The sequence below is a fragment of the Phaseolus vulgaris genome, chromosome 8 (genome assembly GCF_000499845.2).
Source record: "Phaseolus vulgaris cultivar G19833 chromosome 8, P. vulgaris v2.0, whole genome shotgun sequence".
NCBI lineage: Eukaryota > Viridiplantae > Streptophyta > Magnoliopsida > Fabales > Fabaceae > Phaseolus > Phaseolus vulgaris.
The window spans coordinates 48,459,268-48,531,356 of NC_023752.2; the positions used below are offsets into that span (position 1 = coordinate 48,459,268).

General features: G+C 30.5%; 2 protein-coding genes across 3 annotated transcripts; both read right to left on the reverse strand.

Annotated features, from left to right (window-relative positions):
• Positions 1-12,604: 12,604 nt before the first annotated feature.
• On the reverse strand, positions 12,605-15,286 carry LOC137826217 (probable trehalose-phosphate phosphatase C). 2 transcript variants are annotated; one of them, XM_068632104.1, is made up of 10 exons: positions 14,831-15,286; positions 14,574-14,714; positions 14,393-14,464; positions 14,206-14,298; positions 14,050-14,106; positions 13,825-13,926; positions 13,546-13,693; positions 13,364-13,434; positions 13,186-13,278; positions 12,605-13,076 (listed from the first exon to the last, which is right to left on the reverse strand). In XM_068632104.1, the coding sequence occupies exons 1-10, from the start codon at positions 15,095-15,097 to the stop codon at positions 13,011-13,013; spliced, it is 1,110 nt and encodes a 369-aa protein (XP_068488205.1). In that variant the 5' UTR covers positions 15,098-15,286; the 3' UTR covers positions 12,605-13,010. The 2 variants fall into 2 exon arrangements, with proteins under 2 accessions (XP_068488205.1, XP_068488204.1); XM_068632103.1 differs by having other exon boundaries at positions 14,050-14,298.
• A 33,157-nt stretch (positions 15,287-48,443) lies between these two features.
• Positions 48,444-52,158, reverse strand: LOC137826406 (TPR repeat-containing thioredoxin TTL1-like). The gene is made up of 7 exons (XM_068632364.1): positions 50,730-52,158; positions 50,429-50,621; positions 50,020-50,192; positions 49,428-49,761; positions 49,130-49,334; positions 48,941-49,041; positions 48,444-48,753 (listed from the first exon to the last, which is right to left on the reverse strand). Exons 1-7 carry the CDS (start codon positions 51,662-51,664, stop codon positions 48,601-48,603), a joined length of 2,094 nt encoding a protein of 697 aa, XP_068488465.1. The 5' UTR covers positions 51,665-52,158; the 3' UTR covers positions 48,444-48,600.
• Positions 52,159-72,089: the final 19,931 nt, after the last annotated feature.

Genomic DNA, 72,089 nt, shown 5'->3' on the forward strand with positions numbered 1-72,089 from the left:
ATTAAATGTTAAAATATTATATGTATTATATTTTAATATATAAATTGAATTGTTAAAATAAAAAATCAATGAAGTATTAATATTTAATATAAGTTGTGAGTTCAAACCTCTTAAAGAAAAAAAAAATATTTATAAAAAAACTAATTTTAGTCATACAAATACTTATTAGTAAATAAACATGCCACTATTAATAACATCTTACAATAATTAAATTATTATTAATACTTTTATTATTATTCTTATTGTATTTGGGATAATATATTTAAATGTCATAATTAAGCTTTTATTATAACAAAAACAATTGTTTTATTAAAACCTTTTTTTAATAGTAAAAAAACAATTTGTTATATATATACAAGGTAACAATGACAATTAGTTATCACGTATCAGTATTATAGTCATTATTGTATTTTTGACGATATTTTAAAATTTGACTAAAAAAATTTGGGTGACAAAAAAAATTGTCACTTATAATTATGTATAAAAGTGATAATTCTCAAATATTTTATAATAGTTATTAATTATTAAATATTTTATTATTATAAAAATTATCTTGATGTATAATAGTCACACGTGTGATAATAAATAGACAAATTATTTTAAAATGATAAAATATATATCAATTAAAATACACTTTATTTAGTGGAATAGATTAACACTTTCTAACTCTAAATCATTTCATTTGCTCTTTTGCATTCTTCAATTGATTTTAAACAAATCATTTCTTCATTTTTCTTTCGTTGATATATTACTTATATGCTATGAATGATTTGGTTTTCTTTCTAACACAATTTAAAAGTGTTTAAATATTAGGACAAGTGCCTTTTCAATTTCTTTCCATACACTTCACATTCTTAAAATTATCATGTTGAGAAAGAATAATTAACATTATAAATATTTCGTGTTATGAATATGATTAAACCAAATAAATAAATATTCCAAACATAAAACAAAAATGGACACTACAAAAAATATGTTTATTAGGATGGAAAAAACAAACGCTAACCATAAAAAACGGACGCATCAGTATAACTATCGTGGGTTTAACGTTAATGAAAATTTTGAAGTTAATGTGCTCGACCTAAAAATATTGGCAGGTGAGGACAACGCATTGGTGTCTTTTCTGCATAGGTTAAGCCTACAAGAAGGTGACACAATTTTTAAACTAGCGTGAATTTGACCTACGTGTTTTCCACACAAAATATTATTTAAAAGAGTGTGGACTCAACTTTCGAAGTGTTCATACATTTTTAAAGAAGCGTGAACTTGGCGTGCGACACAATTTTTATTTTACTCTCATGTTTACGTAATTAGCTGTTTGAATTTCAATATAAAATGGAAATAAGGTTTGAAATGTGTATTGGTAATTGTGATAATTGGTGTTCATTGAGAACTGAACCCACTTATAATGCCATTAGGTGGAATTTAATTGGATGTTTTACTTGTAGTTAATATTTATTCTTTACTTTTAAAAATGAAATAATATTTCTTATAATGAGATTTTAAAGTATATAATTTGATTATGTTAATATTTTAACAGATAATAAATAAGAGATTTAAGCAAGTTTGATGCCATAGAGATGTACTTGTTTGTTTTAGATTTTTTAGCACATGAAATCCTGTTTTCGGTATGTAAGTTTTCGTACATTATCAATAAGCCCAACATTTGTCCATATTTTGATTATTGAATCTGAAACATTTAAGGGCGTGTAGAATCACAATGGAGAGATAACTTAAAAGTGCAAAAGGGTTTTTCCTAACTATATACAAATTAGATATCACCCAACACCGCTCCACTTTCTACCTCCTCACCCTTGTAACTACAAGGATCATATACATATTTCATCCTTTATCCATAGGTTTTGTTGGAACTAATTGAAGGAAATAAGAGAAGACAAAAGTTTGTAACCGTAATTGCACAAAATTGTAAAACTGATCTTATTTATTTTGATTTACTTCAATAATATATATAATAAAATTACAATTACTGTAAGCTATAAAATAGGAATATTAACAGGCCTGTAAACTGACAATTAATGCAATATAAGGGTAAAATAGTTTAAGGATAATAAAATCAGAATTAATAACCAACATCCTCCTTTAATCCTGATTTGGAACAACCTTCATGCCCAACATATCTCTTAACTTGATGAAAGCATCGATATTCAATGGCTTAGTGAAAATATCTGCAATTTGATCTTCTGATCTGCAGTATTCCAATTTGATCATGTTCTTCCCAACTTGGTCTTGCAAGAAGTGATATCGAATATCAATGTGTTTACTTCTTTGATGAAAAACCGGATTCTTTGCAAGATTAATTGCAGAGAATCTTAATTGGAACATCTAGATTAAAACCAATTTGAGTCATGATATTGCTAAGCCAAACTGATTGACAAGCACTTCTTGTTGGTGCTACATACTCAGTTTCACAAGTAGATAATGCAACAATTGACTATTTATTTGATGACCACAAGCAAACAGTCTTTCCGATCATAAAACAATTACCATTAGTGTTCTTTCTCTCATCTGAATCTCCACCCCAATCACTGTCTGAGTATCCGACGATCTCAATCTTCTTAGATGAAGAGTAAAATAGACCAAAAGTTGTAGTACCTTTGATGTTGCGCATACTTCTCTTTACAGCTTGTAAATGAACTTGTCGAGGTAACTCCATGTATCGACTGACCAATCCCACAGCATAACATATGTGGGGGTCTAGTACACATGAGATATCTAAGGCTCCCAACAATCTGCTTAAAGTATGTTGCATCTACAGTTTTCCCATCACCTTCCTTCATGAGCTTAATTCCAGTTTCAATTGGAGTCTTAACTGGGTTTGAATCCTTCATCTTAAACTTCTTTAAAAACTTATCAACAAAATTCCTTTGATGAATGAAGATTCCATCATCTCCTTGGATGACTTCAATGCCCAAAAAGTAGGACATAAGACTGATATCAGTCATCTCAAATTCCTTCATCATGATATGCTTGAAATCACCAATCATTTTGAGATTACTTCTTGTAAAAATCACATCATCAACATAAAGACATAAAATTAGCAAATCTCCATAATAGTTAGTCTTTACATAAAGACCATGATCTGATGCACATTTTTTGAATCCAGTGACATGAAGAAATGAATCAATCCTTTTGTTCCAAGCTCTTGGTGCCTGTTTAAGACCATATAAAGCCTTAGTTAGTCTGTACACCTTCTCCTCTTTGCCAGATTGTATGAAACCTGACGACTGTTTTACATAAACCTCTTCATCAAGTGGGCCATTTAGAAACGCAGACTTAACGTCCATTTGGTGAATTTTCCATTGCCTTTGTGCAGCTAAAGCAATGATTAATCTCACTGTTTCCATTCGAGCTACATGAGAAAATATTTCTCCGTAATCATAGCCTTCTCTTTGCTCGAATCCCTTTGCCACCAACCTTGCCTTGTATATATCAATCTAACCATTTATTTTCACTTTAATCTTGTACACCACTTCACATCAATTGCTTTGTGTCCTTTTGGAATATCAATGAGCTGCCATGTATTTTTTTTTTTAATCGCCATCAATTCTTCATTCATAGCCTCTTTCCATTTGGGGTGTTGAATGGCATCTGCAAGTCTCACGGGTTCTGAATCTGCAAGAAAAGCAAAGTGAACTAAATCTCCATTGTCATCAACTTCATCATCAAGATTTACTTCGCAATCTTGAAGGTGTACAGGTTGTCGTTGTTGCCTTCTTGGTCGCTCCATCATAGTTGCAATTGGAGTTGCAACTTCAGGTGCTTCAGGTTGAACTGCAGGTGCTTCAAGAGTGACTTCGTCTTCCTCTTGTTCGTGATTACTATCTTCTTGAACACAATTGACAGCATGATTATCACGTTTTGATTTGTACTCATTTGCATAATAGTCGCGTTTATGGCAATTATAACACTCAACATTTGATTTATTATAAATGTCTCCTCGTCCTCCGCGTCCACGTTCACCACACCAAGAGTTATTTGAACTTGGATTGTGATTGGAACCAATGTTGTTTTGCTCAGCGCCTGCATGATTCTGGGCACCACGACCTTTACTACAATAAGTACCATGTTTATGATAGGATCTACCAATTGAGACTTGTGCTTGTAAAGACTATTCAATTGGTTTTTCAATCTTATTGTCATTCATTCGCTGCTCATGCGCTCGTAGGGAACCAAACAATAACCTTACTGTCATTTTTGAAATGTCATTGGCCTCTTCAATTGCGGCAACAACATGTTCAAATCTGGAAGTTAAAGACCTCAAAATCTTTTCCACCTTTAACTGCTCCGAATGTGTTTCACCATTGCTCTTCATCTGATTTGTCAAGGCAAGAACTTTGTTTATATAGACATCAATAGTCTTTGTGGTTTCCATCTGCAACAATTCATATTGACGTCTTAGGGTTTGAAGACGCACCCTTTTGATCTTATCATCACCTTTATAATTGGTTGATAAAATTGTCCAAGTCTCACTGACAGTTGTTGCTCTTTCTATATGCTCAAACGTCTCGTCATTCATCCCTTAATGGATGAGATACAAAGCTTTATTGTCCTTCTTCTTCTGATCACGCTGCGCTACTTGTTGCGCCTCAGTTCCATTAGCAGCTAATGCAGACACTCCACTCTCAACGACATCCCATAACTCATGATAATCAAACAAAACTCTCATCTGCACACACCACCGATTGTAATTTTTTCCATCAAGGATAGGGACTGATAATTGGGTAGAGTTTATTATAACATACTAGCTCTTGATACCACTTGTTGGAACTAGTTGAAGGAAATAAGAGAAGACAAAAGGTTGTAACAACTGATTGAACGTAATTGCACAAAATTGCAAAACTGGTCATATTTATTTTGATTTAGTTCAATAATATATATATATATATATATATATATATATATAATAAAATTACAATTACGGTAAGCTATAAAATAGGAATACTAACATGTCTGTAAACTGACCAATATAACAGTAAAATAGTTTAAAAATAATAAAATCAGAATTAATAATCAACAAGTTTAACTATTCTTATTATAAATATATGCTATATGCCTTATTTTATGTATAATTTATGTGTTACTTTTTCATGGTTACTTATAAAATATCTGTTTCAAAGTGGGACCTTCTTAAACACTAGATTAAGAAACTTTTGATCAGCAATTTGAGCTTCCATAGTAAGTTTCAGTGATAGTCTTCACAATGGTCCAAAGTCACTATAATGGTTTACAAAGTTTTGGTACCACAAAGGACCAAAATGTTGCCTAATTAATTGGTACCACATATAGACTCAACTCAACACCTTTCTAATTTATATATACCAAGCCAAGTCAATTAAGCTAAAAAAAATCTTAACGTGTGTTAACCACAATTCTATCCAGAGACTTAATTAAAGTTATTAATGGAATTCGCATCTAGTTATAAATAATATATTAATTGATTTGCTTTCATTTTTCACCAACAAAAATGGAAGTGATCAAGTTAGCCAACTGACAGGTACATCATGACAGCAAAGATTGAAAGCGAAAGAAAATATGAAACTCACGTTTCTGTTCTTAGGATGGCATGACTACTTTGTCCGCACGGTTGCTTAAGCTCAAGTATTCCCACTCGAAAATGTTCGAGCTCATTGGAAAATACTATGCTCGTACTCTGAAATTTACTTACAGTAACGTTAAGAAGTTTTCAAATAAATAAAAATTAATTATTTACGTGACATTAACCTCCACAAATTTATTATTTATTTAAATTTAATTTTAAAATATATAAGGTGACTTTTAAAAAAAAATTAAAATTTTAAAATTTTAACGTGGCTTTTTATTATAATTTTAAAAAAATTATAATAAAAATCTACGGAGTTTTTTTTATATATCCAATATATAATGATTTGAAACATTAAACCATAATAAAATTTAGGATTAAAAATAAAATAGATCTTTTAGTTTTTTTTGTTATTTTCTTAATTTTAAATATTATTTTTATTATATTTTAATATAAAGATGAATTGTAACAAAAAAAGAAGAAAAAAAGTAATGAATTATTCATATTTAATGTAAATGAATTAATTCAAAGATGTTAGAAAAAATATTTATAAAACGTTGAGAAGGTTTAAAGATTAATTAGGATAATATTAAAATTTTCATTTATAAAATTAGTAAAATTTAAAGATTAATTGCAATAAAATTAAAGTTTAAGGTGTTTATTTGTAAATGAGATAAAATTTAAGAATTAATTAAGAAAAAAAAATTGAAATATCTATTTAGGAGAGAATGAAGTTTAAGGGGCTAAATATTTTTTTCCTATTCTAAATATGTTATAAAAGAGATTCAAAAATACCTTATGCAAGAGTTGTTCCAAAACTACATAAATGAAATGTTGTGTTCTTAAAGCCTTTTGGATGATACCTATCACACAACCAAAATGTTATACTACTTTAATAATATTTAACTTAATATACTTAAAAATAGTCATGGAAGAACTATTTCGCAATACTTTATGATTTTTTTTCTGTACTAGACACAAATAATGCAAAGGTATTTTGGGAGTTTACGTGAATTTTAAGTAAACGAGTAGTGTAGGTTGGTTTTTTATGGTGCGGAAAGAAAAAAGATGAATGGTTTGTATGTGCCATGGTTTTGGGCTTTAGATTTTATTAGGCAATTAAAATAGGTTTTGATACAATTAGTAAAGAGATTTAAAAAGTGGCCATAAGAGATAGAGAAACTTTCCCTTCCCTTTTTATGGTGGGTAGGTAGTGAAGGAGATAGGTGTATGATGTAGTCATAAAGGGATAACTACATTTCGAAAAACCCTATTTCAACCATCTTTGCATAGCCCCCCAGAATTAACATAACTTAATCAACAATTTAAGAAGTCAATCACAAGGACTTTGGGATGAACCTAAAACACAAGTTTTGGGGCTAAAAATAGTCAGCCCAATAAAGAACTAATGCTTTGTTGTTTCTTCCTTCACCCCATCTTCTTAAAATACAAAAAATATACAAAAAAAATATCATTTTGAACATATGGAAAAATTTTATATTATAGAATCTGGAAGGTATTTATGGATTGGGAATGCCTTATAGATTCTATAATCCAAAATGAGTTTCTTTTAAAAATACATTTTGCATTATGGAATCTGGAAGATATTTTCATATTATAAAATTCGTAAGGTATTTTTAGATTTGGGAATACCTTCCAGATTCTGTAATCCGTACGGTATTTTTTGAAGAATAAAAATATTATTGATCATAAAATTCAGAAGGTTTTCTGGATCCAGAAATATCTTTCAGATCCTACAATCCCAGAGGTGTAAATAGAAAAAAATACATTTTTAGATTATGGATTTGATAATGTATTTTTTAAAGACAAAATGGTATTTTAGCTTGACTGGGGGTGCCAGGAGAATTTATGGAAGTGCAGGAAGAAATAGTCATGCTTTCAATACACTCTCAAGTTATGCAGTTTGGCTCAGTTGAGCAAAGAGAAGGATAGAATAGAAATCTTGGGCTAAGATGAAGTCGAGCAGCCCAGCACAAAATAACAAGCTGCAACATACAAAATTATGGGTCAAAAGGAAGCAACCCAATATGAATATAAAACATTAGGGCAATTTCTTCCTGCACCTCTACATTTTTTCTCCCTGCACCCCTACATTCTTCAAAAATACCAAAATTACGTTTTCCAGTAAGTGTTTCTAGAATAGTGATTTCGTAAGCAAAGGGTATTTCCAAAATAGAAGATCCAGAAGACAAAAAAATCATTTCAAAACACTTTCTGAACACATTTTTTTTCTGGATTGATAAATCCAGAATTCATAAAACATGTTTCGGAAAAGATGTTCCAGAAATATTTCGAAAAGAACAATCCAGAAGTCATTTTCTAAAGGGGCAAAACAGTCTTCTCCAAAAATGAGGGGTGTAGGAAGAAATTTGTAGAGGTGCAGAAAGAAGTTGCCAAACATTAGATGAGTGTTATAATGGACTAAAAGAGTATAAGCCTAATAAAGGAAGAAAAGGGGATGCAGTACACAAGCTCAAGTTAATTAAACTATTTTTTTTCAACGAATTAGGCGTGCAGAAACCACACCTATAATATTGGAAAAAAGGAAAAAAAGTACAAATCAAAATAGACTACATCAAAATTTACTTAAATAACAAACTATAAAAAGAGAAATCATAATTATTACTAATGATCAATTAATAAATATAATTAATTATTAGTAAGTCTGAATGCAAGTCATTAAAATTTAATCGAATAAGTTGCCAAATAACCAATCAAAATAATTGATTAAATTGTAAAATAATCATATTTGTGTTATAATTATCTAATCAGATAAAAGTAATATACTGTTTACTTCACATAACTATTATTATTGTTATTATTATTATTATTATTTTATAAATGAATTTTCAAACTTAAACCTAACACGAAATAATCAATTAAGCTAATTACTTATTAGATTAATGAAGTTAGTTAACAATCTACCAGCTTGTTTTTATTTAATTTCACAAAACAAATTAAGGCTTTTAATCAAGAATAAAGATTAATTTACCTAATAAAATACTAAGTTCATCAGGCAAATTGGAGAATCAATTTAAATTAACCTCAATTTAAAAAATCGCAGGCAATTCTGTTTACTGATAATTAAAGACTGATTCTTTTAAGACATAAAAAACACCAAAATTGTTGTTTTCTCTCTCGAGAAATAACTTTTTCATATAATTAACTGTGGATTGAATCAAACTTTTATGTAAAATAAAATAGCACTATAAAAAATTATTAAGTAAAAATTAATTTTAAAAATTCAAAAATTATTAATTAAGTGTACTGTGCAGCAAAGGTTTTTCCTAGTTTTTGAGAAGTAAAATATTTGTAAATTGATATATTTTAGACATTAAGTTGATGTAGAATCGTTTTAGGACATGTGTTTGAAAAGCAAAATATTGATTTTGTAAATATTTTTGTGATTTGTCATTAAAAGTTAGAATTTGTAGGTATGGAAAGGCATTGAAGCATTTTGTTTGGCATTGTGTAGTCACCAAAGCTAACTGCTTCCTCGTTATGGCAACATCTGTCCCATTAGAAGAACTGACTCACTGCACTCTGGCCGAAAGCCTCATAATAATGCTCACTCTTTCACTCATATATCTATCTTTATACCTTTTAATTTACCTAGTTTTCACTTTCTATCCTTCATAACTACCACCTTTCTTTTAACAACCTAGCATGACACTGAAGGGCTAGCTAGATACCAGCAATAACCCTTTTATCAAACTCAAAACAATCACTGTTTGCTCCCTCTAACACCAGCAACTATTCATAATCCTATAACATTCTACAAAATTAACTCATAAATGTATTGGTATATTCTTTCCATAATGTTTAACAAACTATTTGTTGATTCGTTAATTATTGTTGTGTGGACAGTGATTAAAAAAACTATACTGGCATACTATGAAAGGCTAAATATGCTCATTCTTGAAGTGGGGACCATTGGATCGATGTCCTTCATCAGAGAGCAGACAGGTCTATGGAGATCCATTATTGAGTATCTCTATGGCAATGGCAAATAATGCATTACAGAGAGAACCATATGCCTTGTAGCTTGCTAGCTAACTTAATTATTAAAGCACACAACAGTACTTGACTAATAATTAAACTATAGGAACAAAGGTTGTTGAGGTCGCATGATGGGAAATGTGAAGGGTTTGGAAACATGGCACAAGATGGGTTTTGTTGTTTTAGCTTATGAATATATAAATATAGTTTTTGGGGTTATGATAAAGAATGTATTTTAATTAGCAATAATACTACTATGAAGGGTCCCTTTCTTTTCTTTTTCCTCCTTTTTTTATTTCTCAGGTGTGGTCTATTGGGAGCAAAAAGGTCACAACTGAAAGGCACTCAGATATTCTGAATGGCCTCGATAATCACCCGTATGAGGAAAAGGGTGTGCAAAGAAGAAGTAATAATATTATTTGCATATGTTTTCTCTCTCACACAAATCATGTATGTGTGTGTGTATGATTGACACATTGATGAGTGCAAGCTGTTGGATTTTGGCATAATATGAGAGCTAGGAGGGGTTGGGTGAAATGTGTTAAGAAATGCCCATTTTTCTTCCAATAATTGGAGCTTCTAAGGCTTGGCATATTTTATTTAAGTAACCAATGATGAAACTGAATCTAGTGGCAACCTTTCTTTACACGTATGAAAATGAAGGCCAGGGTTCCAAGGCTTGGAAACATGTTTGGTGTCCCCATTATGAATCCCCTCTCGTGTCTTCTTCAAATCAAGCACTTTGAGTGGATTCCAACTCCTCCTCAACCATTTATAAGATTCACCAATTAGTGGATTTCCCTTTCACGCACCTAACCCTTTGAAAACAAGCCATTAAACTAGAAATCAGATCTCTCACATTGTTTAAAATATTACTGTTTTCAGATACCACTCTGCTGATATTTCATCGAGGTTGGTTCTGTCAAATCAAATCAGGGTGCCCAATGGCTAACATCTCTTTACTAGTCTGGGTTCAATATCCTAATTCAACATGGATGGGGCTAGCAATAGTTAATTGTAGGGTATGTTAGGAATTCGGATCGTCAAGATCAACCAAAGTGTTTCTTTTAACTAGTTTTATTATCCCAGATCTTACTCCCTTTATCTTTATCTTTATCTGAAGCAGTCTTAAAATATAAAGTGAGGTGAGGATCATAAAAATATATATATGTACGAGTCAGATTTAGACCTCCTGCCATCTTAATAAGGCTTATTAAAACTAACCATTGTGCTTGTGTCTTTTTCTAACTTTGTCTGACAAAAGGGTGAATATAGATGCCCTGTATACAAGTTGGGAGGTACAGGACCAAGCAGGTTTATGTACTGTGAAACTGAGACTATAATTGTCAAATATCTTCTTCAAAATGACCACCCTTTGTTTGGTAATGGCGTGACCAACTCATTTCACGCATAGCACCTTGACCATAAGAATAGGGTGGTTGGCAATAATGGAAGTAATTTTCAGGGCTTAGTGATCCAATGGTGGGACTTGGGTTTTAGCATAAGGTTTGCTTCTTTGAGAAAGTTAGGTGTGTAGCTTGTATAGTAATGCAAAATGTGCACAATTGGAGTAAGGAAAATATGGCGAAACAGAAACATGTATAATTGCAAACCAAAGGTGGCCATCACGGTTGCTTGCCAGCTTGTCATAGTATCTACCAATGCTCCCACCTAAATTTTGAAATTTATATCTTTGAACAATTATTACATGGTGAAGCATGATCTACATCGCTTTCTGTGTTTGTTTACACAACGTGGTTTTTTAGTCAGAGTTGAATTTTTGATTTGTAGCTTCCCTCACATGACTCGTGATGATAAGGATATATGTTTGCATGCGAAACTGAGGGACTAGTTCTTTTCACAAGAGAGATCCATATCTCCACACCACCTTACTATTGTTATAACTATTTTATACTGTACTACATTGTTCACATCAATTTATACATTAACAAATTTCAAACTCAAAACATTTAACAAATTTCCAACTCAATTAGCCACTCACATTTGTGTCAGTGTTGGCATGTCCTCCTAAAACGACAAAGCTCCCAATTATTAAAGCTCCTACCATTTCTTTTCGGGATAAATCCAAATGTCAATACAATTTCTACACGCGTGTACTTCTTAACCAGTGAGCTCTATTTTTCCTGCATCACAAGGGGTATCTTGACAACTGTATTCTTATGTACAGCTGTCACCACTCTTGTGAAAGATTTATCTGGCTCAGATTCTGGAAATGAGGGTAGAGAGACACCAACTTCAAGATTTCACATGGTTTTCGTTTCTTTAACTACCTTTCTCTAGTTTTCACCTTCACTTAATTGGCTCACAGACTAAATAACCTACTCTTCTTTAGTATAATATGCATAAAGGAACCCCAAAACACCACTATCCATAAGCTTCTCCAGTTATGATATTTTATGCCACATCTCTGTATTATTCCTGCACACTCACAACCCTTATTAACAACCTTAAATTTATTCCAAGATCGAGACCAGAATATAAAATTTGGCACAACAAATCACTGTGATGACAAGTATAGTGTGTCTACAAATTTTACTGGTTTGGTTTCTTAGAACAAGATGTCGAATATTAAATTTAAATCCAAAATTTACCATTCCTTGGTTGAGGGATATGCTATATGCGGCAATATCAATGCATTGCTTAAACTAACAATCAACATAGTTGCAACATGGTTGCTTTAATTTAATTGAAGTTGTTCGCTTATCTTGATTGTTTTTTATTTCGAAGAAGTAACTTTACCGTACAACATTTCATGCGCGTTTGTCATCTATATTTCCGAAGTTGGGATTATATATATAACTTCTCTGCTCAATTTCATGTAGTATTATACTACTTTTATATATTAACTTCCTTTATTCATCCTCTCAACATTATTCACGTAACATCTTGTGGCATCAAGTTAGGTTAGAGTTTTATTTGTACGTTTGCGTTCCTATTCAAAGGAAATCACATTTTTTCTTTCTTTCAAGAAACACCGTTTACGGTGAAACAGATACAAACAGGTTATTATAAATATGAATTTATTTTTTAAAAATTTGGGTACAAAGTCATTTTGCACTTGTGATTGTCTAAATCACCTTTTCTAGTTGAAGTTGGTGATTTTCATACGATAAGTACAGTTGAGAACAAGAAGGTTGACGCGCCATTCGCAATTGCGGCATAATACATCAGTTTCTTTCACTATCCGCATGCGCATGCAAACGTGTGAAGGAATAGACTACATTTCAAAAAAAAAGAGAGAGAAAGAGAGAGAGAACCTAGCTATTTGAACTTGGTCCCTCCCTCACTCCCTAAAACTTTAAATTATGGAACACACTATTTCCTATTTCCAACAAGAAAGGGATATAATCGGAACCACCCCTTGACCAAATTCTGGGTTGGTGTCAATTTCCCTGAACTCATCAAGAATCTACAACTTGTGGTATTGGGTACTCGTTCTTTTCCACTCCACCAAATGCCGCAAAAACTGCCCAACCTGTGAACAAAAACATCATTTTGTTACCTCCAATTCATTGTTAGCAGCAAGAAAAAGATGTACACGATAATGCTCGGATATGACAATTAACGTTAGACATTGATCGTACCTCAGTTGGATCTTGCAAAGTGTAGGAAGCATCGGTTTCTTTTGGAATTTTAGAAACAAGAATTCCAATCCCTTGACCCCTCTTCCGTAAAACCTGATTACATGTGATAAGTTAGAAAAATATTTAACACAAATTTTAGCAAGTTATATATAACAAGGTGGTGGCCTTTGTTAATTACCTTAAAAGCATCTTCGTCAGTTCGATCATCACCAATATAGATTGGAAATACATTATCAGAGTTACCATATCCTGGAAATGCAAAAGAAAAAAAAGGGAGAGTGAGGACATGTAGCTGATGAAACACGTACCAGCAGCATTTTGAAACAAAAGAAGGCTATTTATTTATGCATGAAGAGTTACCAAGTGATTCTAGCAAGAATTCAAGAGCCTTGCCCTTGTCCCATTTTATGGTTGGTCGAATCTCAAGCACTTTTCTGCCTTGAGTTAGCTTAAGTTTGGGGTAGTGTTCGAGGACCAAGCTCACTTGTTCAGCCAATGATGCCCAACTCTGAGTAAAACAGGAATAGAATAATGATGATTAGATATAAAACAAAAATATTAGCCGTCAATTATAACGTGTCTCGTGCGTGTGCAAGTGGTGTGGGAGGAATTAAATATTTTGGTGAATGTTGGTGGTACCTTTTCGTCAACACAGCGAAAGTGCACGGACAAACAAAACTTGTTATTTTCTACCTTAGCCCCCGGGACAGGCTTTGTTTTATCCACCAAGATGTTGTACACCTGACCCCATAATAGAACAATGATAACGGCACAGTTAAAATCGAGTGTAAGTGCTGAGAAAATGACGAGCCAGGAGATTCATCAATTATGTGGGACTTAAAAACAAAACAATAATCAACAAACCTCATTGATCATGGGTAAGAATTCACTCGCGGGTTGGAAGAGTACTGCTTCGTTTCCCTGGAAGAAAACAAAAAAATACGAATCTATGATGAGAGGGAAGGACACCATGATAAAAATCTTGGTTTCATTAATTTGGTTATGGAAACTTTTTCTCACTTTCTTAGTACTTCGCCTATTTGTTGGTCCCTTGATGTCCATTCCATGGCTCCCAGCATAGTACAGTTCTGCCAATCTCACAAAGCTATACACCTAATAAAATTCGAAAAATTCCAAATTAGTTCTCACCCAAATGATAATATATATTTTTTTTTTTTCGTTTTGATTTGAAGAGAAAAAAATGTACCTTGTCTATGCACCTTCCACTCACGATGGCAGTGGGGAAATGCCTTGCTATGTCCTTCAATGTGGCCCTCATCTGATTTATTTACAGAAATGAACAAGAAAGGGAAAATCAATTTCACTATTTTCCCTTATTTTAACAATTTGAAGTTGGTGAATAAAACAAGAGAGAACAAAAGGTGTACCTTTTGACTCATGTATGCTTTATCTGGGTCTGCAACAATTGGGGAGAGAGTTCCATCATAGTCAAGAAAAGTGACAATCTGCTTCCCTTTGGACTCACATATAATCTGATCAAACAGGTTCAGTGCCGAAGGGTGGTAAAGCTGCACAAAGTTTGCGAAACCGAACAGAATCAAGTCAGACACAATAAATAACACCAAAAGGTTCAATTTCAATCACACCATGTTGTGAAAAACAAGGCTTTGTGTTTTATGCTTACAGTCCAAGGACTCGGGTCTTGGTTCTGCGTGGATTTGACTCGTGTGGGAGAAGAAGCTCTCATTGAATCAATCCATGTGTTAACTTTGGTTCCTCCTTTTCCACTTCCATCCTCCAAAGTTTTCAATAAGAGCTTTTTCTGGGGTAGGCCTAAAACCCCACCAAGCAAAGCCATTATTCCAGGCACTGCAGCTCTAGGTAGAGCACCTGAGTTTGAAATCGACATTGCAAACTCCAGAAGAGTGTTATTCACATTACGGTTCGTCATTCTATACCAACACCAAGTTTTAAACAGCAACAAGAATAATAACAGTAACAGTATGAATCTTGAGAGAGAAAAAAAAATTGAGGGGTGGAGTGAATTGAGAATGAGAAATGGGAAGAAGGGTCACGGGGTTTTATAGAGAGAAGGGCAGAGAGAGAAGAACAGAGGAGAAAGGTATGGTATGTTATGTAGATGCTTCCTCTGATTAACGTGGAATTTATAGTGGAAAAAGTTTGAATAAGAGTAAATTATAAAAAGAAAAATGCACTCGCTTTCTACTCGTTGGTTTAAGTCTCGTATAAGCGAGGAGTGTGTGGTCAATTCATAACTTCGGTTACACGGGCATAAACCGACGAAACTATCACCTTTTATGATGGCCCTTGTACTTTTCAGTAACTATACTAAATAAGAAAGTTGGAGGGACCACATAATAATCGCTCAGGCACCTCCTTTTCTATGTTTTTTCTGAAACAGTTTTTACAATAATCACCAACTATTACTGATAAGTTCTTTCATAACCATTTTGCCACTAACTTGCTTTATCAGATTCTATTAAGGTAAATAGCACCTTGCTTTTATGATTTCTTTTTCTAAAAGTAAGACAAATACTAACAAGTGTTTTCAGGACAATGGTTACAAAAAATTAACAATAACTTTTTATTCAAATACATATATAAATACACCTTCTTCTCTATTTTTTATTTATTTATATATTTCTATACTCAATCTTAACTCACTGCTCTATGATATCTTAAAGTAAACTAACTATAGTAATGGTAGAATGTAATTAAACATGATTATTTAATTATCTTTTGACCAACCCAATTGAGTTTGAAGGGTTGGTTTATCAAATATAGTGAATTAAGATTCAATTTTTTTTTTAATATAGTATTTCATTTTTGTGTTTTAAACATGTTTTTAAAAACAGTCATGTTTAAAATGCTACCGAACACTAAATATGTCCATACATTCCTTAACTATGATTCGATCTTTTGATTTTTCTAACATTTGAATTTTGGACCTTTTTTCGAATACAATTTGCTTTTGAAAAAATATATATAGCTGTGAATTGAAGAAACAGTCTTTAAGCATAATTCATGGTTTTTTTTTTTCCTTAAGAGAATAACCACTGACTGAGAGTATCAACCGAAGGAGGAAAATAATCCCATGTAAATGGATAATTCAGGATTTTATTCAGATTCTTTTAGATATTGGAGCAAAGCACTATTTACCATTTTTATGCTTATTTTACAACTTGTTATTCTTAAATGCTATTTGAAGAGTCTCCTTTTCATAAAAAAGACACTAAAGAGAGTCTTTTTAAAAAAATTAATTTTCCTTTACTTAAAGGAACAATGGCATAATCACCATGCTTAACACGCATTTTAGGCATGTATTTGTAGCCTCAGTTTTTTTCTTTCCCTCCATTGCCTTCTCTCCCACAACCACCTTTTAAGCCCTTTCACGAAAAGTAAAACTTCAAACATGTTGAAACCACATTTTTTTCCCGTTTTCATTTTCTCTGTGACAACTTGAAAAAGTTTCAAACAAATTTCGGCACCTTTTTATGTTGTAACATATTTTAGAACGTAGGTACTAAGAAAGAGAATCGTAGCAGGAGTTAGCACACTCGCCCCTTGTATATGGCTTCACAGATATGAAAAAACAAGCAGCTACAACCTAACTTGTATACAAAACCAACGGCACAAAATAATTGCTTTTTCCTCTTTCTTTGTTTATTTTTCACCCATCATCACCAAGTTATATTATTAATGATAACAACTCCTTCATGCACGTGTATAATTTTTCACACGTTACTTCAAAATTTAGTATGGTCGGTTAATGCTCTTTATGCAATTACATTTCATTTGTCAATCCAAAATTTAGTAGAGTTATTGGCCTCACATTAACTTTAAGACGCCTACCTAAAACATCTATAATTAGGTGCTCAGAAGTACTTATTTAACGGCAAAAAAAAGCTATTCTCTGGAGCTTTATGGGCGATTAAAAGGGTAAGAAACAAAATATTTATCTCGTGCGTGACTAACAATGACATGTAGGAGGAGAATTGTGATGTGAGTTTTAATTTTTCACCATGTATTTCACCCTTTTTCACATTTTTCAATTCTTCATAAATATCTTCTATTAGACAAATAAAAAAACCTAACTTATATTCTACTATTTTTTTAAAATATTATCCCCATAATGAAACATAGGTTTATGTTAAGCAAATTAAACCTTCATTAACATTATAAACTCAAGTTTCTTTTTTCTATTTTAACTTAAACTTTATTGAGATTAATTAACATTAACTGTCTAAAAATAATAGCAACGAGACTAATAAATGATATGGAGGTAAAATGCATATGATCGATATATGGAGATAGTTATTTGATAAGTTTATTTTAGTTATTTAGAGGTTGAAAACTTCATAGGTAGTAGTACATTTCTTCTGATCCAAAGATGTTTCGCATTACTTTTTGAGGAATTATTTTACTTGTACGACAAATTTGGACATTTCTTTATGCAAACGATAAAGAAATAATAAGAGAAATAAGTTACATAAGATGGTTGAGACTAGAAAAAAAAACATAAGACATTTAAGTGATGACAAATAAATTTCCCAAAATTAATATATATATATATATATATATAAAAGTTATGTAATTTAGTTTTAGTTTTCTTTTTATATTGATCATTAATGTATAATATTTGCATGGTCTCGATCTACTTTCATTACTTTAATATAAGACTTACCCTCTTAATAAATATAACCCACACACACGTGTGTGTTTATTTAAAGACATATTTAATAAGACTTTGAAAAGTGAAATGTAAATGTTAGAACAGATAATTAAAAGTATTTTAATCTTATTGTAAATTATTAAAATCTAAAAAATATATATTTATAATCTATAAGGAATTGAATATTTTAAATAACTTTTAATTTTAAGCATTTAATTTTGTGGGTGCATATGTAAACTTTTTTTTCTTTTGTAAGGACAGTGCACGAGTAAACTTCAAGAAACTTCCTTGTGTTGAAAATAAGATAATTATGTTAGATTCCTGTTATTCCATTCAAGAATTCTTATTGAAATACATTTACCTCTTTCTAACTCATTTCCATCTGGCTTCCTTTTACACACTGTATCATTTATTATATTTGCTACTTTTTTCTCTTTCTCTTTTCCTTAGTTTTTTCTTTAGGACTTTCATTTTAACCTATAAAAAAACTTTGTTTTCTGTTTATAAGAGCATATTAAATTATGATCATTCATTTTTATAAGACTCTATCATAACACTTTTTATATTCATTAATTTTAGACCATAATATCTTTTAATTAAAAAATTGTACTATCAAACAATTAGAAGAGAGAAAACAATACTAGTAACAACGATAGTTTTAGACAAAAAAATAAGTTTGGAAAAAAATTATTGTTATGAAATAAATTAACTGTTTTTATTCATAATAAATTAGATTATTATGTATATAAATGAGAAAATATAGAAAGATTTAGTGTACTATTAATTTCTCTCTCTCTTTTTTTTTCTATTTATTTTTTCTTTCAATTCTAATATACCTAAAATGGAGTATACATTTACATTTTTCTTTTATTATATTGCATCCAAAGTAGTCTATACGTTTACAAATTTCCTTTATTAATTGTATCTAGACCACTCTTTTGTGTTGTAAAGTAAAAGAAAAATACTTGTCAGCACACCTTTTTTCTATGCCCAAACAAAATAGTATAAAGTGCGATTTTTTTTCATGAAATAATACATCAGTATATAGTCGTTAATTTCATTGTTCATACATTGATGAGATAATTTATTTATTTTATCTACAAAGAAAAAATAAATTAAATAAGGATATTGAAGGAATATCCCAATCCTCATCCATGAGATAGTATATAAGTAGGCACAAAGAAATTCATTTATCCTTTTAATCTGAAATATCTTCTATATGTTGGAATCTTTCTGGTTTAATTTAAGTTAACTCTCTTAAAAAACACGATATTTTTCTTTCTAATCTCTATAATAATCCAATACTTTAATCAAAAGGGCTGTTAAAAATAAAGTTTCTTATTACTTGACTAGTCTCTTTCATCCAATTTACATGTCACAACCTTCTATTTTGTCTTAACTTGATCATGTTAAACACATTCATTCATAGGTAATTGATATCTTATATATTAAGTATACTAAATATATGTACAATTTTTTGTGTAAATAATAACCCATTAAAATAAAATAAAAAAAATCATATTATTAGATAGGAAGAATGCATTCATATGTAATTATCAAATTTGAAACTCGCCCTCCACTTATTTCTAAACCTATATAATTAAATATGCATCCTTCTAGAAAGAAAGAAAAACAGCATAAGCTAGTCCTTTTGTTGCTTTTCTTGATCTGAATTAATAATTAATGTTTGAACATATATTTCTTTTTTTTTTTGGTACATTGAATAGTGATTAAACTAATTTGCACGTTCAAAGTCATATAATATACGAAAACTAGACCTAACCTTCCTAACCGTGACTAATTGTCAAAAGCATTGCATCTCTCATAAATAAAGTGTATCGAATAAGCCAACCGACCCAAAGTCCTTTTACATTTGCTAGGAGATTTGAACATCCAACCATGCATGTCTCCATTGCTTAATCAAGTCCTTGAGAATGATAGAACTTTTCTTTTTCCTTTCTTTCTCTAATTAACTCTGGTCAAGTTTTAATCATCACACCCCAATTCTTGCCTTTAAAATTTCATCTAATCTTCCTTGTTTTCTCCTAAAATTTGAAGAGTTAAATTTTTTTTTTCTCTTACTATAATGCTAAATTGATTTTTATCTCTAATCCAAATTTTATATATAAAAATATTATTGAAATGAGATTTTATCAATGTATTTTTATGTAAAAAAAAATATCAAAGTATAAACTATATTATAATATTATAAAGTCCACATTAACGATGAATCAACGATGAATCAGTATGTTATAACATTGTACTCCACATTAGAAATATGCTTTTTACGTAAAAAAAAAACTGATAATAAGTCATTTCAATATTTTTTCTTATTTCAAATGCTTAATAAGTTTAAAGTTTGTATTAAGAATGAAAAATAATTTTGTAAAAATATAGAGATAAAAAATATATTTTACTCAAATTTAAATAGTTTTTATATCGCAAATTAAAAAAAAAATGTATAGGGCCTATTCCTTCTTGCTTTGTCTTGTTCTCTCACATTTACAACTCATGATGCATGTTCAACCAAAACTCATAACGGGTGGCTTAGAGATTCTCTCAACAACCACATGTGAAAGGAAACTATACATATTTAAAATCTTGGGTGTTACTCTTATTTGTTTCATGATGATAATAATTTTCTTTCATGAAAACTGAACAAAGTACTGTCAATAGGAGTAAATACCCATGTTTAAAAAGCACTCAAGATCTTTAGATTCTTTAACTAATAAAAACTATTTTGGTTAAATTCAAAGTTTCTTGTTAGAACAGAGTTTATATATATATATATATATATATATATATCATTTATTTGAACAAGAGATTTTCCAATGACATAAAATATTAAACATGAACATTTTTTTTTTCATGTATATTTAATATTTAATACAACACAACTATTCATGAAACTCGAAACTAGTAATCAAACGAAACATGTTGATAATATATGGTATTTTCACTTTTAAGAAAAAAATCAATTTGATCTATTTATATATCAATTACCTAATATCTTAAAGGAAAACTAATTTTAGCAACTTTCCATTTTAAGACTAACCACTAATATGATTAATTTTAAATGTTTTTAAACAATTATGCTTTTTAATAGAAAATTCTAAATTTGAAAGAAACTAGCTTCATTTGAAATTAAAAAAAAAAGATTAGAAGTGTTTTTCGTATATAAAATGTTCTCTAATTGAGTTTGATTTGTTTGTGTTTTGTTGGTATGTTTTTTGATATTAATTGTTGAAGGGAAGATGAAGCATGTTGACGAGGAAAGATGGTTTGAAATTCCATGGAAGCTGCGAGGGAAGATGAAGATGGAGAGGAGAGGATTTAGGTGAAGGAAACTGCCATAACTGCTTATGATATTGCAAAGACGGTGGACTTTTGGGGTGGTTTTGGAATAAAAAATTTGTCCGTGTTAGAAAGGAATAAAGAAAAGTCAAATAATGTGAAATGGAAAATAGGTGCGGAAAACGACAAAGGAATTTTAGGAAGTAGGGTGCTTTTTCCCTAGTACGTGACTGGGTTCTTATGTGTAAATTTCCCCGTTGCCCCCCTTCTTTTCTTGTCACCATATAAGAAGCGTTTGGGAGAAAATAAAATAAAAAGGATTGGTGGGAAAATGATGGGATTGATTTGACTGCCTCCTATATTGGGACCCCTAAAAGCCTATAGAGGAGTAATTTGGGCACGTGTATTCACCGTGGCCTTATTGCAGTTGGGCCACTTTCAGCTTTCATTGCTTTCTTTTTACCCTTCTCCTTTCTCATTTTCTTTTCTTTTTCTTACTATTTTTCACTTTTATCACTCACAATAACAAACTCTTCCATCTTCTCCACTCTCTTCCTCATTCTACACTACCACTGTGTCTCCTGTTCGTCAATTTAAAAATGAAAGGTAAATGGAAAAAATTATCATCTCTTACACTCAGAAGAAAAAAGTGGAAAATTTTAGTTCAGAGATACATTCTTATTTTTCTCCTTACATGGTGTAGATCATCTATGTGCGTAGATAAAGTTTTTTATATGTTCATGAATAAAAACTGCAACTGTATATTTTGGTGTCAAACAAACACAATCGATTAGGAATGTTCATTTTTAATAGTGTATTCAATTTTAAACAAAAGCTCTCATTTTATTTTATGTTCCACAATTATATGTTTGAATATGATCATTTTTTAAAACTTATTATAAGATTAATTATTTTATTTATATATTTACTAAATTTTAATTAATTTTTATATATATACATATACATTCATTCTGTAGAGATAAAAATAAAGATAAAAAATTAAGAAATACTTTATTTATACTTATATAAAAGAGATTCTCCTCTTTAACTATTCTTAATATTTTTCTATTATATCTTTATATCAATATTTGATTTTATTACAGTATTATTGGTATTGTGTCCTTTCCTATTTTTTCTAAAACATTTGGTATACGTAGGGACAGTTTTGAATTGAAAAAGAGGTGGATGGGTGGTTTTGAATTAAAAGAGAAGTGGATGGACAATTTTGAATTGAAAAAGATAGTTTATCATTTTATGAAGGTTATTCTGACATTTTTATTTATTACGGTGCAGTCATGAGCCATTTTGAAATTTCTTGAGTTTTAGTAAAGTAGATTGTCATTTTGTCATTTTTGAGGGAGCGGTTCCATTCTTTCATTTTGAATGACATCTTGAATACTAATATCAATCTTTATTTGGTATCTTAGAATTTATTACTCAAAATCATCACATTGTAAATTATTATTTTCTTCTATGTTAAATTTACTATATTGTGTATGTTTCCTTCACAATATAAGAGTAAGTAGGTGTATTTAGATAATTTAGGTGTCTTTTCATATATGTATTTGTATTTATTAAAATGTTTATAGTCTTAATATAAGTGTGCAAATTATGACATTGTTTATTCGAATTTTAATATTAAATATATATATATAAAATAAATAAATAAATAAATACGGATACAAAGGGATTCTCTTTTTAAATGCGCTCATTTTTTTTCTATTTTATCCTTATATCAATATTTAATGTTATTACTGTATTATAGGCATTGTGTAATTTTTTATTTTTCTAAAACATATTAAAACAGAAGCAATTTTGTACGTAGATATTTTTTTAATTTAATTTTCTCATTTCTTTAATTTTTCGAGATTGCTCTCTAATTTGATTTTTTGAATTTTTGGGATTTTATCACTGTTTTTTTTCTCTTCGGTCTTTCTCATTTTATCTCTCTTCTTTCTCAAATCTCTTGAAATTTAATAAAATGGCTCTCATGTTCTCTGTGTCTCTCATACATACGAATACACATAAATCTATATTTTATTTAAATAAATATAAATATACATATAATAATAATAAAAATAAAAAATACGGATGAAAGAGGCTGTGTTCGTACTAGTTAAAATTAAGAAAATATGTAATAAATTTTTTGAAAAAAAAATCTAATGGACATTTGTCATAAAATAAAAAAATTTAAAAACTGAGAATAAAAACAAAAACTTATTAAAATGTATTTGCATGGGAGTTACAAGAAAAAAATTAAAATTAACATAAAAAATTTATATAAATTAAAATAAGACGTCGTAATAACATTTTCTTTAATTATTATCTAACCAACTTTTAGTCTATTTCTTCTTTTTTTATGACGTTTTCATTTTTATGTTAATATAAGCATTAATATAGATAAGTTAATTAAATAATAAATTTACATTAATGAAAATATTGATAAAATGATAATATTAACAATTTTAGTTATAAATATCAATAATAATAAATTTAATATTAAAATAATAGTCTTTAAAATTTAGTAATCATGAAAAAATGTTTTTACATTATTTCTCTCCCATAAATAAATTATATTTTCTTTTTCTCAACTAACCAACTTCTATTTCTACTATTTATTTTTATATATTTCTCTTAAATTCTCATAAGTAAAAAAAATAGTGTAAAAATATTTGCATGATGAAGGGATGTTTTGCTCTTAACTGATTATGAAAAACTGATTAATTGATTAGACTAGTGGTCATGGTTTGAAATTCTTTTTTAAAAATACAAAATGAATGGGTTAAACAGTGAGACTGTTGTTGAATTTTTATTCTATTAAGGTTTTGTGTAATCAAATTACTTAATCAATTAGGATACGAGTCTTAATCGATAGTGTCATGCATAATCGATCAAATAAGAGATTCTTCTTTATATTAACTTATAAACATTTATATATATATATATATATAATTTAGTTTATAAATATTCTTCCTAATTCAAATATTTCAAAATTTTGAGTCATATAATTTTTGTAAATTAATTAGTAATATAATTTTATCTTTCACATTATAATATTAGTTCTAAATAAAAATTATGATTTTTTTTCTTTAATTACAATTTTCAAACACAAATATATAAATATATGTATCAACCTTAATATATAAATATTTATATTTATTTTAATTCAAAATTTTAAGATAAAGATATTTTGGTAAATTAATAAATTACATATTTTTTTTCTACATTTCACTCCCATCAATTATATCTTCTACAATATTTTCACTAGATCCACTTACTTTCAACTCACTTTTCCTATATCCAATAATCTAACTTTTTACTCTCTTTCCCCTCCTTTCTTTCCCTTTTCACTTTCTCTCTCATCAAACAAAGTCTAAAAAATTGATATTACTTCAAATTCAAAAAAATTCATATAATAAATTTGTAAAATATTTTTTATATATTATTTAACTTTTTCATTTCTATTCACACCTAAATTCCTATTCATTCTGCCGTATATGTTATCTATATAAATACTCGAAAAATGTTTGATTATATCCAATAAGATGTTGCAACCATTTCTTGTATTTGATGTGTTATATTTTATTAGTTTTTATTTGGGAAATTTTTGACACTTTTTTTCTTCTTTAATAACCACTTTAACCTTTCTAATAAAAAAATATTTTATATTTAGATATTAAAATAAATATAAATAAAATTTTGAAATAATATGTATATAGTTATTAAATGATGGTATAAAATATGAGAGTTATGGCGTCATCATGGTGCCTTTCAATTCTAGGAACCTTATCATATTTAAACAAATGAAGATATGAAATGCAATCATATTATTTATATTAAAGAAAAGGAAGATATAGAAAATGTAAAAAGAGTTAGTTTATTATGAGATTACATTTTTACAAAATCCAAGGTTTCATAGATTCATAATTCGTATTGGAATGTAACTTTTGGCCATCCTTTTTGCCGTCCACTCTAACATGATGGTTGGCAAGAAACTCGTTTGATATTTTATGCCTGATATGCCATAATGCATGAACCTCTTTGGGTCAAGGATAGAATCTAATGCTTCAAAATTGTTTTGCCACAGAATATTTAGTATCTTTCAAAATAATGAGAGGTTCCTTGCTTATTAGATGGAAGTTATGGTATATAGAATAAAGTCTCAATTTGATCGTGATACTCTTCTAGCATAAGGCATCATTTATGTTTTCCTTAGTTTTCTTGGTTTAAGTTAAAGCTCAAGTCCCATTCAAATTACATTTTATACTTATTTCCATATTCCATTCTTTTTTCAAGCCTTTTGGAAATCTTTCCACACGACAAGTAAGGTTGCATCTACAATGCTGACGGCCTAACTTCCAAAGAATCCAAGTAATTGATTATCAATTTCCATAAAAAAAAATAAAAAATGGTTTTCTTCTCTTTTTTTAAAACTATTTCCTCTTGCAAGAAAATAACAACACTTATTTGATGAGATGTTTTATATTATTTTCAAAGCTTAAATCTATTAGAGTTTTAAAATCATCATTGTTGCAAAAATTGATTTCAAATATAACTTTTGAGATGCATTAAGAAATTTTCATAACAAAATATGGTGATAATTTTATAAAATAAAAACTATAATATATTTTTTTTTATGATCGTTAGAGATCCCACATCAACAAAGATAAAAAAAAAAAAAACATTTTTATAGTATATAAATCTCATCTTATAAGTTGGTTTTATAAGGATGAGTTAGACTTAAAATCCACTTCTTAATATGGTATCAGAGTCATTTAGAGCAGATACTAGCGAGAGTTTGTCCCACGGACGAATAGTATATAAGTGAGTGCAAACCTCAACTTATAAGCTAGTTTTATGAGGTTGAGTTAGGCTTAAAGTACATTTTTATTGCTGAAAGATTTATATAATCTACTACTCACATATTTTTCTTTAACTTTGAATTGTAATTACAATTCTCCTCTTTCACCACATATTTTTTACTTCAGACAACAATTAAAAAATGTTGTCTAAAGTAAAAAAAATTCTAGCCTTAACTTTAGGCAACAATTTTTCAGTCGTAGAGCATATAGTTATGAACTTAGGTTATATGCAACGAAGTTTTTCCTATGCTCACGCATGTTTTCAAAACTGTTGCCTTAGACTAGAAGAATAGACAACATTTTTTTGTCCACGTATCTTAATTTTAGGCAAATATTTTTTAAGTGTTACATTTACGTTTAGGCAACATTTATTTAACAGATATATAAGTGGCCTAGTTCTCTGTGCCCACGTCTTCGTGTCTATGTATATGATATATTAAAGTCAACAGGTAATAAATGTTGTCTAAGTTACCTACAATTTAAAAAATGTGGCCTGTTTAAAACACTCACATTTGCCTGAAGTACCTTCATTTTAATAAGTGTTCCCTATAATTGTCCATATTTTATAACTTGAGAAAAATATGGTACAACCTTGAGAAAAATAGTGTTCTCCCACAACAACAACCCCCCTCCCTCTCTCTCTAGGTGTTACCACCACCATGAGAAAAAGAAGAAAAAAAATGGTGGAAGTACACGTACCTAAGGTAAATGAAGTAGAAAACATTTATATTTAGAAGAAAAATATGCTAACAATCTTGAAATTAACTTTAACATATCAAAGTGTAAAATTGAGAGGCAAAACAACTTTAAATGGTAGGCATTTAATGTGATTCATGCAAAATCACACATTTTCCCCAAGTATCACATCCTTAGATGGCATGTTAAGGACAATGAAGTATTTTTCGTCAGATTATCGAAATTTCTCCTTAAATAACAATAATGACACATTCCTCTATATAATTACTCAAAAGACGTGTTTTCAAGATGAAGATTAAATGCATTTGTAATGATTTTTCATAAATGTTTACTTTTAATTAATTAAATACTTCATAAAATAGGGTTTTTGCATTCAAACACATTGGAACATTGAATTGTTTACAAATATATATATATATATATATATATATATATTTATTTGATCGTCAAAGAATAAGTAAATAATAAAAATAGAGCATTTTGATGAATGTTCCAACCCTTATCCAAAGAATTGTGATACGTGATATGATCAAACATAGTGCCACAAAAAACTCACCAACAATACCTATTAATCCCCTTATGATCTATCCTTATGCAAAGCACATTTTTAATCTTCCAAGAAACTTGGTTATGCTTTACTCATGACCCTACTTATTGGTCCAAAAGATACTATAATGATGATAAGAATTACAATTCCAATTTTAAGAACAACACAGATAGGAACACTTACTAAGACAACACGAAAATCCATAACAAATTCCTTATGACATTGATCCATTGCACTTGCATATCACAACCTTTTCCAAACACTTGAATCACATACCAGACAAGGATATTTGATGACAAAGGTAATGTGGCTGGCTAGCTTAAATTTCCTTTTTGCTTATGATTTCCTTAACCTTGAAGCATTCCTTCCCCTGCACTCTACAAACATAATACCAGACCTTCCAAGATATGTAACACACAATGTTGCACATTTAAAGAGCTCCCTCCTCAAATATAGCATACACACCAGAAAAGAGACTCTCATACTTGTATAGTTTCATTTTCTTTTTGTCAACAAACTCAGACAAACCAATAGGTCTATACACCATTGAGAATATGTAAATAGAGTTGACATTTCTTTCCCTGTAATCCAAACCAAACTTCTAGTTGAGCCAATGTAAAGATAACTCTCCAATCCATAAGTTACTCAAGTTCCAAACTACCTAAGATTTACTACATGTAAAGAATACATGGCTAGTTGTTTCCTCTACCTCTCCACACAGTACACAGTTTATATTATTCATGATTTCTCCCATCTATAAAAGTTATCTTTTGTTTGTACTCTGTTAAGTAAAACCCTCAAGGCTAATGTTTGTACTGAAGGTAATGCCTTAATTTTTCAAAAGGTTTCAAACGCAGACATGTGCTTAGCGTTAACTACATTCATTAGAGTAGTGTAAGCATATTTTACTGTATACATATGTGACTCATCCCTTCCACATCCACATATCATCTTTGTCCTCACACAACCCTTTGCTCTCCATCAAATGCAACATATTTATTTCCTGATTAGTTCCCCATTCAAAAAGATTTCTCTTCCACTCCAATTGCCAGGACCAGACATTATTGGTCCTCCTTCTAACTTGGTATAGGCTAGCTTATTTGCAAGTAGATAAAGAGTATAATCTTGAAAATTTTACCTTAAACTCTACTTTATCCAACCACCTAACTTCTCATAATCTTATATTTTCCATTACCAATTTCCTAATACAAATTATCTTCAAAAGAGTTTTCCCACTCCTGTAAACCACGAATCGGCTTTAGGTCCTGTTCCCGCCGGTTGACCAGGGTCGTCTTTGTGCGTGGCTTGTCCTCGCGAGCTAGGGCACCTTCGTTTTGCTCCGTCCGTGAGTACTTGAAAAGAAGTGGACAAAAGGGGCGCCCTCGCGGCCGTTTGCACTCCGACGATCAAGTCAGCTAGTGAGAAACATCAAAGGGACACACCTCCGTATCGGAACACCGTGAATGGATGCTCTGAAGGTGGTCCAATAACTGAGTAACTAGTGCTTTCTTCCCTAATTTCCTGTGCGTACAGTGGGTACGCGAGCAAAACAACTAAGGTTTGTGTGTGTAAAACTGCGATAATTAGGTCAAAACTCGGGATCCTTGTCTCAAACGTCTAAAGCCCCTTTTAAACGCCTCCAGCATTTAAAGCGTCTTAAAGCGCATTTAAAGCGTATAAAAACGTTCAACGCGTTTAAAACGTTTAAAGCATTTAAAGCATTTAAAGTGCTTTAAAGCGTTCGAAACGTAAACTAAATCAATGCGTACCTTAGCGAACTTTCAGGAAAACATTGATGTTCCAGTGATTACTGCCACGTGTTCTTCTGACTTGATCGCTATTCTCTGTGGAGAGCCTTACAGCGTCGTAACCCAACTTAGGGATAATCCATCGTGTAAGTCTTCCTTTCTCGAAGTGCATCTGGCGCAAATGGGTGACTTTCTGGGTGCCAACTCATGCGCCCCAACCTCTAGTCACTCGCCTTGGGAGTGTATCTACCTTTCTCTCGTACCATGCACGTGGTTCTCCCCTGGGCGTGGCCCTCTCACGGGTCGTATCTGTCCCAGGGGTCTCCCAGCGGTGGCGTGAGTACTTCATGAGTCGGGTTACCCCCTACTGGTACTAGAACTATGGCCTTGAAGCCACCTTTCTCTTCTCTTTATTACTGTTCCGAGGTACTGAGGCCTCTTGCGGTGTTGCCCCCTCCACGGTCTTTCCTACCCATGGGTATCGGGGGGTGGCACCATCGATGCCTTAACTTGGCGACACCTACACCTGGCGACGCCTTAAGTGGTCAACCTGTTGACTTTCTTCCCTTGGCCCCCTTGAGGGGTCCTAACATACATTGACTTTGACTTTGGTCAACGCCCGGGGACGGGACGGGTAAAGATACTCATTATTATTTATCCTAAGATCCCTCCAACCACCCTAACAGTTTGTAAATGCCACACCCATTTCCCCATCAATGCAATGTTAAATGATCTAATATCCAAAACCCTTAATCATCCTTCCTCCTTAAGTTTGCATACTCTTTTCCATGTTACAAGACTATTTTCCTCTCCTCCTTCTCCAAACCCCACAAAATTTCTTTTGAATTTTCTTGATATATAATCCCCATCATCGAGACATACATCCTAAAGAAAGAAATGTAGAAATAAGAGAATTGATGTGATCACTGATCTAACGAAGCATATCCTACCAGCCATTGAGAAGAATTTTCCTTTCCACCCTTCCGATCTTCTTTTAATTTTCTCTATTACCTCATCCTATAACCTGATATATGTCTATGATTTCCTACCACCTTCGTACTCATGTACACAAATGAGACTTTCATCGTATTGTAGTTTAAAATAGAGACGTACATCTGAAACAAATTAACTTGGTTGTAAAATATTCACTACAAGAAAATCATTAAATAGAAACCAATTTTAGAAACAAAAAATAATTAGTTGTTATAGTGACTAAATTAGAGACCATCTTAGAGACTAAAAAATTATTGGTTTCTAAATTAGTTTCTATTATTGATAAATAGTTTCTAAATTAGTATCTAATTAGCTACCAAAATTTTTGCTACCAAATTTAGAATCTAAATAATTGGTAGTTAAAACATTAGTAACTAATTAGATACCAATTTAAAAATTATTTATCAATAATAGAAACTAATTTAGAAACCAATAATTTTTTTAAGTCTTTGAAATAATCTCTAATTTAGTCACTCTAACAACTAATTATATTTGTCAATAATAATTAAATTTTATTTAATAATTTTTTTTAATGATTAACTGTTATAACAAATCCAACCACATCAAACTCGTTCATCCATATAAAGGAGATAATCACCTACCTACTCTAATAAAGTCAGTTGCTCGATTTGATTTTCGGAAAACTTTTTTACCTACACACCTTTGAAATACTTGAATAAATGGGAAAGTCGTATTATCACGAATTATTATAATTAAATCAGTATTTTAGTAATTAACAATCTAATTACTAAAGGGCGCCCAAAGAATGTATCTAGAAAATGGAATACATTATCCACTGAGGTCGATTAACATATAAATACACTGATAAGAGAGAATATAAAAGTAATTCTATTTATTTTTAGTATTATTTAATTTTAAACTCTTACTTCATCAAATGGTTTCCACATATAGACTTATATCGCTACTCAGTCCTTGCAACCATAATTCATTCTCATAAAGTTCACTAGTCCAATGAAAAAAAAACTTTATTACCTCCATAACTCATTTAATAAAGCTTTCTCTTTCTAAGAAAAATATATGTGTTTTTTTTTCTCGGCAAGAAAAATATATGTGTAGAGAAAGAGGAGAGGGAGAGAGTGTGTTATTAATTGTTTTTTTATATATAACAAATTAATGAATATTGGAAGTATACTAAAGCAATATCCATGCATTTAATTGGAGGAAATTAAAACTCATTTTCGTTTATATCAGAAATATTTGCTTACGAATATAGTTTTCCTTAACTTGAAATCAAATTATGCAGTTTGTACAATGTGAAGATTCAGTAGGTAATTTAGTTGTTCGGGGTATAAACGAAAAGTTTGAGAATTATATTAAATCCTACAATACTTTTAACTAATTGGCATTTAAAAGACTGTAACTAGAGGTTTAGCCGTTATTAGATAACACAACATTTGATGCAAATCTCATGTAATGGGTCACTTTTCCTCAAAATTGTAATCAATTAATCAAGTTATATCGTGGTTTGTTAGATTAGTAATCTCTGTAAAAAATATAATTAATTAGGATTACAGCTTAAATTTGTTCTAAGTGTTTTTTACTTAAATATTTTCTTGAATCTAAGAGTTTCTAGTTTATGATTACTTTTCAATAGTTTTCTTTTATTTTCAACTTCACACACATTTTTCCTTATATAAAAAATGTTTTTACACTCGAATGGAATTAATTGTTTTATAATAAACCCTTTCAAAATAAAATTTAAAGTCATTTTTGGCTATGATAAATTATATAACAATACTAAATTATAATGTAATTGATTATTGAAATAGTCTATTTTTCATAATTGCGTCAAAATAATCCTAATAAATTATTTTAAATATATTTAGGGGGAAGTTACCCAAAGAACTATATCTAGTTTTGTTTATAGGCTTATTTAAAAATTCTCAAAATAGCCTATAAACCTATTGATGGATCAAACATTTTTAAAATTCATAATAAACATATATTGGAGAATGATTTTTTTCACGGACAAAAAGTAATAATAACATTAAAGTAAAATATTTAAGTGAGGTTATTGAGTATAAGATAAAATATAATTAAAATCCTAAACCTTAAATCATAAATCATGTATAAGATAAAATATATTAATTTTTTATACTAGTTATTGAGTTACACCCAATTTTGACTAACCAAAAATCTCTATTTCATAGTATAATTTTTTTTTAATTTTAAAAAAAAATTCTCTTCCAATTTAAATCTGCACACAGTAGTTTTAAAAGATAAATCATTAAATATTATAGTATTATAATCTCTCATATAATTTAGAGGTTTTAGATGTTGAAACAACCACTCTAAAGAGAATCCGCATAAAAAAAAACACTCTTAAAATGAAAGTACAGGGATTAAAATATAAGTTTCCTCGTACTCCAATTTCCAAAAGCTGAAGCAACTATAATTTTCTTATTCTTATCAGAAATATACAATGTGCAAATCAGAAAAGAATAATAGTAAAATTTGTATTACAATGTTTACTCTCTAATGTCCTCATGTAGTACCCAATATAACCTTACAAAGTATACTAAAAAAAATATTAATTTTAAAGACAAAAAAAATCAATTATTATATAATTAAATTAAATATTATTTTATAGATTTAAAAAATATTAATATTTAAAGAAACTTTTATTATTAATAAAAAAATTTAAAATAGTATTTAATTTTCTACTAATTATTTAAATAAAGATCAATTTAAAAACTAATTTATAAAATTTTATTCATAATAAAAATTATTTTATATACTAATAATTTTATAATTTATTTTTGAACTCTAAAATTAATTTTTATTTAATAATTTTTGTTAATGATATAAAAGACGTTAAGTAGATTTGTTTGATTAATAAACTTTTAAATTGGTCTGATTTTAAAAATAATAATTATAATTTTGTTTATAAGATATATATATATATATATATATATATATAGATAAAAAATAGTATTAGAATTGATTGAAATGGAATTAAAATGATGGTTTAAGTGGTTGATGGAAGGTAGAGTTGTGGAAAGGACATAGAATAAACAGGAAGTGAGTAACTGAAAAAACCGCCAGGCAGCACTGAGAGGGGTTTTCTGTTAATCACACAGTGCATGGTCCCATTAAGGAAGGAAAAACCAGTCGCTGCAGCAGTTGGCCCCAACACTCACACCCTTTTGTTTTTTTCATTTTTTCCATTGATGTGACTTGCCAGCCAGCCACGATGCCTTGGCAATGATTCATCATGCAGATATGCAGTCACAAATCATGCTAGTGCTATGCCCACTTATCCATCCCCACCACCCCACTCTCTCTTCTCTTCTCTATTTCCCTCACACCCACCATCTCAACAAAACCTTTTCTTTTCTACCTTTACCTCCCTCCCAATCCTGATTTATTACACATGGATACGAAAATATGTTTAATTTTTAAAATGTAAGACATGAGACACGAATCTATATATTATATAATTATAAATTATATAAATTGACAATAAATATTTATATGTATATGTATGTTTCAAATTTTTTTGGAGGCAGAAAGATGTTTTTCATGACTGATTCAAAAGAATTTGTTCCTTATTTTTATAATCATAATAAAAAATTATACAATAAATTTAAATTTTAAAAAAAATTATTATATTTTTTTTTTTTAAATTGTGTCAATCGTAAAATTTTTATAAATTCAATAAATATTTTTTTGAATTAAACACTTCATCGATAAGTGTCATACGAGTGTCAACATCGATACGTGTATTTGATACAGACACGTCATTTAAAAAAGTGTTCGAGCTTCATATCTCTCGTTCCAATTCACATCAAATATATTTCATGCCTCATTTCCCACACTTTTTAAAACCATCGCATCGTATTAAGCACGCAGAATCACATTTCAGTACTCTCATGGAAATTCAACAGTTTTTAGAGTGCGCTTTATGCTTCTAATTTATGCCCTAATCATGCCTCTAGTTACTACTCACATTATCAAATCCACTACATGCACAAACTCTTTTCCAGTTTTTTTATTACCAAGAATCCGATTAAGTGTACTTAATGGAAAATGGTGAACATTCTACAAACAAAATTATTGTCATAATCTAATGTATCCAATGAATTGATGCCGGGTTAATTATTAAATGGATTGTACTTTGGATCTTTGTCAATATCGAAGAGTTCATTTTCATCTCCCTGGTTTTATTACTAACAGTGCCCAAGGCACCAACTAGAATGGTCCCATATACATATAATTAATTTATCGTCCTATGCCACTAATATACTAAAAAAAAACATTAAGTGTATCTTATAATGCTACATTGCTTCCATGCCTGGAGCTGGGTCCATGACCATTATTGAATGACTTTGTACCTCAATCACAAAGGTACTATGTTTAACCATTGCTTGCCAATGGTCCAAATCCGCCATGAACTGCATAGTATTATTTATATATATATATATATATATATATATATATATATATATATATATATATATTCTGAAAAGGGGAGGTTTAAGAGAAAGATGAAAGGGGAGTTGATTTAAGATTAAAAGACATTGATTTATTTTTTGTTGGATAAAGAGTGAGATTGAACTTTAATTCGGGACAGCTAAGTTCCACATGTGCACAAACTTTGACATGGAACAAAGATAATAAAAACGAAATCTCAAATGAAACAAAATAAAATAATGGTGGCCCATGATGTTGAAAAATAAAAGAAAGAGAAAAAGCAAAGAGAAGGATAAGATATTATTATGGTTATGGGATTAAAGTTACAGGTTTAGTTGTGTAGTTTGATGTGGCTTTATTATTGAGGAAGAGGAAAAACAAAATTGATAGAATTACCGACCCACGCCAAGCTGCGAAAAAGAAGAAAAAAAAGACATGCATGGGTGACAAACCAAATCAAAGTTATGCGCATCTCTATCATCCACGCATAAGAGCCCCAAGGAAACAGATATTAAAAAAAATGTGAGATGCATTTTGCATGATCATAGATTATATTGGACCCAGTTGGGAACAATCTTCTATATGCTCTGCTTCCTCCATGTACTCACTTCTATTTACTCTTCTTTTTCAAAGGACAAAATATTTTATCCAACCACAAGTAAACTCATTTTATTTTGTTTCAGATTCACTTTGTTTTTCAATAAAATCCACATTAATAAAAATAAGTTTATTATGTTAGAGTCTAAGTTAAGTATTTCATTAAAAACTATCATTTATATAACCTTACATTTATTTTTTTAATTATTAAAAATTAAAATAGGAATAAACTAAATTTATAATGATAAGACAGGTGTTTAGTTTGTTCTCCATTCATATTTTTATTTTTATCCATACTTTAATTATTGTTGTCTCATATTAGAAGTTATTTAATCACTTTTAATTTTAATTTAATGTAGTAGGTGTTCTAGATATATATATATATATATATATATATATATATATATATATATATATATATAGTGTTGAGTATTGAAGTAAGGACACATCCGAACTAAAACTATCGATGACTTAAAATATGCATATTCCCTTTAACAATTATTTATATGTTCACATCACAGACTCAATTACAACACATTTTTTTCTTTTACGTAATTTCAGTATTGTATTTCAAGAAGAAGAAAAAATCAATTTTATTAAATCAAATCATTTTTATAATACACATTTGATTATTTATGTATTTTTTAAATATTTTTATCGGTTGTTTATTTATTTTGAGGTGAGAATATATGATTATTAATTTCAAGAATTTAACCATGTAATTGTTATTTGGTACTTCATTTTGAGATTAATGCAGTTATACTTATATTTTTCTTAAAATTTGACATTTAAAAAAAAAATGTACACGTCATTATTCTAATATTGAATATCCTTAGTTATATAATGTTTTTCTGTTATTGTGAATTTTATGTTTTTTGTTAGAAAATTATTCAAAACAGTGCGAGAATAAATAAGTGTAGATACAATTATGCCTATTATTAACAACTATTATTATAAATGGATAGTTTCGAAAAATTATAAATGGATAGTTTCGAAAAATTATGCCTATTATTAACAACTAATATACAAATCTAAGGATAAAAATATAAATAAATATAAATTTGATGAAAATCCCAAAATATATTATGAGGCAAACAAACTCACTCAGATAAAATCTATACAAAGAAATAATAATAAAATATTTTTTTTAGCATGTTCGTTAACACAAGTTCTACCTGTGTATAGGGGGACTCAAATAATACTTGTGACTGGACATACGTCCGTAGACGTGTCGGTGATATTTTGATTTTTTTAAGTTTTCTTTTGCAAATATGGATGCTTGGGTGTTGGAGGGTTATTTGCAAAAGGTACTCCGACGCTAAGTAAGTGTTATGGTTTAAGAGTGTATTATAGTAAAATGGTAAAATCGTATTTTACTTCTTCACAAAGGGTTCTATTTATAACATTGGCTTATGGGTCTTGACCCTGATGGGCCGAAGATCAGTTATTAACTGATACGTATAGTGCTTCCTTGATACCAGGAACACATATCTTTCGGTTATCCAGTTATTTCTGCATATTTCGGGATGCACATTGATTCATTCAATGCTACTTGTAATTGTTGTTACTTAATGTATTTCCTATGTTCTTTGACTCGGGTGGTCGGTCAATGAGACCGAGACTGGCTTGTTCGGTATCGACCGATACACTTGCCCCCAGACTCAAAGAAGGTAATTTCTGAAGAGGCAAAGATGACCGTTGGAGCTCCTGATGTGAGATGTGATGGTTTGATGCATTCAATGCGTAACAGGGATTTTACGTTTGCTTTTTGGAATAAAACCGTCATTTTGGTGAACACTTTTTAATCTGAAAGATCCAACGGTTGGAAAGAAGTGTTGTTTAATATGCTGAATGACCTGAACCATTGGATGAAGATGAATATAATGGTATCGAGTGATGCACATGACAACCTCTCTCCTCTGCGATTTTCTATAAATAGGGTTGCGTTTGAACTAAGTAGGGTTCACTTCTTCCATATTGTTGTAGGGTTTACCTAGTGTGCTCTGAGTGCCGAGTTTGTCAAGCATTCTTTCATTTTTTTTCGTAAGTTCAAGTTAGTAATGTATTCTTCCTCCAATTCCTCTAATAATGTTATTAATGTTGATTCATCTAATGTTACTCGCACCACATCTGGCCGTGCAGTGACGTGAGTAACTTTGTCGTTCGATCGATCGTGAGTCGGACAACCTAAGTTACGAGTGGGTTAACCCACGTGTTTTAGACATTCCAACTTGTTTTAGGGGTCCTAATGATTTGGATATAATTTTGTCCAAAGTATCATTCTTAAAACTTGATTCTCTGTTAGGCGCTTTCATGACCGACATTTATGGTTACACTGACCGAGTGTGCCATGGACGGGAGAACGCACCTCACGACTTTTTTTTTTTGTTTACGACACCTTTTTTTTTTTTACTTACACGTCACCCTACCCTTTGATGACTTCACCATGGGGGTCCTCCGAATCCTCAATGTGGCGCCGACCCAATTGCACCCCAACTCTTGGGCAACTCTCCAAGCGTTTAGGATTATGTGTGATATTTTTAATATAATACCCACACCTTAATCCTTTTTGTTCTATTATAAACTATAATTCCTCTCAGAGTACTCTTGTGAGTTGGCTATCCTTGTCTTGCCGACCAGGGAGTATTTGGTTTGCTCCTTATACTAACTCCTATAAAAATTTTAAAGGCATTTCAAAAATTTTGTGGAGCCGGACGACCGACCTTACTTTTATGATTCGAAGGAGAAGACTAAGTTTCCGTTCCACTGACCCAAAATCTCACAAAAATTACTACCTGACTGAGGTCTTCGATGACTCCATGGGATAAGGAAGTTTTAGTTATTTTTTTACCACCTCCCTTATAAGTTACCCACTTGGGAGTTAATAACGTTGTACAGGTCTTCTAAGAAGTGAAATTTTTTTACTGGTATGTAGATTTCTTATATACATGGTTGTATTTGTTATGTTGATTGTGTTTAATTCGCTTGTGCCTTGCAGCTATTATGACTCAGATGGACCCGACTCTTGGGGATTACATGACCCAATTACGACATAAAGCGACCAACAGAAAAATAAGCAGCTTCGAGATGGTCGAGAAGGGAAACTCGGTCGTTCTAATCGACGTAGTGCCCCCAACCACTGTCATCCCTCTGGTGAATCGGAAGAGGGGTCGTTCGGCTAAAACGGTCCAACAACACGCAGTGGCAGGGTCATCCTCTTGACAACCTTCTATGCTTAATCCCATCCTACAATTGGCGTCGAGAGTACAAATTGGAATATCACCAAAGGACGAGAGCGTTCTAGTAGTTGTCCTAACCAATAACTTGATCTCGGAGTTGATTGAGCTATAGAGCTAGTCATTGGTGGTTGGTCGAACTCTTGGGGAAGAGCTGGAAAGAACCATGACTGTGGTTAGTGGCTGGTGAACCGCTTCTTCTTCCACGAAGATTCAGACAAAACTTAGCTTAGAGTTTGATAGTTAATCATTTCCACTTGGGAGGGAGTGGTGTGTCGATTATTTCATATGCGAATGGATGTCCTCTCAGGTTTTCCTCGTAATCTGGGAGAGGAATGTTTCTAGAAGTTTGATGGGTTTGATGAGTTTGGTGGGTCTGACAAGTTTGAGGGGTTGGATGGGTTTTATGGGTTTAAGGGGTTGGTGGTGGTGCTCAGGATTGTTCTTCTCGTTCACGTCCATCAAGTCCCTGTTGTAAATTTTTATTTTCCTTTTCAAAAGGGACATCTCCTCATCATGTTAATGTTGATCTTCTTCATTCCGTAATTGATTTGTGATGCCTTTTTGTTGTAACTCCTCCATTTGTGCTTGGAGGACCTGGATCATAGCTATCTGCATACGGTCGTTGTTAGCATTATTCCTTGTTTACACCATCGTTGTCGGTTGTCACTTGTTGCTGAAAATTGAATACTACCTCAAGTAAGTGCTCTGGTAAAAACATACCTACTCCTTCACAGAGGGCTCTATTTATAACATTGGTTTATGGGCCTTGATCCTAATAGGCCAAACATCAATTATTAACTGATATGTATAGTGCTTCCTTGATACCAGAAACACGTTTCTTTTAACTATCCATTTATTTTCACATATTTCAAAATGCACATTGACTCATTAAATCATTAAATGTTACTTGTAACGGTTGCTACTTACAGTATTCCCTAAGTTCTTTGGTTCAGACGGTCGGTCAATGAAACTAAGACTGACTCGTCCGATACCAACCGATACATAAATCATCCAAATCTCATAGTTTTTCAATAATATAATCTCCATTATTATTAACAAAGTGTTCCAACTTTATTCCATGTCTTTCGGTTTTAAGTACATAGTCATTCCAATTTTCGAAACGATTGTAAGGTAATGAATTTTACAAATTTCAATATGTTTTTACTAAATTTCATTTTCCTCGTGCACTTTTTCTTTTATTGTTATTTAATTCACTTTTTTTTATTAATTTTCATCTTTCTTTTTCTATATGAGTTCCACATTATTTTCTAAGGTATTTTCTTAACAATTTTTATTCTCTTTAAATTTATTTTAAAAAAATTATAATACTTTCTCGGCATCTGCACGCTGTATTATTTGGTATTTTCAATGTTTAAGAAGGAGTTTAGCTATTTCATAAACCACCAACATTATATAAAATAAGGAGGAGTTTCATTATTAAAAAAAAAAAAAATTATCTTTATGATGATACCAAAATAAGGTTAGGTTTTCTACTTTAGAATATATATATATATATATATATATATATATATATATCACTACAAGAAAATTATGAAATAAAAATTATTTTTTAGTGACAAAAAATAATTAATTGCTATCGCAACTAAATTAGAGACTAAATTTTTTTTGATTTATAAATTAATTTCTATTATTATTAAATGATTTCTAAATTGATATCTAATTAGCCACCAAAGTTTTTGCTACCAAATTTTGAAACTAAATAATTGGTAGTTAAAATCTTTGTTGCTAATTAGATACTAATTTAGAAATCATTTAACAATAATATAAACTAATTTAAAAACCATTTTTTTTAGTTTTTAAAATGATCTCTAATTTAGTTACTATTTTTCTTCTCTAAAATTAATTTTTATTTAATGTTTTTCTTGTAATATATATATATATATATATATATATATAAAATTAATTTTTATTTAATGTTTTTCTTGTAATATATATATATATATATATTTTGCTTTGACTTATCTTAGAAATATATTTCTGACTATATACTTTCTCAATATGCTTCTAAGATATATTTTGTATTTTAATGTTCTCAAACCAACATTATAGATAAACCAAAATATCCTATAACTTAAACCAATAAACTGAGATTAAAAAATATATGCTAAAATTTAAATTTTGGTCTTCTTTAATTTTTTATGCACAATTTTTTACTTTTTTAAGCATCTAGATTTTAGAAAATTTACAGTTTTGGTCTAATCTCAGTTTTACATACGTTTATATTTTTTTACAATCTAATTAATTAAATTAGTTCTTAACAGTGCCTAAATAAATATGTTAAGTGTAAAGTTGGATAAAAGAAATAAATGTATTTAAATTTATAAAAGTGAGTATTTGACCAAAATTATATATTTATGAAATTTAGGAATAAAGTTAAAAAAATAAAGAAACAAAAATCATAATCATAAAAAGAACAAAATTGCAATTTAGGTAAAAGTAGAGAGAGATAGAGTACACTCATCTTTCCACTAAAATTGAAGTCAATTAAGACGGATAGACAATACACGTTTAGATTACAGTTAAGAGAGTTTAAAAGTATTATTACTTTAAAAACAACAAGTTTTTCCTCTTCATAATGTTACATTAAAATTATTGTTAGGGATAACAGAGGCAAAATATTGAATAAATAAGTCATAAATCACCGGATATTTATTTTTCAACTCAAAATTTAACATAATATATGTTTAGACAAAATAATTTATAATTTATAAACTATTTAATTATTATAAAATAAGAAAATATCAAAATTAATATTAAATAATAAAAGTTTAACCTTTTATATTTAAGAACATAATAATATAATATTATTATTCATTATTATAACTTGATTTAATTAATATTTTTACAAATATTATAATTAATGTAACGTGTAACAATATCTCTTCAACAAATAATTATTAGAGAGTCAAACTCCTCACTTTAAATCCAATATCAATAATTAAATAAATAATTTACAACTAACCAAAAACTAAACAATTATTCTAAAGACAAAAACTTAAAAAAAATGGCTAACATTGTCAAAAAATAGTTCCACCGATATTAACTTTCATAGAAAAAAAAATAGTCGCATTAACTTGATAAAAAAAAGTTAACTATGTTTTGGAAGGAGCTTGACTATTTGGTTTTGATTGTATGAGAGAGTTTTTTCTCATTTTTTTTTGAAGCATTTCTTACTTATCGTAGTTTTTTTTTTAGGATAATGGTTATTTTTACTTTGTTTTGATAAATTTACACTCGTTGTAGAGTGTTTAGAAAAGTTATTTGGTATTTTTATTGTAAAAGGATTGAAATAGGATCTCCTTTTTAATTTAATTTATTGGTTTCTAATTAAAAAAAACTATGTTCTTACTTGAACTAATTATATGTTAATTTTTTTTATAAAAAATATAGATTAGATAAAAAAAATGAGAAGAGATATAGATTATATAGAGAAAAGAGTATAAAAAAATTGACTTTCAAATGAAATTTTATAATTTGTTGTAAGTAATTTATGAGAATAAATTACTAACAATATAATTTCTTTTAAATTTCCTATTCAAACAATGTATTGAATATTTTAGTTTCTCTATAAAGATAAAATATTCTCTAAAAATTTGTTTGTTCAAATATATTATAAATTAATAAATTGGTAGTTTTTTTTATTATATATTACTCATTTTATTTACTTTTACCTTACATAAAACTTTCAACTTATAGTGATTAAAAAATTTCTCATGCAACTTTAAACTAAATATTTTACTCATTCCTAGTTTCTCGTGTGCTGATATAAACATTATGGGGGGTGCCTCCACCTTTGGAAAAAACGAGTTAAATAGATAGATCTATGTAAATTTAAAACTACTTATACAGTGCAATCGATATTATTAATAAAAGCATGTCCAACTCAAAATAAATAAAAAAAAACTTTGTTTTATTGAATGGAAATAAAAACATTTGAATCAATATCTTATGCATCATTGACCAAATAATAAAAAAGGAATAATTATGGGTTCTTACGTAAATGCTTACGCATTGTGTCGACGTAGATGACTCACATTACATTCATATTGACATTATTAAATATGTGTTTTAATTAACTTAGTTTGGAGAATTAAACAATAATTTTCCGAAAACATTACTTTTCAAGACTTATATAAGCTAAATTTATGCTAAGCTGCATATGTTGAAGAAAGATATGAAATAAATGGTTTTCTTTATAAAAAATTAATACAAGATAGACTTCTTATAAAAGATAATTTAAGATGTAGGGATATTTCATGTGTTGCATTTTTACTCATTAAATTAAGCGAATATTTTTTTTCCTAACATCCTTTAGGTTATTATTATTAGCCAAAAGAAGAATATGGCACAAACTCCTAAATTCGTAAATTAGAGATCAGTAACTTGAGTTCCCAAATACATATACTAACCAAGCCCAATAATCCCAAGCTACGAAATACATAGGTAAGGGCTAAGCCCAACTAGTTAATAAACTTGGTACAGTCCGTTTTGCACCCCATTCTTTCCTTCAGTACCCAAAAAAAGTATTAAAATTCAAATTTGCTCTTTGATTTAAAGTTCTTTTCGAATTTTACAATTTTTATTACACAATCTGAAATATTAATTTGAGAATTAATTTTGACTTTTAAAATATGTAATCGAGATAATATTATATTTTGAAATACTAAGTTTTCTTTTATGAAAAAATATTTGTTATTATATAATCAGAAATAAACTTTCAAATTCGAAAGTGACTTGTAGAATTTGAAAGTTATCTTCTGTATAAATTTTGTTTCCAAATTATAAAATCCATTGCATAACTCATAAATCATTTTTTATATGATTTTAGATTAGACGATTCAAAACATCTTGCTAAAGTTGAATCTATACATTTTTTTGGTAACCATAAGTCGAGGATACAGCACATGGACAAGGAATGGCGACAACAATAAGGTGGTTGGAAGCAAAGGTGAGGTGACGAGAAGGAGTAAGAACAATTTTGTCTTTTACATGGAGCTAGAGGATGAAACCATGGGGTGCAAAACGAAAGAGACTAAATTTGGTTGATACAATAAAATTAAGTGGACTTGGCCGTATTCATACAATAACTGTTGAAGAAGACTCTTTCTTCCTACACTTCCATACCTTCTTGTGCCACCCCATACTAAATGTGAAAAATATCGTTTTATCCTTTTTTGTGCCACCCCCATACATAATCTGAAAGATGTTTTTGGATCTGAAAGTGTTCTTTAGATTTATAAAATCCGGAACTCTTTTTTGGATTTGAAATAAGCCTATGGATTATGTAATCCATATGTATTCTGGATTACATAATTAGGAAGTCAATCTCATATTTAGAAAATACTTACGGATTATGTAATCTGAAAGCTAATCACAAATATGAAAAAAAGGCTTCCGGATTACATAATCCAGAAACTAATCTTATGTATAGAAAAGACTTCTGGATTATGTAATCCGGAAGCTAATCACAAAAGGCTTCTGGATTACATAATCCGGAAGCTAATTTTAGATCTATAAAAATACTTTCGAATTATGTAATCTGGAATGTTATAAAAGGGTATTTTTGGAATACAAAAAACTAATAGAGGTGACACAAAAAAGTATGGAGGTGCAGGAAGAAGTAGCCGTTGAAGAAATCAGAACAAGAAATATATAAGGCAATTGCTTCCTGCACTATATCACTGCATCCAATTACAGGTGAAAAGAGGAAAATACCCTTAAAAAAATAGAGTACATATAAAATTACATTCTGGACCTCTTTTCCGGAACACAATAATCTCATCCAGATAAATTTTTCCAAAATATATTATTTCAATTCTGGATTTTTTTATCTGGAATGGGATTTTGATTTTTGTTTCCGGATTTTTATATCCAAAACACAATAATCTCTTCCGGAATGCATTATTTTCAATTCCGGAATAAAGGGTATTTTCAAAATTTTTTAATTTGTGTTGGGTGCATGTTTAAAAATGTTTGGTGCTAGAAGCAATTACCAATATATAAAAATGTGGCCCATAATGTAAAGCCCATTTTTGTTAAACAGTAGAGGGACCAATGGACTGGCCCAGTTGATTTCAGTTAAAGAAAGACAAATAAATGTACCCTCTAAATATAGATTAGAGTATGCAATTTGAAAAGTATAAAAAATTATAATACATCATATAAATAAGAATATATATTTTATTTTATATGATTAAATTTTATAATAAAGAAATACTTATCAGTATTTAAATGGTATAAGAAATTAAAGTTCACATTAAACATTTTTTAACGTATAAATTCTATTTTAGATTTTCAATAAATAATTTCTATTGTGATACGGTATTTTTTTAAGCAACTAATAATTTATTTTAAAAATATTGAATTTCAATTCAGAATAAAATATAACTTTTTGAAAGAGATAAGAAATAAGAAATTAAGGAAAGAAATCATATAAAGGTTATCATTTAGGATAACTATTAAAATTTATATATATTATTATTTAAATAATTTTTTACCATTTAAAATTTATTAAGTTGATTATTTTTCTCAATATTAAAAAAAGAATAATTTCTTATTTTCTAAAGCTTTACACATGATTTTTATTTGATTTTAAATTATAATAAAATACAATAAATAAATTGAAAAAATGTTATCCTTCGAATACTTTTATTTAAATTTTAAAACATAACATATTTATATTTTATACAAGTTTAAACTTATACGGTAGGATAAGATCACTGAAGGTTTATAAACTTGAAACCAGTTTATCAGACTAATATTTGGTTGAAATGCAATAAATTTGTATTAATTTTGAATTTTTTTAGATTGTTAAAATATGTATGCTTTTGAAAAATACATTTGAGATGGTTTTGGATAGGGAAATTCTGAAGTGATTTTGTTAAAGTAGCTTCTTAATAGTACATTATGAAGTGATTTTGGATAAAAAAAAAACTTATAGAATATACAATTTAAAAGTGATTTTCAAAAGTTTATTCTTATTACACAACAGAAAAATAATTTTACCATTAACCATGCTGTACTACAGATTTCCTCACGTTTTCTCTTTATTAACTTCTTCACGTTTCCTAAAGTTAAAAAAAAAAAAACTTAAAAAAGTGAATGATGCATCATCACTAATTTCTCCACGTTCTTGAATGAGCAACTATGAACACTAATTGATCACCATTTCTACCACATCTTGATATGTTTTGCATAATTTGAAAGTAAATCAGTTTATACATTCAAAAAATAACTTTCAAAATTACATTTGTAATTAAAATTAATTTCAAATTATTGATCTGATTATGTAATATAATATACTTTTTCAAGTTTTAAATTGCATAATTCAAAAAGGGTTATGGATTGTACAGTGTGAAAGAATTTTTAACTAGAAAGATAAAGTTGAGATTTTAATATATATGTAGGTGCAGAAGAAAAATATGGGGTTGCAAAAGAATTTCCTCCTATGAAGTGGTGTTATCAGCCCAAAATATTTTGTATGTTAGATTTTCTATTTGACAATTGCTTCCTGCACTATATCACTGCACCCGATTCCAGCGGAAAAGACGAAACTGTCTTTAATTTTTTTTTCTGAAATATTTGTTTTGGATTTTTTTTTCGGAACGAAATTTTATATTGTGGATTTTTTTATTCGGAATGGATTTTTCATTTTTGTTTCTGGATTTTTATTTCCGAAATACAATAATCTCTTTTCTAGATTTTTTTTCCGGAATGTATTATTTTTAATTCTATTTTTTTTGTCCGAAATAGAATTTTAATTTTTTTTCTGGATTTTTATTTCCGAAACTCAATAATCACTTCTGGATTTATTTTTTCGAAATATATTATTTTTATTTCTGGATTTTTATTTCCGAAATTAAGGTCATTTTTGGAAATTAAAAAAAAAGTTGGGTGCAGGTTAAAAATGATTGGGTGTAGGAAGCATTTGCCTTTCTATTTTTTGTAGTCTAGGCCCTTCTGTTTGCTTCTCCCCAAGTCTCTATTTAAAGGCAAATGTTCCCTGACAATTGCTTCCTGCACCATATCACTGCACCTAATTCCATTTAAAAAGACGAAAATGCCCTTAGAAAAATGGGTACATACAAAAATACATTCCGGACTCCTTTTCTAAAATATGTTTTTTGATTTTTTTTTCCCGAATGATTTTTTTTATTGCAGATTTTTTATTTTTGTTTCTGGATTTTTATTTTCGGAACACAAAAAACTCTTCTGGATCTACTTTTCTGGAATGTATTATTTTTATTTTTAGAATAAAAGGTATTTTTGGAATTTTAAAATTGTGTTGGGTGCAGATTCAAAAATATTTGGTGTAGGAAGAATTTGCCATGTTCCCTGCAACATATCAATTCCAACATGCACTCACCTAGTATTAAAAATGACAAAAATGCGCTTCCAAAATGACGAAAATAACCTTAAAAAACGAAGGGTGTAAATAAAAATTACTTCCAGTACCTTTCATCCGAAACACTACAAGAAAAACATGAAATAGAAATGAGTTTTAGAGACAAAAAATAATTAGTTGCTATAGTAACTAAATTAGAAACCATCTTAGAAACTAAAAACAAGTAGTTTTTAAATTGGTATCTAATTAGCAACCAAGGTTTTAACTACCAACTATTTACTTTTTAAATTTGGTAGCAAAAACCTTGGTTGCTAATTAGATACCAATTTAGAAACCATTTAACAATAATAGAAACTAATTTAGAAATCAAATTTTTTTAGTCTTTAAAATGGTCTCTAATTTAGTCACTATAGCAACTAATTATTTTTTGTCACTAAAAATTACTTTCTATTTCATGATTTTCTTGTAGTGAAAATATTCTGGATATAGATATCCAAAACACATTTTTGAATTCCAGAAATTTTTATCCAAAATGCATTTTTAATTTTGTGTTCCAGATTTTTTTATCCAGAAAAAAAAAAAAAATATATATATATATATATATATATATTTATTTTTGAACTATATTTACTATTTCGGATTTTTAAATTCAAAGGATAAATTTGAAAATTTTGAAAAATAATGGGGTGCATGTTAGAATTAATAAGGTGGAGGAAGAAATTGTCCTATTTAAACTACCTAAACAAAAGATGAATATAAACATTTTTTTTATATAATTAAAAACAGGAACATGTTTTCACTTATCATAATTATTAACACATCGATATTTTTATTTTTTTAAAAACAACAAACTAAGTTTTAGTAGTATTTAGGATTTTTTTTATTTACATTCTTCACTTTTTCTTTTGCATTTAAAAATTTCAAACCCATCAATATATAAATAAAGAAAAGTACATATTTGTCTCATTTTCTTATTTTTAATGTCATTTCAAGTTATTCCTATTTCATATTCTCACTCTCTGATTTTTTTTTCATTTTTCACAAATCTCACGGGAAATTAAATGTATCAAAATAAATATATTTTATAATAATTACTTACTATTATCGCATGTCAGAAAGAATGATTTTATATTATTTGGTTGCATGGTAAATATGAGAAAGAATGTCATGATTCATAAGTGAAGGACCTTTGCTTTAGATGATCTTTACCAACATACAAATCATTTTGTTATGAATCATGTTTCATATGTGTGAAGGCCAAATATGATCTATGAAGAATTTGGTTAAGAGTGATATGTGATAATATCTCAACAATTATGTATCATATTATAACTGGAAAAAGATTTTTTTCTTCTAAAATAGAATAATTTTGGAATTGTATTGTGTGATATCATAATTATAAACGGTTTTATTTTACTATACATTTGTAATAAGTTTATAATTTCTTTTACTTATATATATATATATTTTGATCTTACTTAATTTTATATTTTTATCTCATGTGAGATTTCCAATGTTGAGTGGTTACAGTGACAAAACAAACAGTTGAAATATAACTCATAAAACTAGAACAACAAATGAAAGGACAAACTCTGAGATCCACTCGACCAACGAGCTTGAAACAGAATTCCACTGATATTCCTCTAAGTTTCACCAACGGCACTTATGTTACCTCAACCTTAACAACTAGTGTTTCATAAGTACAGAATATGAAAAATCATTCTTGTTTAGAACATGTAATATTTTAAGAAAAATACAATGCAGTTGTTCGTTCAGGTTTTTCGAACCAATGTACATGGAATATGAATAATTAAAGGAACATCCAAAGCGTTAAGAGAATCTAAATCGATTACTTTTTGTCTATACTTTTTACATGGTGCAGTGATACGATGCCATACCCTCTTGGGTTTCCTCTGCCCTGTAATCAAGGGCGGGTAATTTATGAAGGAGAAGCAGTTTTGTAGGAATAATTTAAGTGCAAAGATCTCAGCTACTGTATAATTCAACTGATCTTTCTAACAACTCGGGGTTGTTGCCTGAAATTTCTTTTACTCTTGATCCGTTTTTGTATATTTTGAAGGCTGGGATGGAGCTAACACCTTCTGACTTTGCTAAGTAAGGGTGGTCTTCGATTTCCACCTAAAAAAGTATCATTTAGATATAAGTACGAAACAGTGAAAGAGGCACAAAAACAGATTTAAAGGATTGATGTTGGTTAAAGTTATTTTTCTTAGTCACACTAGTAGTTGCATTTGGTATATTCTGAACTTTTGTTTTTTACATTCCCACAAGCTGTGAAGTGTAAAACAATATAAAATACACCAACCTTGAGGAAATGAACTGATGGGAATCTTTTGCTGGTTTGCTCCAACATAAGTAACACTTTCTTGTGGGTTGCCTTGTTGCTAAAGAGCACCACAGCCATCCCTATTCAATAACCCTCACAACTGGTTAGTGCATTTGTAGTACTCATGTAAATGAAATTTTCTAACCCAAGAAGCCAAATATGCCTTACCAGGTGAGGTTACATAATGTCTGAACCGATCATTACTCGAGATGAAAACCAAGTTTGAACCAAATTTCAAGTCCTTAATATCTTCACCTCGCAGAATCTTTAGTTGGAGCTGAGCTTCAAACAAAGCCCTTGCCACTTCCTCGTTCCCTGGCCTTTCTCTCAATAGCATTTCATAGTCTTGAATAGCAGCTTCCCACCGTTCTAACTACATGCACACACAAAAATCACAAAAGGGTTATTATTACTGTAATTAAGTATGTAGCAGAAGAATTAAATAATAGCATAGAAATTAAAGTACCTTGGCATTGCAATCAGCCCTCCTTAATCTTGCTTTGCTATAACCTGGCTGAAACATAAGTGCCGAGTTACAATCTTCAATTGCTTTCTCATATCGGCCAAGCTTAGAACGACAAGCAGCTCTGTTGCATAACAGAACTGAGTTGTGAGGATCATGTTCAAGTCCTTCGTTGTACACGGCACATGATTCGGTGAATTTTGAGGCCTTGAAGAGCAAGTTCCCACTCATTCTAGCTGATGTTGCTGCTCTCGCCCTCCTTACCACTGCATTCACCTCTCTATTGCCTGGATCAACTTTAGCTGCTTGCTGAGCTGCTGTCACAGCTTCCTCAAACCTTTTAAACAACAAAATTCAATTCATATTCAAATTCAGATCTAATCAGGCTCAGAAAATGTACCAGCATTATAGATATACCAACAAAGCATTAGCAGCGTGAGGCTGATAATCACTACAGTTTGGTGTCTAGAGAAATGTTATGTATTATTATTATTATTATTATTTTACAATGCATCATGCTCACAGGTGAACTTCCAAATACATAAATCACGAGAAGAATTTGTCAAACATATAAAAATAAAGCATTCTCACCAACCTGCCAGTTGCCAAGTAAACCAGTGCTCCTATCATCAATAGGTAAGCGCTGCAAGCCGGACCAAATACCTTGGTACACCAATCAAGTTGAAATTTTGGCATATTTTCATAGATGGCATAAGCCTCTTGATATCTTAGGAGCTTCAGAAAGGCTTCAGTTTGTAAAGCATAGACCTATCATACATAATCAGTTTTTAATTAATCAGCATGAATCATAGCTGCTGTGTCCTCTGTATCATTTCTTGAGACCAATATTATTAAGCAAAGGGGAATTCTTGATATTTCCAATTTGACATAATTATTTGCCAATTGAAGGAACATTGGTACGAAATCTAAGATTAAAATAAGAACTACTTGGGGTTCCGTAAGAAACATAAAAAATAAAATGTTAGACCAAGGAAATGACTAACCTGTGGAGCTGAATCAGCACCTAAGGATATTGCAGACTGTGTTTCCTTTAGTACATCACTCCACGCATTTACTTTCCGTGCTTCTATGCATTTGTTAAGATGATTTTGAAGAGCATGAGCTAGGAAAGCAAGTATTGAATCAGCACATCCGGTTGATTGATTGCAATCCAGTGCTTTTTTTGCTTCTCCCAACCTGCATTCAAATTTGCAATATTATAAGTAAAAATAACAACAAAATACTATCATGATGCAAATCATGCTTAACATCATTGAATAAAGCATGTGTATTGCATTATTATACCTGAAATATATTGTGGCCAAACGGTTGTGAGCTCTGACATACGAAGGGTCCAGTTTGATAGATTCCTCACACTCAAAAATTGCTTGTTGAAACCTTCCTAAACCAATTAAAGCCGCACTCTTGTTGCAATGGTACGTTGCCATATTTGAATCAAGAGCAATTGCTTGGTCATACAAAGCCAAAGCCTCTTCAAATCTCCCCTGCTTGTATGCTTCATTTCCCATGGATTTCAACACCTCAGGGTCCACTTTTTTCTGCCTTGGACTCAAAAACTGTCCAACCTCATTGCCAGTGCTGTTGCTCCTCATGATATTCCCCATTGAGCCTTTGCTTGTAATTGAGTAGGAAATGGGCACAGAGTTCAACTCTGCATTTTTAGGCATGTACTCCACACTCTTTCTCCTTGGGGTATTATTCACAAGCAAATTCCCAGTGAGCTTCAATTTAGAGTTATTGTTCTCATTGCTAGTACTTATCCTAGCAAGTGCAAGAGAATTTTCAGCGGGGTCTCTATATGGCTTGCGCTTATGATTCTTGTCCTTGTTTTGTTGAACCTTAGTGTGAGTTGAAATTGAAGCTCTAGGGGATGATGTTGATGTTGAGCTTCTTGCAACAACATCTGAAGGCCTTTGATTTTGACTGTTTCGATATGTACAAGGTTGTTGTTGGTGAACAGAGGTACTCTTTCTGGCCGGGTTCTGTTCTGCACCACTCAGTCTGTGTGGCTCAGTGCAGCCTTTTTTTGTAACCTTTGATTCTTCATTTGGGGTCTTTGGTTCTTCACTTTTGCCATCATCATCACTCTGTGGATTCTTCAAGGGTAGGGAGTGAACGGATGATTTTCTAAGCTTATGGCTTTTGAGGTGGAGAATTCTCCCCATGAGGCCACAACCCGATTGACTCCCCACCTTGTTCTTCTTTGCCTTCGCTGCCATGACTTGTTGTTGAAGAGGTTTGTGAAGTGTGATAGAAACAATTATATGTGTTGTTTAGATGGAGGGAAAAACAAAAGAAAATCAAGCAAAGAATAAAGCACAGAAGCTGAAAGATATCTGAGAGGAAGTCTTAAAGTGATGGCTTGAACAGGAAGCACTTTATTATGCAAGGGCTTGTCCTATAGAAGATGTTTATGTGCATATATATATATATATATATAACCCTTATAGAGTGCTTTCCAAGAAACTACTTTACTTCTTTGACTTCATTGCGCGGCTTTCGGGACACAAAAAGGGCAAGGGTCCATGATTCAATTTCAAGAGCATGGTAACATGATAACATACATATGCATATAATATAAGAAAAATACATAACATAAATTCTGTGGTTAAACAAAGACCAAGTTAAAAGTGAAATTTCAGAGATTGGAACATGTCAGAAGGAACATTGAGGACTTAAACTCACCTCACAGTGACAACATTGGATTTAAAATGCTATTATTTGTGTATGCTGCTCCAATACTATTACCTCTGCATCCCAAAGGGGTAATAATTTAATCACTAGATAATTAAGTGCCTGTGATGTCACTGGTAAAGAAAAATGTTATTTGTAGAATAGTTTCTGTTTCTAGGTCATATATTATTTTTTTAATCAAGTTTGTTAGCATGTTCCCTCATGTAGGACCAAGGACTAAAGTAGTTTAATTAACATTAAAATAGAAATAAAAGGTTTGTTGGACTATAATAATAAGGTCTGTAGCACCATCATTAGGACCAATAGGAACATGTTAGAAAACAAGATGATAATTTTATCGATTGCTACTAACCTCTTAGAACCTTCTTCTCATTGATAAGAAACCATATCCTATGACGATCTTCAGCCAAACTCTTAGATTTACTTTCTTTACATGTTAAATTCTAAATGTTTAATTAAGTTTAAGTTATTTATAAATTTAATATTTTCAATTATTTTTTTTATTAAAAAATATGTTTTATTGACGGTTCAAAGATTTTAAATTTTCCAGTTGAGTCAGTATTTGATTTTGTGATCAAGTAAAATAATTATTTGATTTTGGCAGAAAAATAGTAAGTTGGACGAGAATTGTTTTATCTTTTAAAATTAAATAAGAAAACAAAAATCAAACAAACCATGTTGAAACTTGAAACCCGACACGATAGAATGTATCTTTAATAAAGATAATTAAGATTTAATATTTTTCTTTTTAGTTCCCAATTTATAGTGTTGTATTTGAGTCTATAAAATCAAATAGTCATATTATCTCAATTATTCAAATTTATAAAAAACTTAAAATTTAATTATGTGAAAATATATCTGAATATATAAACTAATTAAACCAATTGTGAATGGGTGAATCTTAATAGTCTCTCACATAATTTAAATTTTACAAATTCAATATTTTTGGAAGAAGTGAATTGGAGTGTGTGGTGTACTTTTAGTTTAATTTGGTAGGTCAATAGTTTAAAGCATGTGTAGAATCATTTTGAGGTATTAAAAAGAGGGGAAATTAGGGTTTGGAAGGAAATTGAGGCCCTTATAATTCTCCATTTCATTTTCAGGCAATTTATTACTTTGCAGTGGATATGATATCTCTTTCGCCTAAGTATTAAAAATTAGGGCAAATATTAAAGAAATGAAGATGTGTCTATCTATATTTATATTCATAATAACTTTGGATTATGTCATAGTGTACTTGTAATTACAATTATTTATGATGGAAAAGTATTTGTTCAGTTCAGCTGTCACATCTTTCTACTTTAACCAAATCCTAACATTTTCACCCTTTCCATTTTATATTTATAAAACTTTACGACTATCAAATTTCAAACTATAAAACATATTATTTATAATTCACAACATAATTTTACATTAAAATAATCTCTATTATTGGTTAATTATATAAGATTTTAATTTATCTTTTGTGTGTTTTTATATTATACTTTTAATTTTTCTTTACAATTTTTAATATAATGTAAGGGTTTTCTATAAAACATATTTGTATTTATTTATTAATAGAAAATTATATTTTAAAATAGAAAATAGTTTTTTATTCTTATAATTTAAAATTCAAGAACTTAAATTTTATACCAAGGAACTTTATTTTAATAAAAGAATTATAAGTGTCGGATCTTAAACTTATAACGAATGGGCTTAATAAAACTTTCTTTGTTTTTCTCATTGTTTATGTTTAGTCGTAATTGTAGGTTGGGAGTTATTACTATTTTCCTAATCACAAAAAACAATTAATAATGACTAAAAAAAATCAAGTTTAAATAAAGTAATTATTTAATGTTTAATTTAGTGATATATGAGACAAACGTTGACTGCGTGATAGAAAAGAGTGATATTAGTGGCCTTAATGTGTATCACTTTAAGAATACATGTAATCTTCTAACTAAGCACTACAATATCCTTTTAAAATAGTTTGTCAATTTAATAAAAAGTTCACTAAAAGTAGTTACATTAAAATCATGAGAATGTATTCACACATTTATCCATTTAAATTAAAGAAAAAGCATTAAAAATAATTTGGTAGAATGTTATTAAACCATACTTTTTCTGTTCTGAAATAAAAAAACACTTGGAATCCATTTTGAATTTGAATTGGGGTTGTTGTAACCAGATAAATTTTTCCTCCACCTCATACACCTCATCTCTCCATATTAATTCTTAAAAGTCCAAATTTATTTAAATAATTTTAAATAAAACATGACCTCACAATTTTAAATAATTTAAGTTGCAATCCGTATTTTTACTCTTTTTTTAGTAGAAACACTTTCATTCTTCTTCTTCAGCCACAGTGCTACAGTTTTTACAAGAACATTTTCATCATTTAAGCGGGGTTGACGAAAAAATTCTTTATATTTAACGTTTCAAAGATAATTTTTTTTCTGAGTTCTATACTATATGTTACTCCACATAACTGGTATTTTTTCTGGATTTTCTAGCTTAAAAAAATAAAAAAAATAAAAAAACGAAAACATAACCACCTAAAACACTACAAATTACCACTAGTCACCATAAACCACTATCACCACCACTTGAAAACAATAAAAAAACACTACACTCTCCACCATATTTATAAAGATATTAAAATAAAAAAATATTTGACTTGTAACAATATCAAATTAATAAAATGGTCCTACCTTTAAAATATAATAATGTTATTGATATAAACATTCATTAAATTAGATAGTAATGATTATTTATAATTTTGTTTCTAATTATCTATAATATGCTTTTATAATAATTTTTTTATTTACAAAATCCAAAATCCAAAATCAGAAATTTGAAATATAATTTTTACTCCATCACCTACGAAACATCCTGCATGTTGCATCTTTACTCTGACGGTGAGAGTTGATGATAATTAAACATATATTAGCTGTTAACAAGTTGGGTCCATTGCAAAATGAAAGCGTGGTGTTTGGTGTGGATTCGTGATTATGAGGGGTGTTTAAATCTGTTGAAGCTAAAATCAGTGAGACCCTTTTCCCAATTCAAGTTTTGGATAGTTGTGAAACCAATCACGTAATTTGAGTTTCTTTTTCACCTCATATCTTTCTAATGGATTTGACAAGAAAAGCATTTTTGCTAGGGCACAAGGTCCCTCAAGCTTTCCACCCCAGTTGAACGAATCCTCATATTATTGAATTCTAAACCCTTTTTGCCACCTTCCTGTCTATTCCATTTTAGAGGTTGGTGAAGATTCTTGCAACTTGTTTTTATGTGACAAACATGAAGGATTTCACTCCTTTTCATTAGATACGATTATGTGCTTGGCCCATCCTTTGTTCCTATGAAATCAGACTTCAGATTTTATCTCAACCTCTGTCCCCACCAACCCCTCTCTTTCAAACTCTTGTCGGTGCCAATTTCTAACCCTACATTCTAACATACATAATATTTATTAGGAAAATACAATCTAACATGTCTGCTTAAAATCCATGTTGAGAACATTATTTTTTGTTCACCATGTATTTTTGGATTGTTCTGTTCCACTGTTAAAAGGTTTTAACTATACTTGTGTTTTAGGTTTTACTTTCTAAACATACAAAGTTACTTCATTTTTTATTTTTTCTTCTTGTTCTTAAAGATTTGTCTGTAAACAGATAAAATACCAAAAACTGTTTTCACTGTTCTTTTGAAAATAAAGAAGACAAGTGAAAAGGAAGTGATAATTTATGATTAAATGTGAAAAAATAAAAGGAAAAGAAAAACTGATCACTAGGATGGTCTTATGGTAAATATTTTGACAACATCAATAAGATTTTAAAGTTTTCTTCTTGTTAGCTCGTTTATTAGTTGAAAAATTTTCAAAAAAGATTTTCATAAACAACTTGTTAAAGATAAATCATAGTATAAGAGTAATATATAAACTACAGAAAATTATTTTTTTTCAAAATGGAGAGCCACTCACGAGAAACAACTCCAAGATAGTTCATAAACTCATCTGCTTTAGGACCAAAAGCCACTCCAATGTTGACGTCAATGTCAACACGTGTCTTCTCACCAGCAACACGCCAAATGTGAGACGCTTCAATCTAGTAGGTCCTCTGCTGCCTCGTTCGGATCGAGGCCTAATTGGAGTCTGATCGTCATCCATGTCTTTGTTAAAAAAATTAGGTAACAAACATTAGTTAATCTGCATCGAATTACATATAAAAATTCTATATAAATATTAGGTAAAATCATATAAAAATAATACATAAAATTCTAAATGCTTATTTACGGGTTGCATGTGGGTTGAATGTTCATATGTAAATTCCTTCAGTGTGGTCTTTACGGGTTGCATGTACATCATCAAGTACATCATCATCTTTATTAATTATCATTGGTGTCAATGAACGGGGGTCACCATTTTCAATATCATCTATGGCCTCCCCTTGTTTTTTCCCGTGTAAAACGACATACCAATGTTCTGACGTAGGATCTTTCACGTAGAAAACCTGAGATGCTTGTTGAACCATTATAAATGGCTCATCTCGATACCCTATCTTTCGAAAGTCCACTAGTGTGAATCCTGATTCATCAATTTTAACCCCACTTTTATTGTCAACCCATTTACACTTGAAAACTGGAACGGAAAACTTAGTGTAGTCAACCTCCCATATCTCTTCTATAAACCCATAATATGCCATTGATCCAAGTACTGGATTTGTATCTTTCGAAGTCGAAAACTGCATTGACTCGGCTTCAAGAGTAACACTAGAATTTTGAACTGTACTCTTTTCATCCATGGACTTCGTGTAAAATATACAGTTATTCACTTCGTACGCTGTACATGAGATGACATCAAACTTCAATCCAGCAGCCAACCAGGTCAAGGTCTCTAATGCCGTTGAATCCTTGAACACCTCGTCTTTAAACCAAGGCATGAAAGTTTTATTATGTTTCATCAAGACCCATTTCTCTGCTTGTCTTGGGTTATTTGCCTTCACAATGGCTTTATGAGCTTCTATGTAAGGTATAACTTCATCAGTGTTATTCAATATGTACAATTGTGCTTGCAAGACTTCTGATCGAGATTTGCTTACAATATTCACACCACGTAAACATTTACTTGTTGAACACCTGTGGTGCCATGAATTAGTTGGAAGACCTATTGGATTTGCTTTTGACATGTACTCTGAAAAAAATTCAATACTTTCTTCAGCTATGTACCTTTCAATCATTGAAGTCTCTGGACGATAATGATTTTTCACATAACCTTTCAAAATTTTCATATACCGCTCAATAGGATACATCCATCTTAAGTACACTGGTCCACACAATCTAACCTCTCTTACTAGATGCACCACTAGATGAACCATGATGTCAAAAAAAGATGGAGGAAAAAACATCTCCAATTCACACAAGATAACAACAATTTCATTTTGAAGTTCATCTAGTTTTGATGGATTAATGACTTTACAACAGATGGAAGAGAAGAATGAGAACAAATGGGTTATGATATGTCTAACATTTTTTGGTAAGATCCCACGAATAGCTACCGGCAACAACTGTTGCATCAAGATGTGGCAATCATGAGACTTCAACCCAATTAACTTAAAATCTTGCATTAACACTAGGCTCTTCACATTTGAGGAATGTCCTTGTGACACTTTCACACCCTTTAGACATTGGCAAAAACTAATTTTTCCATCTTTTGACATTGTGTAAGAGGCTTGGGGCAAATATGTACGCTTACCCATTTCTATGGGTGCCAACTCGCCGCGTATGTTTATTTCAATCAAATCTAAACGAGCATTTAGACCATCCTCCGTCTTCCTGTTAATGTTAAGAAGTGTACCAATTAAGCTATCACACACATTCTTCTCAACATGCTTTACATCTATACAATGTCTGACTTCTAACTTCGACCAGTACGAAAGATCAAAGAAGATTGATTTCTTCTTCTAAATGTTTGTCACATATGACTTTTTTTTTGACTTGCCGAAGGTGTGGTCTATGTTATTTACCTTTTCGTAAACCTCATCACCGGTTAATGGAGTTGGTGGACTACTAGCCTCTTGGTGTCCATTAAAGGCTCTTTTCAACCTCCGGTAAGGATGATGACTTCAAAGAAACCTCCGATGCTGAAGATATACTGTTTTCCTTCCATGTTTCAATTGTTGAGAAGCAGTGTTTTCTTCGCATTTTGGACATGCTTTATGACCCTTAACACTATAACCTGATAAGTTACCATATGCCAGAAAGTCATTGATGGTGCAAAATAATATGGCATGAAGCTTGAAAGTTTCATTAGCAAATCTGTCAAATACTTCAACACCCTGGTCCCATATTAACTTCAAATCTTCAATTAGGGGACTTAGATAAACATCAATATCATTCCCTGGCTGTTTCGGACCGGATATCATCATAGACAACATCATGTATTTTCGCTTCATGCACAATCCAGGAGGTAAGTTGTAAATAACTAGTAAAACAGGCCATGAACTGTGATTTGTACTCATATTACCAAACAGACTCATTCCGTCTATAGCTAAACCAAGTCGGATATTTCTTGATTCTTTACCAAACTCTGGAAACTCATCATCAAATTTATTCCACTGAATAGAATCAGCTGGACGTCGGTACATGCCATTACATTTCCTCTCATCTGCATGCCATCTAAGATTCTTAGCATCGTTTGAGTTTGCAAACAAACGCTTCATCCTTGGAATGATGGGAGGACACCACATAACCTTCATTGGGGGTCCATGCTTTTCTATATCTTCAATAGTATCATCATCTTTTTGTTTCAACTTATAACGTGATAACCCATAACTCGGACAACTTTTCAACAATTCAAAATCTTTTCGGTATAATATACAATCATTAGGACATGCATGTATCTTTTTATACTCCATACCCATTGGACAAAGAATATTTTTGGCCTCATAATTACGATTAGGTAGAGTATTTCCCTCTGGAAGCATATCCTTCAACAACTGAAGCAATTCTGTGAAGCTTTTATTAGTCCATCCATTTATTGCCTTCAAATTCATCAATCTTAACACCGTCGACAACCGTGTGAAGTTAGTTGATCCAAGATACAATGGAGTCTTTGCATCGCTTGACATACTTCCATATCCATGCGCTTTTGCAAAAGACGCAACTCCTACATCACGAATCATGTCCTCCAATCGATCATCATCTACATCATCGTGTACTGCTTCATCCATGGTGGACCCCACGTATTCTTCAGTTACGAAAACATGTGGTAAATTTAATAATTCACCATGCCATGTCCAAGTTGTATAAGATCGAAGAAACCCATCACATAGTAAGTGCTTCCTCATTATATTAACATCCAATATCCTTCCATTAAAACAATTAACGCACAAACACCTAATTTTTGCTCCATCATGACCACTATTAATCGCGTTACGTTGTGCAAATTGTATAAATTCTTCTACTCCTCTTTCGTACTCGTCACTTATACGAACAAAATTCATCCAATTTCGATCCATTATATATTCTGGAATGGTTAGGATTTTTCAATCAGTGTTCTATCTCACGCGTTAGCCGAGGGTCGAACACCCCCGGACTCAATACCAGAACGTATTATTGCCAAAGATAACATATAAAGTAACAACTAACTACTAAATAATATAATTTTTAATATAAATTACATAATACATAAAAAAGAACAAATTCAAAATATAATAAGTACTAATACTAAATAATATAAATTTTAAAAAATACAAATTATAATACATAAAAACACATACAAATTCAAAACATAATAAATACTAAATAATATAAAATTTTAAATATAAAAATTATAATACATCAAAAAATAAATTCAAAAAATTTAAAACAGCCCACCAACCTTGTGTGACGGCAACAACGGCGTCAGCGGAAATGGTGGCAGTGGAAACGATGGCGAAGCAGCGACGAAGATGGGAATGCCAATGCAACAGTACCTTCGACCTCCAATGGGATAAAAAACAAATATAAGGAAACGAAAAACATTTATAATACGTACATTTGTGAAGAAATCGATTCAAGAAACTAACAATGGCAAATTATAATGAAGGTGCAGAAGAAGAGATGAACTTCAAGATACGCCAGTGTAGGAACAGTGCAAACGAAAGGCAAATAGGAGAAAAAAAAGTAAGAAAGTCTGTGGCGCGCTTAAAAAATTTAGGGTTAAAAACGATTTACAAATGCGGCTAAACATAAAACCGCACTTGTAAATCAAGCGCTTTGATTTACAAGTGTGGTTTTACGTTTAGTCGCATTTGTAAATCAAGACGCTTTGATTTACAAATGCGGCTATACAAACAGCCGCATTTGTAAATCAAGTTAATTTTAAAAATGCCATCGCATTTTTTACGAATACGTTTAAGCGTAAAGCTGCACTAAATAAAGGGTCGTTGTTTTTATATTTTGTACTAGTGACATTATGGTATGTCTTGTTTTTATTTATAAATAATAAAAAATTTTACAAATCAAAAACTTATCATAAGTAATTTTAATATCCCTTATAGTTTACAATGAATACACAAACTTATTTTTAACAAATTATTCCCTTTATTTCTATCTAATATAAAGAAAAGAAATATTATTTTTCTCTAAGACATTTTTGACTTTTCAAGTATTCTTTAATTTCCATTTTAATTATAACAAAATGCTCTTTAAGATACAAAAATGTCTCTAAAAATAGATAACACTACGAGAAAATAGCAATTTAGTCACCGATTTTAGCGATCGAAATATAGTGTAGCAAATCGTGATTGAAATAGCCATCGATTGACGTCATTTTCAAATATGTGACTGAATCAATTGTTTATTAGTGTGTTTAGTGACTGAAATAGCAACCGGAAGTGGAAGAGGCAAAATGTTCGGTCGCTAAATAAGTGATTGTGTTGAAAAAAATAAATGTGGTTCTTTCCTAAGGTGCAATTTTTTTGTGACCAAGTAGTTTTTGGTGGCGAATGGAAATTGTGAATTTCAGCCACCAAATTAGCCAATAATATAAGTGGATGATTAGCGACCCTTTGTGCTTTAGTCACTAAATAAGTTTTCATTTTCTAAGATATTTCATTTTTGCCTCGATCATTCGTACTTACTTGTTAACATTTTCAAAATCCCCAAGTTATCTTCCTGACATTATTGTCATGCCAGGTTGCTTCCCCAAAGTACTGAATCTGAAGCTCAAAAAGGGAGTTTGAGCTCAAGGTTTGAAGGTTAGGGCATGATGAGGTTTAATTTTTTGTTCCCCTTTTTTCTTTAGAGTATTTTCTTTTTCAATTTATAAAAGTTGTTTTGGAGACTCAAGATTTAGGACATATTGACATCTACAAGTGAACCAACCCATACTTGGAAATTATTACCTGATATGTTTCATTCAACTTTATCCTCACACTACTGATTCTCTTCTTTGCAATTCTCTTTATTACTCTAATTAGGACGCAATTACTTTCGCTCCCACTACCGATTGTTGCTTAACTCGTTCACAATTTGCTTAGGGTTATGAATAGTAAATTTTGGTAGCAATTCATGTATTGGGGTTTTGTATGATCCTTAGGGTATACCAAGGCAATATAGTAAAATGGACATACTGTAAGAATAGTAAAATTTGAAGGATTCCATGAAATGATATGAAAGTTCAGACTGCTTATTTACAAAGATACATTATTTAAGGCAAACCTTGATTTTTCCCTTCTATTTATCATAAGCCTTTACAATATATATCAATGATCTAAAAAAAATTGTCTCTAGCTTTGTTTTGCAGTACAAAATGGTGGAAAGAAATTAAAAAAAAGTTCAAACTAAAATTGTCATACAACATTGGGATCACTTGATTTTTGAACTGCTTTGTTAAACAAAAGACTTTGTTTAAACTGGAATAGTCCTAACAGACCCTACCATCTCCATAGCCTCACGACCTTCTTCATTCTCCCCACTCAATTCTTCAAGTGATTTTCCCTTTGATTCTGGAACTAACAAGGTGAATACCATTCAAAGAAGTTGACCACATCAAACACAATGAGGGAGTTCTTAACTCTAATATCAGTTGTGATGTAGTCCAAGCTCTTTGTTGGAAGAATGAATGGAGAATGCAGTAGAATGGAGTGAAGATGATGGCACTGAACGAATGAGAGGTGCTAGGTTTTGGAGGTTTGATGATGCAAGAAGGGGAATGAGGTTTGACCAACCTTCCCAAGTTCACTAGGCCAAAAAGGCTCACTATCAAGAGAGATTTGAGAGAGAATGAGCTTCAATTATGAATACATCATTCAATAATATGAAAATATAAATACATGTACGAATCTTAGGGTTTTTATAGATAAATGTGGCTTGTTCCTTAAGCTACCATAACTCTAGTTAAGTAGACTTAACTATGGTGAGTATGATGGCTTAAGGAAGTCGTATGCACTCTTTCTAAGGTGCTTTAGAAACCCTTACTCGTGTGACAAGTTAGGGTTTCTAGAGTATCCTTATTTCATCTATAAAATACTATAGAGAAAAGCGAAATGTAAATCCTATACTAGTATTTTCTAGACTTTATACAATTTGATAACTAGGAGATATAATGGAACACATAAGGAGAGTTTTTTTTGACTATTGCCACCTTTCTCTATTCTTCTAGTTATGGCATGAGTAGAGGTCCTATCTGAATGATGTTGGATGGTCCTCCATCTATTTGGGTAACCTTGATCAACCTTTTTAGGACCCTTACTATTGGATATCTCAAGGATTTAACTTTGATGTTCAATGAAGCCATATTGAAGACTTGCTACCTTAAGTGTCTAGGTAGTTTAGTTTTTGTTTTGTGTGTCTTGATTTATCTTTTTCCTTAAGAAATGATAATGAATCTAAGAATAAATATTTTTAACTGGTTTTTAAATTGGTTCATTACAGTTTTTCAATTTGTTATCTTTTAAATCAATTGATTGAAAATACTTAAAAGTTTTAGCTTTTTATGAAATATGTTATATATACTGAAAACTATGCTTTAATATGTAACACAAGAAATGTTTTCAGTTTGAGTTCTTTTCATTTGAGAAAAATCAGTTTTCATGCATATTACATTTCTTTAAGTGAAATCAACATATTGTTTTGACTTTTTAATATATTCAATTTACTTAATCGCATCCTTTTAATAAATCTGCTTTTGTTAAATATCTATAAAATGGTCTGCATTGTTTGAGAAAAATGTAACTTGTACATTTTATAACTTTTGCATCTGAGAGAGCCTTTGTGATTCATGTTTTTATGAAAAATAACTTTTGAAAGATCTTTGAGGTTTCTTGGTACAAAAATTTCATCATCTAGATTGAGGTCAAAGATATTTCAATGTTTCTATGAATTTGAGGAATCCATTTGTGTTTCTTGATTCACTTTTCAGATTAATTAGTTCCTTTCTATATTGTGTTGTATTTTTGTATTAGATTGTCGCCAGGATAGGGTTTCTTGGTATGTTTCTCATTTGTGATAGGGTGTTGCAGTGAGTGGTGTATGTTCTTGTAGTGTTCAAGAACAGTTTTATAATTTCTTGTAAAGAAATTGTGTTGTTTTAGTGAAATCCACCTTGGTGTGAGGTAGGACTAGATGTAGCTCTGTTATGAGTGAACCAATATAAAATTCTTGATGTCTTTTCTATGTTTTTTATTTATTCTTTATAAAATGCCTGCATAATAATATGTACGGAATAATCAATCTGTTGTTTTACAAAAAATAATATGTTGTTTTTGTTCTTTGTAGACTTGTATTGATGTTTTCTAACTGAAACTATTGTGATAATTGATATTGGTTGGTACATTGAATATTGATATATTTTGTATCAATTTGTATTACTTACTAATTAACAATATTAATTGAAACAAAAGCAGCTGAATATGTTTTCACTGATTCTGATATAATCAAATGTTTTCTTAAAGCATTGCTTCATACTTCTGAAATTTGTACCTAGCATATAATCAATATACATTTCTTTTCATTATTTCTTGATTATAAAAAGAATCTTTTAATTCCAGAAATAACCTGTTGAAATTATTCTTGATATTTGTTTCTTTTAAAATAGATTTAGATAATTTCAACTGTACTTCTGGTTTATTAGATCACTCAACCCACTACACCTACTCCATCTTTAACTCATGGATCTCCCCCATCAGTAGAAAATGCTATTGCATCCACCCCATCTCCACATCTTGCTGTAGGATCCACCCCATAAGTAGCATATGCTACTCCATCCACCCTACTAGTAGCAAATGCTACTGCATCGACCCCATCTCCACGTGTTGTTGTTGGATCCACCCCATCAGCAGCAAATACTATTGCATCCACACCATCTCCATCTGTCATGCCATAAATACCTGATAAATCCACCCTGTCCCTTTCTCCACATGTTGGTTCTAATGCATCAACCCCAAACCTAGATATTGCACAATCCCCATATACATATGTCGTAGGGACATATTCAACTTTTGTAGCCAATAACTTAGAGGAGGAGGTCCTCTCAGTTGGTGATCACCCTCTGATTCAGCCTATTTGGGGAGGGTAAGAATATAATAAATTTCAATTTATATAATTTACTATTATTGTCTTATAATTTTGACTAACTTTGTTTTGGTATTTAGGTTTTATCCATAAAAAATTGCATCAAAGGCCATCACTGCCACCATTAAGCAACAATTTGGTGAGCCATGACTAATATGGGGGAAATCCCAAAGGCTGGTCGTGATTTATTTTTCAACTTTTTAAGGTACTTGTTTCTTATTCCCTTTAAAAATGCTTAAATTTTACAATTTAGATTAATGTTTAAAATGGCTCGCCAAGAAGGTAAACTACCTGAATGGATTGGAAATAACCTCCTAGAAAAGTGGAACATGCCTGTGTATTGATCAAAATGTGATACAACTAAAAAGAATCGTTAATCCAAAAAAGGTGGATATTTGCACACCGAAGGATCCATCGGCGTGCATGAACACACAATTCTTTTGGTATGACTTCCCTATAAAATTTTGTATTAATCTATGATTAACTATTACCTCCTTAATTTATAAAATGTTTTGTTTGTAGATAGAAGAGCTTGGTCTCTCGGTCCATGTTGATGAAGTGTTTCAAAAAACAGATATACGTAAGAGTACTATGGATTTTTTTAATGATAGATCGAGGCGAACTCATGTTAGCTTTTTTTTAAACTTTTTTGTACATGTACATTAATTACTATTTTATAAAAAATATTTATGATTTCAACAAGGAGATTTTGAAAGTAGATTCTCTCGAGCATTATCTGATTCATAATCTGTGTGTACCTCGATATCTACTCCATTAGATATTGTCGAGGAGAAAAGATTAAGAAACAATTGTTGGTAAGAAACTGGAGGTGGGAGGGAGTCTACGGGGTGGGACGTGTCAATCGTTAGGACGAATGTGTTAATCATTACTACAACAAACACAAGCATCTTTTAGTAAGAAAGTTGATCCAGAAGAAATTGTTGAACATAGGCAGCGACTATCAACAAGTGAGGATCATATTCAACACATGAATTCTCAGTTTCAATCCTTTCATGATGTTACGATTCAATAGCTACCGCCTGAAGCAATAACGACTACACTACATATTTTTTCGGTAACCAAATACTTAACAACCAAATACTCAACAGAACCAGATGCAAGAGAATGATCAAGTGCAACATGACAATGATAATGATTAACAACACACTTCACATGCTAAAGATTATAATAATTATTAGTTTGTCAAAAACTTTGTAATGACTTGAATCTCTTTTTATTAGATGTTTTCTTTGGTTTGAATGAATTACATTTGGATATTTTGAACATTTGAAAATAGTATTCTATCATGCTTTTGAATATATGTTCAGGTCTGAATGTTGATGAAAATATGTCTCTGAATGCTCTTTGAATATATTTAGGTCAGGAAAAAAAGGTTTTCAATTCCTTTAGGTATGCAAAAAAAAAAAAAAAAAAAACTACAGTTGCATACGGATTTTCCGATATGTAATTACATATGAAAAATATCCATATGTAACTTTCTGGTGAAATTATAGAAAAAAATATCCGTATATAGGTTTAACCGACAATTACATACGACTTTATCTATATGTAATTAGATATGAATTTTGAATTCATATGTAACATTACCTACAACAATTTTATATACGATTTTTTTGTATGTAATCCGTATGTAATTATGCTTTACATACAAATTTGGTCTCTTACATACGGATTGGTGTTGTATGTAATACCAAATTTTCTTATAGTGGTATGAGAGAGTTCTCAGACACTGAGCAATATTCTGCACAATTTCTTAGGCGAATAGTGATCTATTTCAATAGAAGGAAAACACAGGAAAGAATCTTTAAATACATAAGGGTAGTGACAGATGGATGTGGCATTCAAGGATTGTACATGTACCAAAGAAATACGATTAGACAAATAGTGTACTAGCTGTCTAATATTCAGAATGGAGGTGGGCGTAGCAGAAGATACAAAATTGCAAAATTTTACTATGTCATAGTGGTCATATCTCAGCATAGCAAGCATAAGTGTAAATGTATCTACTTAGGGGATACGTTGTTTTTTTTTTGGATGAATTTTAAATAAGTTAGCAATAACACATGAATTTATTTTGGCATTGAATTTTTGTAAATTTGGATGGTATGTAATATCATTTTTTATGTACGGGTTGGAATAAATATTTCAATAAATTTAGTTTATTCTTTATTAAATGTACCTGTATGGTCAAAGAGGGACCCAACAGTACTTACGATTTAACGTGGAATGGTTGGTGATACTCGGATGTCTGCAAGTCTCCTTCCTATCAAACTGATCGGGGGTACATGCGATTGCACTCCGACGCTCAAGTCAGTTTTTATTTATTTCAGGGAGTCTTGTTGTGGAATATGAAAACGTACCTCTTTCCTTTTCCTCCTGCTTCTCTTATACCAATCCTTTTTCTGTCCGTTGTCCCCCGAAAATCATGTGTCCTTACCTAATCACCACTGTTAATGATATTCGTTATCTATTCAATGCTCATGAAGTTCATTAATAATGTTCGTTATTTTATTCAATAATCATGAAAACTATTAATGATGTTCGTTACTTCGGACCTCAGAATCGTTCGGTTACTACCGATACATTAAAAATACATGTAGTTAAAATACATAAGGCATACCGAACTGAACTTTAGCATATGTATCATGCCGTCTGAATTTGTTGAATTCATTCGATTGGTGGAAGGAAAATGAAAATCAAACCACTTTCAACGCTAGAGAGAATAAAACCTTTTCCTGCGTCTTCTTCATTTTCGATTAGTTTTTGCCGACAAAAACCAAGCAAATAGGTTAAGATGCTAACTGATTTCACGTACCAAGTTAGAAAAATAAATAAATAAGAAAAACACCATACACGTACCCATAAGGATAACATTACATACATATTTTCTGACATTATCAAAAGTAGTCAAACCTCTACGATCTCTGAACAGTTGAAAAGTCTGTCGCCAAAATTCTTGTCTCAAAACATCTTAGGGAAAAAGCATGGCAGGTAGCACAGCCCCATGCCCTTTTCTTTTTTTATTTGTTGAATAATTTAGACATTTTTGAAGTTGAAACCAAACACAAAGGTAAGAAAGAAAAGAACAAAGAGAATTTTGTTGTGGTCACCGTCGGTGTGAGTGAGATCATAATGAGTTGGTGAGTCTATAATTCTTAGTTTTATAATATAGCAAGAGAAGGTAGGGAGGGTGGGTGAAGAAAGGACTAAACATATTTAAGATTTTGAATATTATGGTTTGTGGGGGTTAGGGGTTTTGGTGACCATGTGTTTGTTTTGGTCGAATAAAAAAGTAGTTGAAAGAGTGCATTAACGAAATGCATGCATTTGTGAAGTGTTTTCCCCTTTCCTATCTCTTTCGCTAAATTCCGATAAGGTGTAGTCCTACACCAAGGGCCAAACAAGAAGTTGGTATGACCTGAACTAAAACGCTGAACCCGCGTGCGTGTGCAATGATTGCCATTGAATTGCAATCATCGTGCAAAATATGGTTTTGGTTTTTCCCTTTGTGTAGTGTTGTCGTATAATCTATATGTAACTCCCAACAATTTTAAATTTAAACAAAGTTTATTGACTAGATTATAAAATACTATATGTACGTCTTTGAAGTAGTCTGAGATACCTAACGTCATATTCAATGAAATATACATATTCTTATAGTAGTTCAGGTTACACATATATGATTAGAAACAAGATGAGGAAGGAGCATTATGAAATTTTTTAGTGTAATTTTGTGCCAAATTTATTCATAGAATTTTTTTAAAAAATTATACCAACCGTGTTTAAAAACTTAATTTTAAAATGAAAAAATCATCCTTTCAATACAATTTTTAATCAATATAATCACGATTTTGAATTAATTAAGCGCAAATTATGCTTCATATCACGAGTTATTCATTTAGTTTTTTTAAGAATTCATGCATGGAAGACTCTTTTAAGTTTTTCTTGCATGCATTGGGTTTATATTATTTTTTATTTTATTTTTTGGAAGTCATGCTGATTTTCTTCTTTCTTCTTAGTTTTGTTTTGCATTTTTAAATTTTTTATGGATTTTATTATTTTTTGATATGAAAAATACATATTTTAGTTTCAGATATTTTTTTGAATGATTTGGCCAATAAATTTTCAATATTAATGAAATGAAATTTGAGAAATTAAAAAAAGACTATTACTCAAGTTAAATAAATGCAAATTAATGAGGGAACAAATATTTTAATATATGATTTTCTTTGTTAATATGAATATTTTTTTTATTATGACTTTTGTTTTGATAAAAAATAATTTTTTTTGCTTATTTTGAAAAGATTAATCAATTTCATATGCATACGTGACGCAATCTTGTCTTGGTAATATTTGAATCTGTATTTAGAATGAATTGGATGCTTTAATGGATGAGTTTGCAATTGGAATTAGATGAAGTCGGTTGGTGAAAATTGAAGTTTAGAAGAGGTGAGGTCAACTTCTAAGAGTTCCTAAACTAGAGACTTCTAGGTGCTAACAAAGAAATAACACGAGACAATTTGTGTTGAAAATTTGGCAGCATCTCATTATAAAAAACCAAGCTAATTACAAGTGTATTAGCACCTCTATTTATAGTCTAGTTGGTGCCAATACTTCAGAAGTATTCCTCCACTCATATGTTGACAAATGAAATTCTATAATTGGAGCAATTTCTCTCCATTCCTAGCTTAGCAAGTGGCGTTTTGGAAATTGGATGGAAAAACTCTCCATTGAGGTGTTGCCATGTGGATGGTCACTTGTTTAATGCTTGGTCCAGTTGGCTGCACACGTTATGCATGACTTGGAAAGTGACCCTCCATGTCACTTCTTGGCCTTCCCAAAACTCTCGACAGTCTAGGGTTGCATTGGGCTTGATAATTCCCAATTGTAATCCTAGATAAACTCTTCTATCTTATTTTCATCCTATTATACTAAGCCTAATATATAGTCTATGAAAATTGATCCAAATACAAGCCCAAAATAATCTACACTACTTTGTACAAATTTACAAGACTAGAAAGATTGGAAGAACAGTCAAAATTTAATTCTCCATAAAATGAGAGTCTTCTGAGCCCCTTCTTCTTCTTCCAACCTTTTAGTCATGGCCCTTGTTAAAAGCCCAATATGTGTCCTTCCAGATGATCCTTCATCAGACCATCCCTCTTGTAAAGGATCTGTCCTCAAATCCAATTCTTCATTATAGTCACCACCACTTACAAAAGGAATCAAATCACAAACATTAAAAGTGGTGTTAACTCCATAATCAGTTGAGAGGTCTAACCTATATCCATTATCATTTATGCACTGAAGGACCTGGAATGGACCATCTCCTCTAGAATTGAGTTTTAAATTTCTTTGATTTGGAAATCGTTCTTTTGTTAAATGTAGCCAAATCCATTCCCCTTCCTCAAATATTATTTTCTTTCTCCCTTTGTTGTTGTGTTCAACATATTTTTGAGTTTGTTTTTCAATTTGGGCTTTAACCTTATCATGAAACTTCTTGATAAACTGCACTTTTCAAATTCCTTCCTTGTGAATCAAAGAAGAAGTTTCTAGAAGTGGTAGTAAATCAAGAGGTGTGAGAGGATTAAATCCATAAACAACCTCAAAAGGAGAAAGATTAGTAATCCTATTGGCTACTCGGTTATAAGCATTCTACTTAACGAAGATATTCATCCCAAAACTTCTTGTTGCCTTTTAAAAGTACCCTTAATAATGTGGATAAGGATTTATTTACTACCTCAGTCTATCTAGCAGTTTGAGGATGAAATGTGGTAGACAACATAAATGTAGTTCTTAGCCTAAATCATAAGTCCCACAAGTGGCTTAAGAACTTTACATCCCCATCATGCACAATAATTTTGGGTAGCCCATGTAATCTGACAATCTCTTTGAAGAACAACCTAGATATGTAACTATCATTATCTATTTTGTGGCAGGGAATAAAATGAGTCATCTTGCTAAAACGATCCACCACCACAAATATAGAATCCTAACACATTTGAGTCTTCGGAAAATCCTAAAACAAAGTCCATGCTAATATCTTCCCCAGGGGCGCAAGTGATGACTTTTTTACGGCAAGTGTACCGCGTCAGAAGTAATAATTTTTCCCTAAGGACGAATATCAAACCCACAAGGAATAGTTGAATTATCAAGTATAAGATTCACTAAATAGAAAATAAAATAATAAAGTTTGTTGGAAGTTTGTTATGTGTGATTGCAAGAATTATAAAGAAAACAAGTTAAAGAGTTTGTTGGTTCAATTGGGATTGGACTTCATCCTTCTATCTCTTTTGTATTTTGAAAAGCATAGTAATATTCTATCATTTGATTGATGTTGATGCTCATAAAATTCATTTATATCGATTCCTCGCATATAAAATTATTAAGAGAGTCTCCTAAATATCGATTTCTCATATATTTATAAAAACTCTTTATCATTACGATTAGATGTTGATAGGAATTAACATTTCATATCTATTCCTAGCATTGAAATATGTTAAGCATTATCATTTGGGTAAGAAACTTATATATACTTTTCTGTCAAATCTAAAGATCTAAATCATGATAAACAAGCATTACAAATAAAATGACAATACCAATTATTAATCAAGAACAAAATATTATATTTAAATATCACCTCAATACATAAGTATTTGAACAAATTACTCCCAATTCTAAAGGGTAGAATTAGTCACTCATGTTGGCCATTACAAGCATGGAAAGCAAGACAAGAAGATCTAGGATGTTTCTCCTTGACGCTTGCCTCCTCTTGGGTTTTCTATCACCTTCTATTCTCCCAAGTTGATTTCTAAGGTTGTGCCCCACGCCTCATATTTAACCTAGTTGGGCTTGGGCTAAGTGACTTCTCACTTGGGTGAGTTGGAAAAAAAAAATCCCAACGTCTTTGGAGTGATCTCGCCTGGGTGAGATTGAGCTTGCTTGGGCGAGATCCTCTAAAAGCTTTTAGCTTAGGCGAGCTTGGGTGAGTGCTGAAGCGTTCTAACTTTCCCTTTTTATCTTTATCTATTCTCTTTTTGCCATTTCATCTTCATTTTTCCCTAGAATTTTGAAATTAATACAAATTTGGGAATAACTTGTTCTTATTGAAATTCTAAATCACAAAATATGTAAAAATGTTTAAATTCATAAATCCATAAGTGTTTGTATTTTAATATGAAATATTACTAAAATATGAAACTTATCAACAAGCTATGGGAAAGGGAGTATAATGTCCATGAGGCATAATTTTAGATTTAGCTTGCAAGCTAGCTATGCATTTAGAACAATGCCTTTGAACATATACTCTCATGTGAGGCCGGTAAAATTTGCTTTTTAAAGTAGCTAGATTTTTATCAACTCCATGATGGTCCATGAGACCATGTTCATGGC

What these genes read in the sequence shown, in the direction of transcription:
- LOC137826217 (XM_068632103.1), bottom strand. Translation starts at nt 15,097, where the DNA reads ATGACGAACCGTAATGTGAATAACACTCTTCTGGAGTTTGCAATGTCG. An exon ending in AAGACCCGAGTCCTTGGACT is followed by an intron (nt 14,715 to 14,830) that starts GTAAGCATAAAA and finishes AACTTTGTGCAG; the next exon opens with CTTTACCACCCTTCGGCACT. An exon ending in CTGACGAAGATGCTTTTAAG is followed by an intron (nt 13,279 to 13,363) that starts GTAATTAACAAA and finishes ACATGTAATCAG; the next exon opens with GTTTTACGGAAGAGGGGTCA.
- LOC137826406 (XM_068632364.1), bottom strand. Translation starts at nt 51,664, where the DNA reads ATGGCAGCGAAGGCAAAGAAGAACAAGGTGGGGAGTCAATCGGGTTGT. An exon ending in GGGCTGATTGCAATGCCAAG is followed by an intron (nt 49,335 to 49,427) that starts GTACTTTAATTT and finishes GTGTGCATGTAG; the next exon opens with TTAGAACGGTGGGAAGCTGC. An exon ending in ACATTATGTAACCTCACCTG is followed by an intron (nt 49,042 to 49,129) that starts GTAAGGCATATT and finishes GTTATTGAATAG; the next exon opens with GGATGGCTGTGGTGCTCTTT.